This window comes from Lolium perenne, chromosome 3 (genome assembly GCF_019359855.2).
Source record: "Lolium perenne isolate Kyuss_39 chromosome 3, Kyuss_2.0, whole genome shotgun sequence".
NCBI classification, from domain to species: Eukaryota; Viridiplantae; Streptophyta; class Magnoliopsida; order Poales; family Poaceae; genus Lolium; species Lolium perenne.
Genome location: NC_067246.2, coordinates 256434539 through 256506627, shown reverse-complemented (window position 1 = coordinate 256506627; position 72089 = coordinate 256434539). Strand labels below are relative to the sequence as shown.

Sequence of the window (72089 nt, the reverse complement as noted above, 5' to 3'; positions counted from 1 at the left end):
GTCCATAGCAGTAGCTAGATGGTTGTCTTCTCCCCATTGTGCTTAATTGTCGGATCTTGTGAGCTGCCTAACATGATCAAGATCATCTATCTGTAATTCTATATGTTGCGTTTGTTGGGATCCGATGAATACAGAATACTTGTTATGTTGATTATCAAAGTTATGTCTATGTGTTGTTTACGATCTTGCATGCTCTCCGTTACTAGTAGATGCTCTGGCCAAGTAGATGCTTGTAACTCCAAGAGGGAGTATTTATGCTCGATAGTGGGTTCATGTCTCCGTGAATCTGGGGAAGTGACAGAAATCTCTAAGATTATGGATGTGCTGTTGCCACTAGGGATAAAACATTGGTGCTATGTTCGAGGACGTAGTTACTGATTACATTACGCGCAATACTTAATGCAATTGTCTATTGTTAGCAACTTAATACTGGAGGGGGTTCGGATGATAACCTGAAGGTGGACTTTTTAGGCATAGATGCATGCTGGATAGCGGTCTATGTACTTTGTCGTAATGCCCAATTAAATCTCACTATACTCATCATAATATGTATGTGCATGGTCATGCCCTCTTTATTTGTCAATTGCCCAACTGTAATTTGTTCACCCAACATGCTGTTTATCTTATGGGAGAGACACCTCTAGTGAACTGTGGACCTCGGTCCAATTCTCTATCTTGAAATACAATCTCTTTGCAATACTGTTCTACTGTTTTCTGCAAACAATCATCATCCACACTATACATCTAATCCTTTGTTACAGCAAGCCGGTGAGATTGACAACCTCGCTGTTTCGTTGGGGCAAAGTACTTTGGTTGTGTTGTGCAGGTTCCATGTTGGCGCCGGAATCTCTGGTGTTGCGCCGCACTACATCCCGCCGCCATCAACCTTCAACGTGCTTCTTGGCTCCTACTGGTTCGATAAACCTTTGTTTCATACTGAGGGAAAACTTGCCGCTGTACGCATCACACCTTCCTCTTGGGGTTCCCAACGGACGCGTGTTGTACGCGTATCAAGCTCTTTTTCTGGCGTCGTTGCCGGGGACCTGAAGAAAAGTTGCATCACAGGGATCTCTAACTCCCACATCAACTTTGCGCCAGCAGCTCTTTTTCTGGCGCCGTTGCCGGGGAGATCAAGACACGCTGCAAGGGGAGTCTCCACTTCCCAATCTCTTTACTTTGTTTTTGTCTTGCTTAGTTTTATTTACTACTTTGTTTGCTGCACTAAATCAAAATACAAAAAAATTAGTTGCTAGTTTTACTTTATTTGCTATCTTGTTTGCTATATCAAAAACACAAAAAAAATTAGTTACTTGCATTTACTTTATCTAGTTTGCTTTATTTACTACTGCTAAAATGGCCACCCCTGAAAATACTAAGTTGTGTGACTTCACAACCACAAATAATAATGATTTCTTATGCACACCTATTGCTCCACCTGCTACTACAGCAGAATTCTTTGAAATTAAACCTGCTTTAATAAATCTTGTTATGCGAGAGCAATTTTCTGGTGTTAGTTCTGATGATGCTGCTGCCCATCTTAATAATTTTGTTGAACTATGTGAAATGCAAAAGTATAAAGATGTAGATGGTGACATTATAAAATTAAAATTGTTCCCTTTCTCATTAAGAGGAAGAGCTAAAGATTGGTTGCTATCTCTGCCTAAGAATAGTATTGATTCATGGACTGAATGCAAGGATGCTTTTATTGGTAGATATTATCCCCCTGCTAAAATTATATCTATGAGGAGTAGCATAATGAATTTTAAACAATTAGATACTGAGCATGTTGCACAAGCATGCGAAAGAATGAAATCTCTGGTTAAAAATTGCCCAACCCATGGACTGACTACTTGGATGATCATCCAAACCTTCTATGCAGGACTAAATTTTTCTTCGTAGAATTTATTGGACTCAGTTGCTGGAGGTACCTTTATGTCCATCACTCTTGGTGAAGCAACAAAGCTTCTTGATAATATGATGATCAATTACTCTGAATGGCACACGGAAAGAGCTCCACAAGGTAAGAAGGTAAATTATGTCGAAGAAACCTCTTCCCTGAGTGATAAGATTGATGTTATTATGTCTATGCTTGTGAATGATAGGACTAATGTTGATCCTAATAATGTTCCGTTAGCTTCATTGGTTGCCCAAGAAGAACATGTTGATGTAAACTTCATTAAAAATAATAATTTCAACAACAATGCTTACCGGAACAATTCTAGTAACAACTATAGGCCATATCCTTATAATAATAGCAACGGCTATGGTAATTCTTATGGGAATTCTTACAACAATAATAGGAACACACCCCCTGGACTTGAAGCCATGCTTAAAGAATTTATTAGTACACAAGCTGCTTTTAACAAATCTGTTGAAGAAAAGCTTGGGAAAATTGATATACTTGCTTCTAAAGTCGATAGTCTTGCTGCTGATGTTGATCTTTTGAAATCGAAAGTTATGCCTAATAGGGATATTGAAAATAAAATTGTTACTACAGCAAATGCCATCCAAGTTAGAATTAATGAGAATATAAGACTAATGGCCGAACTGCGTGCTAGGTGGGATAGAGAAGAAAATGAAAAACTAGCTAAAGAGAAGAATGTAGCTAAAATTTGGACTATTACCACGACTAGTAATGCTAATGCTACACATGTTGCTGCACCTCCTACTATTAATAATAAAAGAATTGGTGTTAGCAATGTTTCCACTTCTAATGCAAAGCGCGAGAAACTGCCTGAAACTGCTAAAACTGCTGAAACTGCCTGTGATAAAACTGCTGAATTTTTTTCCAACATTGGGGATGATGATCCTATTGCTTTAGATTATAATGGTTTGAATTTTGATGATTGCCACATCTCTGAAGTTATAAAGTTCTTGCAAAAACTTGCTAAAAGTCCTAATGCTAGTGCTATAAATTTGGCTTTCACGCAACATATTACAAATGCTCTCATAAAAGCTAGAGAAGAGAAACTAGAGCGCGAAGCCTCTATTCCTAGAAAGCTATAGGATGGTTGGGAGCCCATCATTAAGATGAAGGTTAAAGATTTTGATTGTAATGCTTTATGTGATCTTGGTGCAAGTATTTCCGTTATGCCTAAGAAAATTAATAATATGCTTGACTTGCCACCGCTGAAAAATTGTTATTTGGATGTTAATCTTGCTGATCATTCTACAAAGAAACCTTTGGGGAAAGTTGATAATGTTCGCATTACCGTTAACAATAACCTTGTCCCCGTTGATTTTGTTGTCTTGGATATTGAATGCAATGCATCTTGTCCCATTATATTGGGAAGACCTTTTCTTCGAACTGTTGGTGCTATCATTGATATGAAGGAAGGTAATATAAAATATCAATTTCCTCTCAAGAAAGGTATGGAACACTTCCCTAGAAATAGAATGAAGTTACCTTTTGATTCTATTATTAGAACAAATTATGATGTTGACACTTCGTCTCTTCATAATACTTGATACACACTTTCTGCGCCTAGCTGAAAGGCGTTAAAGAAAAGCGCTTATGGGAGACAACCCATGGTTTTTACTACAGTACTTTGTTTTTATTTTGTGTCTTGGAAGTTGTTTACTACTATAGCAACCTCTCCTTATCTTAGTTTTGTGTTTTGTTGTGCCAAGTAAAGTCGTTGATAGAAAAGTTCATACTAGATTTGGATTACTGCGCAGAAACAGATTTCTTTGCTGTCACGAATCTGGGCTGTTTTCTCTGTAGGTAACTCAGAAAATTATGCCAATTTACGTGAGTGATCCTCAGATATGTACGCAACTTTCATTCAATTTGAGCATTTTCATTTGAGCAAGTCTGGTGCCTCGATAAAATTCGTCAATACGAACTGTTCTGTTTTGACAGATTCTGCCTTTTATTTCGCATTGCCTCTTTTGCTATGTTGGATGAATTTCTTTGATCCATTAATGTCCAGTAGTTTTATGCAATGTCCAGAAGTGTTAAGAATGATTATGTCACCTCTGAACATGTTAATTTTTATTGTGCACTAATCCTCTAATGAGTTGTTCTAAGTTTGGTGTGGAGAAAGTTTTCAAGGATCAAGAGAGGAGTATGATGCAACATGATCAAGGAGAGTGAAAGCTCTAAGCTTGGGGATGCCCCGGTGGTTCACCCCTGCATATTCTAAGAAGACTCAAGCGTCTAAGCTTGGGGATGCCCAAGGCATCCCCTTCTTCATCGACAACATTATCAGGTTCCTCCCCTGAAACTATATTTTTATTCCATCACATCTTATGTGCTTTTCTTGGAGCGTCGGTTTGTTTTTGTTTTGTTTGAATAAAATGGATCCTAGCATTCACTTTATGGGAGAGAGACACGCTCCGCTGTAGCATATGGACAAGTATGTCCTTAGGCTCTACTCATAATATTCATGGCGAAGTTTCTTCTTCGTTAAATTGTTATATGGTTGGAATTGGAAAATGATACATGTAGTAAATTGCTAAAATGTCTTGGGTAATGTGATACTTGGCAATTGTTGTGCTCATGTTTAAGCTCTTGCATCATATACTTTGCACCCATTAATGAAGAAATACATAGAGCATGCTAAAATTTGGTTTGCATATTTGGTCTCTCTAAGGTCTAGATAATTTCTAGTATTGAGTTTGAACAACAAGGAAGACGGTGTAGAGTCTTATAATGTTTTCAATATGTCTTTTATGTGAGTTTTGCTGCACCGGTTCATCCTTGTGTTTGTTTCAAATAGCCTTTCTAGCCTAAACCTTGTATCGAGAGGGAATACTTCTCATGCATCCAAAATCCTTGAGCCAACCACTATGCCATTTGTGTCCACCATACCTACCTACTACATGGTATTTCTCCGCCATTCTAAAGTAAATTGCTTGAGTGCTACCTTTAAAATTCCATCATTCACCTTTGCAATATATAGCTCATGGGACAAATAGCTTAAAAACTATTGTGGTATTGAATATGTACTTATGCACTTTATCTCTTATTAAGTTGCTTGTTGTGCGATAACCATGTTCACTGGGGACGCCATCAACTATTCTTTGTTGAATTTCATGTGAGTTGCTATGCATGTTCGTCTTGTCTGAAGTAAGAGAGATCTACCACCTTATGGTTAAGCATGCATATTGTTAGAGAAGAACATTGGGCCGCTAACTAAAGCCATGATCCATGGTGGAAGTTTCAGTTTTGGACATATATCCTCAATCTCATATGAGAAAATTATTAACTGTTGTTACATGCTTATGCATAAAAGAGGAGTCCATTATCTGTTGTCTATGTTGTCCCGGTATGGATGTCTAAGTTGAGAATAATCAATAGCGAGAAATCCAATGCGAGCTTTCTCCTTAGACCTTTGTACAAAGTGCATAGAGGTACCCCTTTGTGACACTTGGTTAAAACATGTGCATTGCGATGATCCGGTAGTCCAAGCTAATTAGGACAAGGTGCGGGCACTATTAGTATACTATGCATGAGGCTTGCAACTTGTAAGATATAATTTACATGATACATATGCTTATTACTACCGTTGACAAAATTGTTTCATGTTTTCAAAATTAAAGCTCTAGCACAAATATAGCAATCGATGCTTTTCCTCTATGGAGGACTATTCTTTTACTTTCATTGTTGAGTCAGTTCACCTATTTCTCTCCACCTCAAGAAGCAAACACTTGTGTGAACTGTGCATTGATTCCTACATACTTGCATATTGCACTTATTATATTACTCTATGTTGACAATATCCATGAGATATACATGTTACAAGTTGAAAGCAACCGCTGAAACTTAATCTTCCTTTGTGTTGCTTCAATGCTTTTACTATGAATTATTGCTTTATGAGTTAACTCTTATGCAAGACTTATTGATGCTTGTCTTGAAGTACTATTCATGAAAAGTCTTTGCTTTATGATTCACTTGTTTACTCATGTCATATACATTGTTTTGATCGCTGCATTCACTACATATGCTTTACAAATAGTATGATCAAGGTTATGATGGCATGTCACTCCAGAAATTATCTTTGTTATCGTTTTACCTGCTCGGGACGAGCAGAACTAAGCTTGGGGATGCTGATACGTCTCCGACGTATCGATAATTTCTTATGTTCCATGCCACATTATTGATGTTATCTACATGTTTTATGCACACTTTATGTCATATTCGAGCATTTTCTGGAACTAAACTATTAACAAGATGCCGAAGTGCCGATTCTTTGTTTCTGCTGTTTTTGGTTTCAGAAATCCTAGTAAAGAAATATTCTCGGAATTGGACGAAATCAACGCCCAGGGTCCTATTTTGCCACGAAGCTTCCAGAAGAGCGAAGAGGAGACGAAGTGGGGCCACGAGGCGCCCAAACCCTAGGGCGGCGCGGCCTGCCCCTTGGCCGCGCCGACCTGTGGTGTGGGGCCCTCGTGTGGCCCCCTGACCTGCCCTTCCGCCTACTTAAAGCCTCCGTCGCGAAACCCCCGATGCGAGAGCCACGATACGGAAAACCTTACTGCGACGCCGCCGCCGCCAATCCCATCTCGGGGGATTCAGGAGATCGCCTTCGGCACCCTGCCGGAGAGGGGAATCATCTCCCGGAGGACTCTACGCCGCCATGGTCGCCTCCGGAGTGATGTGTGAGTAGTCTACCCCTGGACTATGGGTCCATAGCAGTAGCTAGATGGTTGTCTTCTCCCCATTGTGCTTAATTGTCGGATCTTGTGAGCTGCCTAACATGATCAAGATCATCTATCTGTAATTCTATATGTTGCGTTTGTTGGGATCCGATGAATAGAGAATACTTGTTATGTTGATTATCAAAGTTATGTCTATGTGTTGTTTATGATCTTGCATGCTCTCCGTTACTAGTAGATGCTCTGGCCAAGTAGATGCTTGTAACTCCAAGAGGGAGTATTTATGCTCGATAGTGGGTTCATGTCTCCGTGAACTGGGAAGTGATGAAATCTCTAAGATTATGGATGTGTTGTTGCCACTAGGGATAAAACATTGGTGCTATGTTCGAGGACGTAGTTACTGATTACATTACGCGCAATACTTAATGCAATTGTCTGTTGTTAGCAACTTAATACTGGAGGGGGTTCGGATGATAACCTGAAGGTGGACTTTTTAGGCATAGATGCATGCTGGATAGCGGTCTATGTACTTTGTCGTAATGCCCAATTAAATCTCACTATACTCATCATAATATGTATGTGCATGGTCATGCCCTCTTTATTTGTCAATTGCCCAACTGTAATTTGTTCACCCAACATGCTGTTTATCTTATGGGAGAGACACCTCTAGTGAACTGTGGACCCCGGTCCAATTCTCTATCTTGAAATACAATCTACTGCAATCTTTGTTCTCTTGTTTCGCAAACAATCATCATCCACACTATACATCTAATCCTTTGTTACAGCAAGCCGGTGAGATTGACAACCTCGCTGTTTCGTTGGGGCAAAGTACTTTGGTTGTGTTGTGCAGGTTCCACGTTGGCGCCGGAATCTCTGGTGTTGCGCCGCACTACATCCCGCCGCCATCAACCTTCAACGTGCTTCTTGGCTCCTACTGGTTCGATAAACCTTGGTTTCATACTGAGGGAAAACTTGCCGATGTACGCATCACACCTTCCTCTTGGGGTTCCCAACGGACGCGTGTTGTACGCGTATCAGAGACGACGAAGGATATGAGCGCCGCACTAAGGGAAGGTCAAGGGAGCAAGAAGACATGGACCGACACTGGGATTGTCCTTTATTTAAGCATTGCTGGGACTCAGGAATGAGCCGATTGCCTACAATCGACAACTGCCCAGAATGTAGACAGAAGAAGAAGGACGCAGGAGACGTGTCAGTGTTCAAACGTCTAGGGCCTCTCCCATCTCGGAACAAGCAAGCTGAGTCCTCTCGGGCGGAAGATCTCGAGGAGTTAGAAGATGAAGAAGAAGAAGATAGATACCACCGGCCAAGGTGGTGCCCTGATGGACTCAGTCACTCTCAAAAGCGTAGGGTTCAGCGGCTACGTAGCTTGGAGGAAGCCGAGAGGTTATACCTGCACACGTTGAGGAAGGCGCGGCCCGATCTGGCCGCGAAAATTCAGCAAACTTTGGACGAGGAGGGTCGTCCACAGAAGAAAGAATGGCGCCCCAAACCAAAGAAAGTCGATGATAAGGCATCGGCTAGCACAAACATGGTGTTCATACTTCCGTCGGAGTTTTGTGCTCCAAGAACAGAAGAGGCACCTGTAGCACAGCTTGACTGCGGCCCACGGCCAGTTGTCTTTGAAAAGCCACGAGAAAAGAGCTACAGACATCTGAAGGCCCTGTACTTAAGAGGTTATATCAACGGGCAGCCTGTCAACAAGATGTTGGTTGACACGGGAGCGGCAGTCAATATAATGCCATACACATGCTACGTCGCCTGGGACGCTCTAGCGCGGATCTGATTAAAACCAACGCCACATTGAGTGACTTCAACGGCCAATCATCAGAAGCGCAAGGCGTTCTGAGCGTGGATCTAACTGTAGGCCGAAAAACCATCCCCACGTCATTCTTCATCGTCGACAGCAAAAGCACCTACGCTGTCCTGCTAGGGAGGGATTGGATTCACGCCAACTGCTGCATTCCATCCACAATGCACCAATGCTTGATACAGTGGGATGGAGATGAAGTGGAGGTCGTCCATGTAGATGACTCAGCCGAAATATCAACGGCTGGCATGAACATTTGGGAAGCGGATGACCAAGAGCCACTCTCTGGAGTCAGTTTGGACGGCTGTGAGCGCATCGAAGTGACAAAAAACGGGGTGAGGCTGGTCTTATCCACCGGCCTGACAGTGTAGCAAGAGCAAAGTCTATGGACGTACGTGGCAAGGCCGATCCCTGCGATCGGCCCCAAAAAATAAGAAGTGATGATCTCAACTCAAACATGTCACGTGGTCGTAGTAACGGGACTCCTTCCCGTAGTAGAGCACGAACAAGGTGTAAACCTTCATTGAGCAATGCAATCAAAATGGGGGCCGATTCCAGCAATCGGCCCATATTATCCTCGCCATACGTTTTGCCTGTGTTGAGCATCGATCTAGCAGGTGACGGAAAGCTAGGGTATGGGTTTACATCGGCTGATGAGCTAGAAGAGGTTGACATTGGTCCTGGGGATAAGCCACGTCCAACTTTTATCAGCAAAAAGTTAGATCCGCATTTGAGGAGCCTGATGATAGCCCTGTTGAAGGAATACCCAGACTGCTTTGCATGGGATTACACAGAGATGCCTAGGTTAGACAGGAGCATAATTGAGCATCGGCTCCCTCTCAAGAAAGGATTTCGGCCGTTCCAGCAACGAGCACGGCAGATGAAGGCCGAAATTCTAGAAGAAGTCAAGAAAGAGATCGAGAAAATGTTGGCCGCCGGGTTCATCAGGCCATGCAGGTACGCTGAGTGGATTTCTAGTATCGTACCTGTGCAGAAAAAGGACGGCCGATGGCGAGTTGCCATAGATTTTCGAGATCTCAATGGAGCCACTCCAAAGGATGAGTACCCAATGCCAGTGGCAGAGACATTGATCAATGCAGCTGCTGGTCACAAGGTGTTAAGTTTCATGGATGGCAATGCCGGCTACAACCAAATTTTCATGGCTCTAGATGATATACACAAGACTGCATTCAGAGTACCAGGTTCAGTGGGCTTGTTTGAATATGTGGTCATGACTTTTGGACTGAAGAATGCCGGTGCAACATACCAAAGAGCCATGAATTACATCTTTCATGATCTGATCGGCAAGTTGGTGGAAATTTACATCGATAACGTGGTGGTCAAGTCTATCTCCATAGAAGGACACTTGGATGATTTACGACGCATCCTGGACCGAACTAGAAAATTCGGGCTAAGAATGAATCCAAAGAAGTGTGCTTTTGGTGAAACGGCCGGTCAGTTCTTGGGTTTTTTGGTTCATGAACGTGGAATTTAGATCGGCCTGAAAAGTCAGGAGGCAGTACGAACCATGCAGCCACCTACCACGAAGAAAGAACTCCAATGTCTCATCGGCAAAATCAACTTCGTCCGACGGTTCATCTCCAATCTGTCAGGACGAATCGAGTCGTTCATGGCATTGGTGAAAATTAAATCTGATGACGAGTTTCACTGGGGGGCAGAGCAGCAGCGAGCGTTTGACGAGATTAAACAGTATCTAACGACGCCGCCTGTGTTAGTTCCACCTCAGCAAGACAGACCATTCTATATTTACTTATCAGTGGCTGACACTTCCATCGCTTCAGTGGTGGTGCAACTTTATGATGGTCAGGAGAGGGTGGCTTTCTACCTCAGCAGAAGGATGTTGGATGCAGAGACAAGGTACCCTGAGATCGAGAAGTTGTGCCTCTACCTATTTTTCACCTGCACCAAGCTTCGTCACATCTTTCTGTCAGCAGAAATTTTCATCATATGCAAGTCAGACGTCATCAAACATATGTTGTCGGCCCCTGTGTTGAAAGGCCGACTCGGTAAATGGATGTTTGCATTGTCAGAATTTGATCTCCGGTATCAGCCTTCGAAGGCAGTCAAGGGACAAGCGTTGGCCGATCTGATTGCTGAACGAATCAACACTGATATAGCAGCACTATCTGTACGTGCATGGGCCATGTTCTTCGATGGATCGGCTTGTGATGATGGTTGTGGCATCGGCATTCTACTCGTGTCGCCTCGGGGGGGCAACATATTCCTTCTCCATCAGGTTATCTACCCCTTGCACCAACAATGTCGATGAGTATGAGGCAATACGCAAGGGAATGGAGTTGCTTTTGGAAGCCGGGGCAGAAGCGGTGGAACTTTTTGGGGATTCAAAATTGGTGATTTCCCAGCTCACGGAGGAATACAAGTGCGAGAGTGAGTCACTCTTCCCATTATGGATGCAATGTCGTGAGCTGATGGCACAATTTAGGTACATAAACTTTAATTGGATCCCAAGGTCACAAAATACCGAGGCCAACGATCTCGCACAGGTGGCATCAGGCTACAAGGACGTAACAGATGGAGCCGATGTTCAGGTGCAGTTCCTGGAACAGGATGACTGGAGAGCTGATATCTTCAATTACTTGAAAGATTCAGCTTGGGGGGCACCTAAACGGATAAGGTACAAGGCCATGAAATATGTCCTTATAGGAGATGACATGTTCTACAGGACTTTGGAGGGGTTACTTCTCAAATGCCTGGGACCAGCCGAGTCGAATCGGCTCTTACACGAGGTACACGAAGGCGCCTGTGGAACTCACCAATCGGCTCATAAGATGAAATGGCTGATCAGGCGATCAGGGTTTTACTGGCCCACCATGCTTGAGGATTGCTTTAGGTACTATAAAAGATGTCAAGCGTATCAGATGTTTGGGAAAATTCAGATGGTACCCGCATCAGCAATGAACCCCATCATCAAGCCTTGGCCATTTCGAGGTTGGGGCATGGATATGATCGGCAAAATCCATCCTGCATCGAGCAAAGGCCACGAGTGGATTTTGGCCATTACAGATTATTTCACTAAATGGGTGGAAGCCGTCCCTATGAAGTCAGTAAAATCAGAAGATGTTATCAATTTTGTGAAAGAACATGTCATTCATAGATTCAGGATTCCCCAGACTATCACGACCGATGGAGGTTCGGTCTTCATTTCTAAAGAGTTCAGAAAGTTCTGCGACGACATGGGAATTAAGCTGATCCGATCGTCTCCATACTATGCTCAAGCAAATGGGCAAGCTGAAGCGTCCAACCAGAGCCTCATCAAGCTGATTAAGAGAAAAGTTGACGAGCACCCTAGACGTTGGCATGAGGTATTGTCAGAAGCTTTGTGGGATTATCGCATGTCATGTCATGGGGCTATAAAAAACTCACCATACCAGCTGGTCTATGGACAAGAAGCCGTATTGCCTTGGGAAATTACGGCTGGATCGAGACGTGTTACGTTTCAGAATGATCTAACAACTGAAGAATATGCGGCCCTGATGAGTGATAGTATTGAGGATCTAACGGAACTCAGACTTTGGTCGTTGGAGAAGATTAAAGAGAACAAAGCCAAGGTAGCTCGCGCATACAATAAGAAGGTGAGACCAAAGGAGTTTCAGGTTGGTGATCTAGTATGGGAAGCTGTGTTGCCATTAGGAACTAAGGATAAAGTATATGGTAAATGGTCTCCTAATTGGCACGGACCGTACAGAGTCGACCAGGTTTTGAAGGGTAATGCATACATGCTCGAGCAGCTGGACGGTGTTAAATTCCCAGTAGCTGTCAATGGTCAACATCTCAAGAAATATTTCCCAAGCATGTGGGATAACGGACAGTGAAATATGGGGGCCGATGCATAAAATCGGCCAGTAAAAAAAAATTTACATACAAATCACAGCCGATGCACAGACATCGACTTTAGAAAAATACACAAAACAACAGGACACAAGTACAGCCGATGCATAGACATCGACTTCAGACTAAAAAGCCGATGCACAGACATCGACTCTAGAGGTACAAGCTCAATTGAGCGGTTATCATATTACATATAGAGGCTCTACTGAAGGGATGCCTCGAGGGTATGAAGGATGCAGCAGCAGAATGTCTGATACCTAAAATTAATGACGGGATGAGACATTAATTCAGGTGTTTACTGTTAAATTCCGACACTATGCTCGGATGGTGACCATTGAGGATTACCTTCAGGCCAGAGATCGTAGCATTGGCGCGAGATGATTCTGCCATTGGATTCGATGTGGAGTTGAATCTGCGTGATTAAGATCTAAGATTCGCGTGGCCGTGAGTTGGATCTTTTCGAGCGGCGATTTGAGGATCTGAGTTTATTCTCTCAGACGAAGGTTGCAGGTTACCGTGTGAATAGGCAACTGATTTGGCCTTACTCGCGTTTTATGGTAAAGGCCGATGCGCTGCCATCGGCTTTTTGCACGTTGACTTGCTTTGACAATCGGAAAAATTGATATGAAAGCAAAATCGACATAGAAACACTTTCTTCATTAATAGAAGGGTTTTTTTACAGAGAAGAGCCGATTGCTCAAGAAAAGAAGAACAAAAGAGGAGCCGATTACTACTACTAGTCCTATGCTAGTAGTCCCTAATCTAAGGGCCGTCGCTGCCCTCGTCGTCGCCGTCGTAGCTGCCGTCAGCACTGCTGCCGGTGGGCTCCTCGTCGCTGCTCCTGTAGCCCTCGACGGGGGCCTCTTCCTCCTCGTCGTCGTCGTCATCCGACCCGGCGCGGAAGCGCTTCGCCGGCGGGTATTCGTCGGAGGAATCGTCGTCCTCCTCTTCCTCCTCCTTGTCGGAGGAGGTGAAGTCGTCCCAGGAGAAGAGGTCATCTTCGCTCTCCTCCTCCAGCTCCCCATCGGCGAGGAACTGGAAGTCGTCGTCTCCGTCGGTCAAGGACTTGTCATCCTCGGACCAGACGGAGGAATCATGGTCCTCGATGTCCCACTTCTCTGGGGCGCGGAGGTCGTACGCCGCCAGCGAGTCCCACTCCGGCGTGGGCTCACGGGAGGAAGAAGATGAGGAGGAGAGACCCGATGAGGCAGAGGAGGAGGAGGAGGAAGACATGACAGCAGAGGAGGGTTTTTTTTGCCGATGGTTTGTACGGAGCAAGAGGATGAAGAGGCGAACTGTTCGGCGCGGTTAAATAAAGGGGATATAGTGGAGATTTAATGCTGCAGCGGTTTCCGAGGAAGTGGTGCCAAAAAACTGTCAAATCATGCAGAGAAGTTGAGAAGGCAAGGCATCATGATGAAGGATACTGTGACGGTTCTGCTCTACCACGATGTGACCCGACGAAGAAAGGACAGAGTGGTTTTGGAATTATCATTACCAAAACCAGGGGGGCATGTGTTATCACCAGATTTTAACCAAGTCTGGAGATGGGCCGTGATTAAATGGGCTTAGAGAATATGCACGGAAAATATTCCTGAACCGGCCTTGTATAAGAAGTTTGGGCTAGATTGCCCGTGTATCTGTAAATTATAGTAGGTTACGTGTCGGTTAGAATTAAGAGATAGAGTTTAGCTCGTGCACGGTTGGGTTTTTTCCCAAGTTAGAAAGTCTACGGACTATAAATATGTATCTAGGGTTATTGAGAAAGGAGGACGATCACGTTCGCAACAAACCAATCTAGGCGCATCGCCACCCCTTGTTTCGAGGGTTTCTTCCGGGTGAGCGTCATGCTGCCTAGATCGCATCTCGCGATCTAGGCAGTATCTTGTTTATTCGTTGTTTATGTGTTGCTCGTACTGAAGCCTTGTTGATGACGAGCAACACCGTTATCGTAGATATGTTAGGGTTAGCATCAGTACTTTCTTGATGTGTTCGCTTCGTTATGATATCCCTAGATATCTAGCTGCCTTTACACCCATCTTAGGTGTAAGGGCAGCACCTCGCTTAGTCTTTATTTAGTAGATTTGATCTGTTATGATCGTTCCTTGTCTCTCAAGGATTAGTTTGATATCTGCATAGTTAGGCCTTGCAAACGGGTTGAATGATCCAGTAGTGCGTAAGGTATAGTTTGCTGATCCTAGAGGGGATGTTCCGGGAATCAACGCTACGTTGGTTTTTAGGCCTTGTCTAGGGTTGGTTTTCTATTATCTTTCGGATCTGCCAGGCTGAACTACGTGTAGGATGTTCCGGTTATGCGGTGAAAACCCTAGATCGTCGTAGATCGCTTTAACTTGATATTGATCAAGCAGGACCACCATGTTATCGTAGATCCAATACGAATCATGGGTGGCTCGGCTCCTTGAGCCGATTCACAGGATAACCTGAGAGCCGATCGAGGCTCGTATTTAATGTTTACGTGTCTGCCATGCAGGAAATTAATCGAAGCAATCCATCACCTCCTGACCAGGTATAGGTCAGGTGGCACGGCCTTGCACCAGCTTGGACGTGCGTGCCGGAGCATTGCGGGCCGTCGCCCGAGGGACCAGGGCCCACCAGCAGTCCTGGGAGCCTCCCGGCTCTCCGTGTTGCCCGTCGCTGCTCGCCGGTGGGTTTTGGCAGGCAACAACGATAAAAAGAATAATTTCTGAAGTGACATGCTACCAACATAATCTTGATCAATACTATTGTAAAGCATATGAGATGAATGAAGTGACTCAAAGCAATGGTCTATAGTTTGCTAACAAAAAGATAATGACTAAACAACTGAATCATATAACAAAAACTTTTCATGAATAGTACTTTCAAGACAAGCATCAAAAAGTCTTGCATAAGAGTTAACTCATAAAGCAATAGATTTTTAATAAAAGGTTTTGAAGCAACACAAAGGAAGATTTAAGTTTCAGCAATTGCTTTCAACTTTCAACATGCATATCTCATGGATAATTGTCAACACAAAGTAATATAATAAGTGCAATAAGCAAGCATGTAAGAATCAATGCACACAGTTGACACAAGTGTTTGCTTCTAAGATAGAAAGAAGTAGGTAAACTGACTCAACATAAAGTAAAAGAAAGGCCCTTCGCAGAGGGAAGCAGGGATTAAATCATGTGCTAGAGCTTTTCAAGTTTTAAAATCATATATAGAGTGCATAAAAAATAAAGTTTTGAGAGGTGTTTGTTGTTGTCAACGAATGGTAGTGGGCACTCTAACCCCCTTGTTAAACAGACTTTCAAAGAGCGGCTCCCATGAAGGACGTTATCTCTACCAGCAAGGTAGATCATCCCTCTTCTATTTTGTTTACACATGTATTTTAGTTTTATTTATAGATGACACTCCTCCCAACCTTTTTCTTTCACAAGCCATGGCTAACCGAATCCTCGGGTGCCTTCCAACATTTCACATACCATGGAGGAGTGTCTATTGCAAAATTAAGTTGCTTACTGATAAATCAGGGTAAAACATGTGAAGATAATTATTAATGAAAGTTAATTAATTGGGGCTGGGCACCCCGTTGCCAGCTCTTTTTGCAAAATTATTTGATAAGCGGATGTATATGCCACTAGTCCATTGGTGAAAGTCTGCCCAACAAGATTGAAAGATAAAACACCACATACTTCCTCATGAGCTATAAAACATTGACACAAATAAGGAGTAATGAAGTTTTGAATTGTTTAAAGGTAGCACATGAAGTATTTACTTGGAATGGCAGAAAAATACCACATAGTAGGTAGTTATGGTGGACACAAATGGCATAGGTTTTGGCTCAAGGTTTTGGATGCACGAGAAGCATTCCCTCTCAGTACAAGGCTTTGGCTAGCAAGGTTGTTTGAAGCAAACACAAGTATAAACCTAAGACAAAGAAAACTTACATAAGAACATATTGCAAGCATTATAAGACTCTACACTGTCTTCCTTGTTGCTTAAACACTTTTACCAGAAAATATCTAGACCTTAGAGAGACCAATCATGCAAACCAAATTTCAACAAGCTCTACGGTAGTTCTCCACTAATAGGTTTAAACTACATGATGCAAGAGCTTAAACATGATCTACTTGAGAGCTCAAAACAATTGCCAAGTATCAAATTATTCAAGACAATATACCAATTACCACATGAAGCATTTTCTGTTTCCAACCAAATAACAATAAGTGCAGCGGCTTTCAGCTTTCGCCATGAACATGAAAAATAAAACAAAAAACACAAGTGTTCAAATGAAAAAGCGGAGCATGTTTCTCCCCCACACAAGCATGTTAGGATCCGATGTATTAAGAAACTTAAAATAACAAACGAGAATAAAAGCACACGGACGCTCCAAGTAAAGCATATAAGATGTGACGGAATTAAAATATAGTTTCACTAGAGGTGACCTAATAAGTTTGATGAAGAAGGGGATGCCTTGGGCATCCCCAAGCTTAGACGCTTGAGTCTTCTTGAAATATGCAGGGATAAACCACGGGGGCATCCCCAAGCTTAGACTTTTCACTCTTCTTGATCATATTATATCATCCTCCTCTCTTGATCCTTGAAAACTTCCTTCACACCAAACTCAAAGCAATCTCATTAGAGGGTTAGTGCATAATCAAAAATTCACATGTTCAGCAAGGACACAATCATTTCCAACACTTCTGGACATTACCCAAGGCTACTGAAATTTAATGGAGCAAAGAAATCCACAAAAACACAGTAAAAGAGGCAATGCGAAATAAAAGGCAGAATCTGTCAAAAACAGAACAGTCCGTAAATATGAATTTTTTCAAGGCAATTAACATGCTCAGATGGAAAAGCTCAAGTTGAATGAAAGTTGCATACATATCTGAGGATTACTCATGAAATTTTTCAGGATTTTACGATATTTCTACAGAGAGAAAAGCTCAAATTCGTGACAGCTAAAAATCTGTTTCTGCGCAGAAAATCCAAATCTAGTATCAACATTCTATCAAAGACTTTACTTGGCACAACAATGCAAGAAAATAAAGATACAAAGGTATTGCTACAGTAGTAACAAGCACATTGACTAAAATATAAAACAAAAATTGCAGAAATAAAATAATGGGTTGTCTCCCATAAGCGCTTTTCTTTAACGCCTTTCAGCTAGGCGCAGAAAGTGAAAATCAAGTAACATCAAGATAAAAAGCATCAACAGAGGAGTTGGGAGTTTTCTCAACGATGCATTGTATCTTATCTATGTAAGTTTTAGAAGCTCCTCTTTCATTAATTTTAGGCTCACTATCCTCCTAAAAAAAATTTTCAGGAACAATCCAATCAAAATTCTTTTCTAGTGCCTCATGCATTCCTATGAGCTTATAAGGTACTGGTACTTTAGTCTCCCCCTCACAATTGGCTTCATTAGTGTACTTTAGCCTATCTTTTTCCATCCTTTCAAGGGTATTTAAAACATTGATATAAAAGCCAAGCATCTTATGTTGAATAAAGACTTTCCTAGCTTCACTAGCTACATCACCAAATTCTTTAAGAGGGGTTTCTAAAACAAAATTTTTCTTCTCTCCTTTTTCCATATCACGGAGTGTAAGAAACATATGTTGCATTATAGGATTAAGATTAACAAATCTAGCTTCCAACATGTGCACGAAAGAGGTAGTAGCAATTTCATAATTAGGAGCAAGTTCCACCAAGGATCTATCTTCAAAATCTTTAACCTCACTAACATGATTGAAAAATTCTTCTATATTATCTCTTCAAATGATAGACCCACTCCCTACCGATATATCTTTCAAAGTGAACTTAGGGAGAAGTATGATGAAATAAACAAGGGTAAACCGATAAATAAAGTAAATGCGAGTAACTAATTTTTGTGTGTTTTTGATATAAAGAAAGCAAATAAGACAGAAAATAAAATAAAGCAAGACAATAAACAAAGTAAAGAGATTGGATGTGAGAGACTCCCCTTGCAGCGTGTCTTGATCTCCCCGGCAACGGCGCCGGAAAAGTAGCTGCTTGTGACGGTAAAGCACACGTCCGTTGGGAACCCCAAGAGGAAGGTATGATGAGTACAGCAGCGAGTTTTCCCTCAGTAAGAAACCAAGGTTATCGAACCAGTAGGAGATGAAGATCACGTGAAGGTTGTTGGTGAAGGAGTGTAGTGCGGCGCAACACCAGTGATTCCGGTGCCAACGTGGAACCTGCACAACATAATCAAACTACTTTGCCCCAACTTAACAGTGAGGTTGTCAATCTCACCGGCTTGCTGAAAACAAATGATTAAACGTATGGTGTGGAAAATGATGTTTGCTTGCAGAAAACAAAAGAGAATAATGATTGCAGTAGGTTGTATTTCAGATGTAAAAAAATGGACCGGGGTCCACAGTTCACTAGTGCTGTCTCTCCAATAAGATAAATAACATGTTGGGTAAACAAATTACAGTTGGATACTTGACAAATAGAGAGGGCATAACAATGCACATACATGATGACTACTATGAGATTTACTTAGGGCATTACGACAAAGAACATAGACCGCCATCCAGCATGCATCTATGCCTAAAAAGTCCACCTTCGGTTAGCATCCGCACCCCTTCGAGTATTAAGTTGCAAGCAACAGACAATTGCATTAAGTACTGTGCGTAATGTAAACAATACAAATATCCTTAGACAAAGCATTGATGTTTTATCCCAAGTGGCAATAACACACCCACAACCTTAGGGGTTGTTGTCACTCCCCCAGATTCAACGGAGACATGAACCCACTATCTAGCATAAATACTCCCTCTTGGAGTTACAAGTATCAACTTGGCCAGAGCCTCTACTAGTAACGGAGAGCATGCAAGATCATAAACAACACATATATGATAGATCAATAATCGACTTGACATAGTATTCCATATTCATCGGATCCCAACAAACACAACATGTAGCATTACAAATAGATGATCTTGATCATGATAGGCAGCTCACAAGATCTAAACATGATATCACAATAGGAGAAGGCAACCATCTAGCTACTGCTATGGACCCGTAGTCCAAGGATGAACTACTCACGCATCAGTCCGGAGGCGGGCATGGTGATGTAGAGCCCTCCGGTGATGATTCCCCTCTCCGGCAGGGTGCCGGAGGAGATCTTCTGAACCCCCCGAGTTAGGGTTGACGGCGGCGGCGTCTCTGGAACTGTTCTGGTATTTTGGCTCTCGGTACTAGGGTTTTCGGGGACGAAGGAATAAATAGGCGAAGGGGCAGCGTCGGGGGAGCCAGGGGGCCCCCTCCCCACGTCACGGCGCGGTAGTGGGGCCCCCCGCGCCGCCATATGGGGAGGGCCCCCTGCTGGCCTTCCTCGACTCCTCTTCGGTCTTCTGGAACACTCCGTGGAAAATAGGGCCGTGGGCTTTTATTTCGTCCAATTCCAAGAATATTTGTAAAACAACTTTTCTGAAATCAAAAACAGCAGAAAACAGGAACTGGCACTGTGGCATCTTGTTAATAGGTTAGTCCCAGAAAATGCATAAAACATTATAAAGTGTGAATAAAACATGTAGGAATTGTCATAAAACTAGCATGGAACATAAGAAATTATATATACGTTGGAGACGTATCAATGGACTAGGGTTCCCCATATGCTAGCCAAAATAGGGCCAACATGAAAAAATTTGGGGATGAAATTGAGGGGATTAGAGGAGAATACATGCGGTGACCCAGCATACCACTTCATGTTGTAGTATACAAGTCGTTGATATGATCTTTGCGAAGGGACTTCTTCACAATTCGCCATATCCCTCAGAGTGGTACAACAGAAACATTGCAGGTCATAACACTCCATACTTTATTACAAACATTGTCTTAACAAGTTGGTATTCTCACAGGTCCTATGAGAACACCCTAAGATACTACTTAAGTACGATTACAACTCATAACCAATATAAAGAGCTCAACAACTTATTTAGATAAGTTCTACGCTGCCCGGCTCTATGATGCTAAGGTATGTCACTACTCCTCCACCTCCGTGTCATCTGGTCCGTAGACTATTCCATAGTCTACGCCTTCCACTCCGCCGGTAAGATCAGGTTCTTCGTAGACCAGCTCGTAGCTTCCTTCTGGTGCTCCATCGTTGATAGCCTCCACTTCCGGATCACAGTCTAGCAAGGGTGTCGAAAGAAAGTGAGTACGGAGGTACTCAGCAAGTTCTAAAAGAGTAAAAGGTGTTTGATGCACTAGCTACGACCATTGATCAGGAAATCGCAGGTCAATGCATGTTTTTGAAATCATTTCTTCAAAAGGTTGCTTTTATTATGAAAACTATGCCCGTCAGTCTTCACAGGTTGACCAGAACTTCGTGGAGTTCCTTTCCTGCCGCGTTCGCAGTTCCCTTCCCAGAACAAGGAGTGACAACCACAATTTGATACACTCTGCAGAGGTGCGTTACTTTTCCCACAAGAGATCTCACCCTTTTTGCCATCCGCAGGGACTTGCCCCCGTTCACACTTCCTTTGGTGTGAGGCCAGGTATAAAGATCCAAGCCCACACCACCTTCTCCGCGACTGCAAACCCACCCTTTTGTCCACCCGCACACCTCCAGTAGACTTCCCCCGATAATACGGCTTTACTCATGGTGTACTTTGGACAATCCTTCATAGATCGTAGAGCCATCATCACTAATGGATGGGGATTTAAAAGGCTATCCCAACCTACGGCAGTGCCTCCCGGCACCCGCCGGCTCTACCAATCCGTTGGCGTGCAGAAGGGAAAAGATACGACTGGCTTCCCCAGAGCCATTATAGATCTCATGGTCAACGCGATTTGTACGGCGCTAGAATCACTGGACGGCATTGGTAATTTAATCCTAGGGTGATATAACCCATTGCAATGGAACCTCCACCATATCAACACATACCATGGTTCCATTGCCAGCCACATAGTCATATTCATAGTTGGAAAATAACATTTCATTTGCGATGCAGGAATGATAAGTATATAGCTTTGCATTAAAGTAGTAGAAAATAATCAAGTTGACATGAGCAAGGGTGAACTTGCCTGTGGACTGCGAGATAGTGCAGTTCAATGCAGTTGATGGAACCTGGACCTCGGGTTCTGTAAGAAGCATCATTGTCCGGTAAGGACAATGTTATAAAATCCAAATAATGCAATCATGGATGGATTATTTTATGTTGAATCCCTTTACCCTAATGAGTTATTACAATTTAGGGTTGTATTTAAGATTTATATCTTTGACGGAAATTTACAATTGATTTAAAAGTATTAATCATTGTAATTCACACAAAGTACAACAATTCAAAGTAAAATTATTTTACTTGATGATTACCTTAATCATTCCAAAAATAGATGAAAATTATAGAGTTACCTCTATAGTTTTTGGAATAAAAGGGAATATAGTATTTTTCTGAGAAAAATACCCTTTTTCAAACGAAATGACTTGGATTAGTAGAATTTCATTTTGAAATGTTTGAAAATAAGTATTTGAACTTATTTGAGAATTTTCCTTGAATTTTTATTACAAGGAAATAATAATTTTAAATTCCAAGTTATTATTTAAATCCTGAAAATTCATAATTTTGAATTTGTTTCATAAATTCCATTTCATATTTTATTCTGGTTAAGATTTATTTTTCATTCATAAATCCAATTTTTATTGGATTTTGAGAGTTGTTTATGATTTATTAAAATTTGGTAAAGTTTTGGTCTTTTATTAAATGTAAAAAGACCAAAATACCCTCTGGACTCATATTGGGCCCAGCCCAATAACTTAAACCCAGGGACGGCCCAATAAGGCTGGCCCCCTTTTGGGTTCGGTGGCGCCGAAGCGGCCCACCTCACTCACTCTCACTCGGCCCTCTCACTCACTCGACCTAACCCTAACCTTTGGCGACTCCCGTGGCGATGGCGTCGCCGCCATGGCCGCCGCCCTGCTCCGGCCATCGCCGGGCTTCTCCGCCGTAGCCACCTACCGAACCTGAACCGCCGCGAGCAGATCTATCGATCTGTCCGCGCAGTTTTCCCCTCCTCTTCTTCTCCTGGCGAATCGCCTCCGATCTGGATCTCGGGGAGAATCGCCTCGACGAACTCCGGTGAGATCTCGTCCTCGCCGACGATGGTACGTGCCTGGGGTTGACCTGGCGCGGGTGCTGCTTGCAGTACTCGTGCCATCGCCTCAGGTGCTGCTACGGTGGTGCTGGTTCGTGTCTGGGTTCGCCGGCGTAACGTCGGCGCCTACCCTGGACTTGCAGCTGTTAGGGCCGCGCGAGCACTGCCTCGCCATGCCCTAGCCTCTGCTTCCAGGCGCAAGTAAGTGTTGCGTCTCTATCTCTCCTCTGTGCGCCTCCCCTTGTTACTGTTCTTCTTCCTCCTTACATTCTGCTGCTCTCTGGTGATCCTGTGATCACACAGAGCCATGCTATTCTTATGCAATTTGTCTGTGCTTTGTTTAATTGCAAGCTCATGACACAGTTACCATTTCTTGATCTTGGCACATGCTTTGCTTTGCTTCTTTGTTCATCTTTGTGCTTGCTTCTCTGCTGCTCCTAGCTTGCTCTACACTTGCCATGCTCTACTGTGCTTGCTCAAGAGCTATCTATGTCATGCTATGACTTGCTTGTGCTTACTGGTATATTATGCTTGCTTGTCTAGGTGTACTTGTGTTGCATCTGTGACACTTGTGTGTGTGCCAGAGGTGCCTGTGATATGCTTCAGTGCTATCTCTGTAAGCCAATGATCCCTTGGATCATTCCTTGCTTGTTGGCTAACTTCTCTGTGTAACTTGGCTTGCTCTAATTGATCCATTTGATCAATTGATTGTCAGTAATTGCTTACTGTCTAATACTGTGGCTATATGAGTTACTTATCACGGTGATCTTGATGCTCAAGCATCACCTTTGTCGTTGCTTACTTGTCTTTGTTGCTTATCTTAGCTATCTAGACTTGTTCTAGTGGCTATAGATTAACTGTGTTGCTTAACAGTGTGCCACTGTCATGCTTAGCATGGATCTGTGATAAATTCATGCTTGTATTACTTAAATTATGATGAACTGCTTATGCAGTGATGATTAAGTTACTTGCTTGCAAATGATTTGACTGTTCATGATTATCTAGCAAGCAAAATAGAATCTGAATCCATTTCTGGATAGTGATGTGATATATTGGGCTTTCTCTTGTTTGATGCTAAGTGTGATGTGACCTCGGTAGCCTTGCTACCGATCGGTTGCTCACATGGTTGGTTGGATCTTGTTGGCTACTCATCTTTGCTTGCATATCCGGGGATCATAGTAACTATGAATGCCAATATGCTTGCTGTGAAGAAATCTAGGGTTTCGATGGTTGTATGCTTAGGATTTCTTGTATAGCCTTAGCTGCTAATCCTTGCCATCTACTTTGGTGCTATCTATGCATTAATTCGGCTAGTGTATGCCTCTGTGCATATGTGCTAGTTTACGTGTATAAGATCTGTACCTAGATGCTTTCTATTTTAGTGGCTTTTGGTAGCGGTAATCCTTGGTGAAAACCAAGTGATGATCTACCCATATGAGCATCTGCTCATCCCATGCTTATTTCATGCATATGATGGATTAGATCCATTGGATCTTTTCCAGGAACTAGGTATACCTTGTTCCAGCTCCTAGAAAGAAATGTTTTGTTGATGCAGACTTGGGTTTGTGTCACAGCCCTTCACCTCCAGGTCTTGGATGATCTTCTCAGGTCACCATGATTTCTGGTGGTTGAGTGGGTGTGTGTGTTGGTTCTGTTCTTGCTCAAGAACTGGATGAACTGAGCTTGTTCTTGCTTCACCCTTACCTAGTGAATCTTTATCTGGTCGACTGGTTATGATTTCTAGGGTTTGTGCCCCTTTTATATGAACCCTGCTTCTATCCTAGCATTGACACACAAGCCTGGCTTGCTTGGTGACTATGCTGTTGCATGGCCTTGCTGTTGCTGCCCAGCACACTTGAGCTGTGTGCTCTCATATGCTGAAACTTGAGCCCCGGTGTGTGCTCGGGTTTGGTCTGCTGCTGCCCTTATCTTGTCTTGTCCATGGTTTTGGACAAGCACAAGTGTCTTTATGAAACGATTTACTGTCCAAACTGAATATTATGTTATTTGCTAACTGTCCAAACTGAATTTATGTGACTAACACTAATATTCTGGCTAGTGTTAATTCTTTGTTTTGCAGGTTTTGAAGATGGACATGACCAGAAGATATTCTCCAAGTTATTTAGTCTAGGTTTTAGTTTAGGAGCAACAATGTAATCTTCATTTTTCATTTCTGTTTATTGTTTATCAATTCTTGTATCAAGAATGTTGTAAAGACAATGTAATATGTGTTGTGATATCAATAAAGCCCAAGTTTTTGTTTATGAGCTTTTGATTTTATGTTATATTTATATTCTGGAATAAACATTGTATTTATGATTCACTTTGAAATTCAAAGTTGTTTGAATTCATCAGTTGTGTTTAAATTATGAATTCCATTTTATATTGTTCAATGTTTATTGTTAAATGTATTAATACTTGTCAAATGAAATCAATTCCCCAAATCAACAAGATACAAAAGAGATCATGTCGAAATTTCCCTAACTCACATTGCCTAACCCTAAGTGCAAAATGAGAGAGAACCTCGATCCCTCTTAGGTTTAGTTGTAATAAGGCGCGAAAATTTCCCCTGTTTTGCGATGAAATGCACATCCCATTTCTAAATCTACCCTTCGTTGTTCCTATGTTCTGGGTTATTACAGCCTCTCCCCCTTAACAGAAACTTCGTCCCGAAGTTAAGATTGGTACCTGAACATCTCGGGGTAAGACTTCCTTAATTCTTCTTCCGTCTCCCAAGTTGCTTCTCGCTCAGGATGATGTTGCCATTGCACTTTACAGTATTTGATTGCCCTGTTTCTTAACTTCTTCCATTGTACTTCTAAGATCTTTTCAGGCCTTTCCACATAAGTTAAATCAGATTGCAATTCTATTTCCTCATATGTGATAGGATCATCCGGTGCCTTCAAACACTTTCTGAGTTGTGAAACATGAAATACATTATGAACTTGACTTAGTTGTGCCGGTAATTCCAACTCAAAAGCTGTTCCTCGATTCTGACTGATTATCTTAAATGGTCCTATATATCGAGGGCTTAATTTTCCTTTTACTCCGAACCTCTTAAGTCCTTTCATTGGGCTAACCTTCAGATAAACCATGTCTCCCACTTTCGGTTCCCAATCTCTTCTCTTTAAGTCAGCGTAACTCTTCTGACGACTCTGAGCTATTTTGAGTCTATCCCGGATCACCTCGATGACGTCTTGTCTCTCCTTGATGTAGTCCGGTGTAAACTCCTTGTTTTCTCCGGTTTCAAACCAACAAATTGGTGATCTACACTTCCTTCCGTACAATGCTTCGTACGGTGCCATCTGAATGCTACTTTGATAACTATTGTTATATGAGAATTCTGCTAAAGGTAAATGGTCCTCCCATGAGCCTCCAAAGTTCAGAGCACAAGCTCTAAGCATGTCCTCAAGTATTTGATTGGTTCTTTCGGTTTGTCCTCCGGTTTGTGGATGGTATCTTTGTCAGAAATCCAACTTGGATCCCAAAGATTCTTGTAGTTGTTTCCAGAATGCTGATGTGAAAATTGAACCTCTATCTGAGACTATCTTCTTTGGTACTCCATGCTTACTCACAATTTCCTTCACATAAATATCCACAAGCTTTTCTGCAGTATCTTTTGTGTTTATGGCTATGAAATGAGCACTCTTGGTAAGTCTGTCCACTATTACCCATATCATATCCTTCCTCTTACTAGTCATTGGTAAACCAGTAACAAAATCCATTCCTATTTCATCCCATTTCCATTCCGGTATCTCTAGTGGTTTGAGTAATCCCGCAGGACTCTGGTGCTCTGCCTTCACTCGTTGACATGTATGACATTCCGAGAAATATTGTGCTATTTCTCTTTTCATGTTGTTCCACCAGAACATCTCCTTCAAATCCATATACATCTTAGTACTTCCCGGATGTATGGAATAAGGGGTTTCATGTGCTTCTTTTAATATGATTAACTTCACTTCTGGATTATCTGGTACACAGATCCTTTTCTGGAAGTATAATGAATCAAAATCCCCTAGATGGAATTCCGATGGTCTTCCTTCGCCAATCCTCTTGATTTCCTCTTGGATGAACAAATCATCCGCTTGCTTTCGGATAATCTCATATTTCAAATCTGAATACATCTCATCCATAATCCTCATGGTTGCTATACTTCCTTTGGCATCATCTTGAATAAACAAAATCTGAGCATCTTCTAACTCTTTCCGAAGTTCCTTTGGAATCTCCCATTCCGTAGGTTGATTCTCAGTACTCTTCCTACTTAGGGCATCTGCTACTACATTAGCTTTGCCTGGTGTATAGTTGATCTTAAGGTCGTAATCCTTAATCAACTCTAACCATCTCTTCTGTCTCATGTTTAATTCTTTCTGGGTGAAGAAATATTTCAAACTTTTGTGATCGGTGTATAACTCACACTTGGATCCATATAGAAATTGTCTCCAACTCTTCAAAGCATACACAACTGCCGCTAACTCGAGATCATGTACTGGATAGTTGTGTTCATGTGGTTTTAACTGCCTTGATCCATAAGCTATTACCTTCCGATCTTGCATAAGAACACATCCAAGTCCATTCTTGGAAGCATCACAATACACCGTGTAATCCTTTCCAGGTTCCGGAACTGCTAACACCGGTGCTGTGGTTAACTTATCTTTGAGTGTTTGGAAGCTGGCTTCACACTCATCTGTCCATACAAATGGAGTATTTTTCTTGAGTAGCTTGGTCATTGGTCCTGCAATCTTCGAAGATCCCTCTATGAATCTCCGATAATAGCCTGCCATACCAAGAAATCCTCGTATCTCCTTAGCATTTTTAGGTGATTTCCATTCCAATACGGACTGAACCTTGCTTGGATTCACCGCTATTCCTTCTTTGGTTATGACATGTCCAAGAAATTCAACACTATCTAACCAAAATTTGCACTTGCTGAACTTCGCATATAGCTGATGTTCCCTCAAAGTTTGCAGAACTATCTTCAAATGCTTGGCATGTTCTTCTTTATCTTTGGAATAGATTAGAATATCATCTATGAATACTATCACAAACTTGCCCAAGTACTTCATGAATATCTTGTTCATCAAATTCATGAAAATTGCTGGGGCATTTGTTAGTCCAAATGGTACAACCAAGTATTCATGGTGTCCATACCTGGATACAAACGCTGTTTTTGGTACATCTTCCTTCTTGATCTTGATTTGATGGTATCCCGACCTTAAATCTATCTTCGAGAAGACTCCTGCTCCTTGAACTTGATCAAAAAGATCTTGAATTCTAGGTAAAGGATACTTGTTCTTGATAGTTACATTGTTCAAATTTCTGTAATCTCCACACATTCTCTTTCCTCCATCTCTTTTATCCACAAAAATAACTGGTGTACCCCATGGTGACACACTTTCTTGAATAAATCCCTTCTGTTCCAGTTCATCTATCTGAGCTTTCAGTTCCACTAACTCCTTTGGCCCCATCTTATATGGTGGTTGTGCTATTGGTGCTGTGCCTGGAATCAGATCGATTGTGAATTCTATCTCTCTATCGGGTGGCATTCCCGGTAGTTCCTTAGGAAATACATCCTTAAACTCATTCACTACAGGAATATCCTCAATTCTCACTTCCTTCAGACTATTTAGTTCCAATCCGATCTCCAACTCACTGTACTTATCTCCTTGGAACACTATTCGACCTCCGATGGAGTTGCGAAGTGATACTGTTTTGTCTCCACAGTTAATCACCGCTCCATTTTCTGTCAACCAATCCATCCCTAGGATGACTGATATGTCCTTCATGGGTATGATGAATAGGTCCGCGAAATACACACAGTCACATATGGTTAGGACTTGTGCTTCTTTCACGTGGGTTACTAAGATCGTTCCCCCCGCGGATAGGACAGTTATAGGGGTTTCTAACTTAGAACATCTAAGCCCAAATTTTTCCACAAATTCCAATGCAAGAAATGATGTGGTTGCTCCAGTATCAAATAATACTTTGCCAGGATGAGTAAGAATGCTTAGCGTACCTAAGACTGTTTGATCCGACTCTTCCGCTTGTTCCAAAGATGTGCAATTCAGCTTTCCATAAGGCTTTCCCCTCTTATTGCTGTTGTTGTTGTAGTTGCGGTTGTTGTTGTTGTTGTTGTTGTTGTTGTTGTTGTTGTTGCGGTTGTTGTTGTTGTTTCCACCTCGTCCTCCAGAGCTCTGTCCGCTCCACGACGACTTGTTTGGACACTCTGGCTTGATGTGTCCTTCCTTCCCACAACCATAACAAATGATTCTGGGTTTCTGACAATCCTTCTGCAAATGACCCTTTAGACCACAATTGTTGCAGATGATCTGGTTGATTGGGTTCTGACTCTGACCTCCCCGGTTGTATTGGTTACCAGTAGTAGGTCGGTATCGGGGTTTGAAACTCCGATCAGGTATTGGTTTACTGATTGGGTACTTCCTTGGCTCTATACGAGCCCTCTTCCTCCTGTCCTCCTGAACTTGCCGGTAATCATCCTCGAAAGTGATTGCCGAGTCAATCAGTTCTTGGAATTCGGCAGTCCGTGCCAACCTCAGTTGCATCTTCATGTATGGATTCATGCCTTTCATGAACCGCTTCTTCCTCTTCTCCTCTGTATCTACATCCTCCGGTGCATACCTGGATAACCTATTGAAATCCCGAACATACTGCATGATTGGTGCGATTACTGTCTTAGTTCTTCAAACTCCCTCTTCTTCGACTCCACCACGCTGTCCGGAACATGAGCATCCCGAAACTTCTTCTTGAACTCCTCCCAGGTGAATACCTTATCCTGGAAGGTGTCTTGCTACAAGGTTCTCCCACCATGATGCTGCTGGTCCCGACAACGAATAAGTGGTATATCCGATCTTCTCCTCATCGTTGCAACCAACGGTCTTCAACTTCCGTTCCGTATCCATGAGCCAATCTTCGGCGTCCATTGGTTCCCGGAGCTGATGTAAATGGTAGTGGTCTTGCATTTTGGAAGTCCGATAGTGTTACTCCCTTGCCTTCATTACCCCTATCATTAATGACATGGGTAAAGAAATCCTGCATGTTCTTGCTCTGACTTTCCTGGTAACGCCTCCTATCCTCCTCCATTGACCTCATATACTGTTGGAAGTCTGGGTGCAACATTGGGTGTGGTGGTGGTGGTGCATTCTCTGCTCTAGCTGCTGCATCTGCCTCCTCTTTCTCTCTGGCTTCCCGCTCTCTGCGAGCCTCTTCGGTTTCTACTAACGCCATTTCCCCCTAGTCCTGTAACAAAGAGCGATTACTCATAATTACACCATGCGAATGTTTTCTGAGCTCAACTCATTGCCCAGAACTAGTCACACAATAAAATCAAGAAGCAAATCCAAAACAAACATTTATTATGTATATACACCGTATAATACATAACACACTCACAAGCTTATATTACATGTGGTATATATAAACCACTTATTTGGCTCAAAGCCCAAGCCAACGGGAATTTAAAATACGTTCTATTACAATACCACCTAGATTACTTTATTCTTCCCTGGAGCTCTACTCCTCATCGTCTTCATTCGCCTCCGCATACATTCCTGGGGTCCATCCGGTACAGCGGTCTGTCCTCCGAAGACCGTCCGGAATGAAGGTTCTTCCCGTAGGTATGTAGTCTGAATCGGACGAAGTGCCGAGACAGAGATCTGTCATGCCAAAGTAACTAGATAAAGACTCATACATATCCCCAGTGGAATACAGCTCCTCTTCTCCAGTCATCCATGGAGGATTCCTATTCACTTGACCCCTCATCTTCTTCTTCTTCTTCTTTTTCTTGGTTCCAGAACTCTCACCTACGACGTACTGGGATGTTTTGGGTAACCCCATCTCCAAATCTAACGAAATGGAGTTGGTGTCTTTCTCTTTCTGCCCATACCTTTGGTTAACATTCTGATTAACCGCATCACTCTCATCTCCTGTATCACATGGAATTGGCTCCTCCTCATCACCGAAAGGTTCCCCGAAACGCCAACCCGTCGAGTTCTCGATCGGTGACTCCGAGCAGTTTATGTTCCATGAATGGTCTCCCCCATATCCAGTATCATATGATGCTGACACGTGTGGATAGTGCGGGACAAAGTTAGGTGTAAGTGGATCTCTTGTAAGTGGATTTCTCTTGGACCACTGGTCACTCAAATCTGCATTGCTGTCTGGGTTAAAGAAAGGTGTAGTATGTTGTGGTTGTGCCCTCAAATCTCGCATCCGAGTTTGGACTTTATCAGGGTCCATGAACTCAGCTAGCATGTGGTCAATCTCACCTCTCATCTTCATGTGTAAAAGATACATCGTGGTTAATAAAGACTTACAGCTATCCATGTGCTGTGCTGCAGCTTCAGGACTTCTGTGTGCTAACACCAAATGATTCAGAGTGGGATCCTCATCTTCCTCGGCATGAGGTATATGAGAAAACTCTGAACATAGCAGTTCTACTGACTTATGCTGCCTTATCTCAAGGATTGCCTTGAATAGGCCCATATGGTAGGCTGTGGTGATAGTTTTGGCTTCTCCGTATGGCATTATACGACTCATCAGCAGTTTTTCCGGTAGTTGGACCGATACTCTGCACTTGGCCAGGTTTTCCCCATCATAGTAAGTATACTTGATAACAGGTATCCGTGGATCACAATGAAGTTCCTTCAGCATCCCACACGGGAGAGCTGTTATTGGTCCATCATAATCACCGAGCCAACCCTCAACCTTCCTCAAAGTCCTCTTAGGAAAAGTGTTCGCCATTATGGCTGTATACAAAAGCAGAATATTAGTAGTGATAATGCATCATAGTAGCTATAATAAAGAATTATCGCACTAAAATATATGGTTTTGCTATTCTCAAGTGAATAATCACCATATTTCTAGAGAATCCTTTACTATTTCTACTAGACTCCTACAGGTTTCTTCCCTATACTAGGTTTTTCCAACCTAAGGTCGCAACATTTGCTCTGATACCAGCTGCGGTGACCCAAAGATACCACCGCATGTTGTAGTATACAAGTCGTTGATATGATCTTTGCGAAGGGACTTCTTCACAATTCGCCATATCCCTCAGAGTGGTACAACAGAAACATTGCAGGTCATAACACTCCATACTTTATTACAAACATTGTCTTAACAAGTTGGTATTCTCACAGGTCCTATGAGAACACCCTAAGATACTACTTAAGTACGATTACAACTCATAACCAATATAAAGAGCTCAACAACTTATTTAGATAAGTTCTACGCTGCCCGGCTCTATGATGCTAAGGTATGTCACTACTCCTCCACCTCCGTGTCATCTGGTCCGTAGACTATTCCATAGTCTACGCCTTCCACTCCGCCGGTAAGATCAGGTTCTTCGTAGACCAGCTCGTAGCTTCCTTCTGGTGCTCCATCGTTGATAGCCTCCACTTCCGGATCACAGTCTAGCAAGGGTGTCGAAAGAAAGTGAGTACGGAGGTACTCAGCAAGTTCTAAAAGAGTAAAAGGTGTTTGATGCACTAGCTACGACCATTGATCAGGAAATCGCAGGTCAATGCATGTTTTTGAAATCATTTCTTCAAAAGGTTGCTTTTATTATGAAAACTATGCCCGTCAGTCTTCACAGGTTGACCAGAACTTCGTGGAGTTCCTTTCTGCCGCGTTCGCAGTTCCTTCCCGGAACAAGGAGTGACAGCCACAATTTGATACACTCTGCAGAGGTGCGTTACTTTTCCCACAAGAGATCTCACCCTTTTTGCCATCCGCGAGGACTTGCCCCGTTCACACTTCCTTTGGTGTGAGGCCAGGTATAAAGATCCAAGCCCACACCGCCTTCTCCGCGACCGCAAACCCACCCTTTTGTCCACCCGCACACCTCCGGTAGACTTCCCCGATAATACGGCTTTACTCATGGTGTACTTTGGACAATCCTTCATAGATCGTAGAGCCATCATCACTAATGGATGGGGATTTAAAAGGCTATCCCAACCTACGGCGGTGCCTCCGGCCACCCCGCCGGCTCTACCAAACCGTTGGCGGCCAGACGGGAAACGATACGAAAGGCTTCCCCAGACCCATTATAGCACTCATGGTCAACGCGCTTGGTACGGCGCTAGAAACACGGGACGGCATTGGTAATTTAATCCTAGGGTGATATAACCCATTGCAATGGAACCTCCACCATATCAACACATACCATGGTTCCATTGCCAGCCACATAGTCATATTCATAGTTGGAAAATAACATTTCATTTGCGATGCAGGAATGATAAGTATATAGCTTTGCATTAAAGTAGTAGAAAATAATCAAGTTGACATGAGCAAGGGTGAACTTGCACGTGGACTGCGAGATAGTGCGGTTCAATGCGATTGATGGAACCTGGACCTCGGGTTACTAAGAAGCATCATTGTCCGGTAAGGACAATGTTATAAAATCCAAATAATGCAATCATGGATGGATTATTTTATGTTGAATCCCTTTACCCTAATGAGTTATTACAATTTAGGGTTGTATTTAAGATTTATATCTTTGACGGAAATTTACAATTGATTTAAAAGTATTAATCATTGTAATTCACACAAAGTACAACAATTCAAAGTAAAATTATTTTACTTGATGATTACCTTAATCATTCCAAAAATAGATGAAAATTATAGAGTTACCTCTATAGTTTTTGGAATAAAAGGGAATATAGTATTTTTCTGAGAAAAATACCCTTTTTCAAACGAAATGACTTGGATTAGTAGAATTTCATTTTGAAATGTTTGAAAATAAGTATTTGAACTTATTTGAGAATTTTCCTTGAATTTTTATTACAAGGAAATAATAATTTTAAATTCCAAGTTATTATTTAAATCCTGAAAATTCATAATTTTGAATTTGTTTCATAAATTCCATTTCATATTTTATTCTGGTTAAGATTTATTTTTCATTCATAAATCCAATTTTTATTGGATTTTTAGAGTTGTTTATGATTTATTAAAATTTGGTAAAGTTTTGGTCTTTTATTAAATGTAAAAAGACCAAAATACCCTCTGGACTCATATTGGGCCCAGCCCAATAACTTAAACCCAGGGACGGCCCAATAAGGCTGGCCCCCTTTTGGGTTCGGTGGCGCCGAAGCGGCCCACCTCACTCACTCTCACTCGGCCCTCTCACTCACTCGACCTAACCCTAACCTTTGGCGACTCCCGTGGCGATGGCGTCGCCGCCATGGCCGCCGCCCTGCTCCGGCCATCGCCGGGCTCCTCCGCCGTAGCCACCTACCGAACCTGAACCGCCGCGAGCAGATCTATCGATCTGTCCGCGCAGTTTTCCCCTCCTCTTCTTCTCCTGGCGAATCGCCTCCGATCTGGATCTCGGGGAGAATCGCCTCGACGAACTCCGGTGAGATCTCGTCCTCGCCGACGATGGTACGTGCCTGGGGTTGACCTGGCGCGGGTGCTGCGATACTCGTGCCGTCGCCTCGAGTCTTTGCTACGGTGGTGCTGGTTCGTGTCTGGGTTCGCCGGCGTAACGTCGGCGCCTACCCTGGACTTGCAGCTGTTAGGGCCGCGCGAGCACTGCCTCGCCATGCCCTAGCCTCTGCTTCCAGGCGCAAGTAAGTGTTGCGTCTCTATCTCTCCTCTGTGCGCCTCCCCTTGTTACTGTTCTTCTTCCTCCTTACATTCTGCTGCTCTCTGGTGATCCTGTGATCACACAGAGCCATGCTATTCTTATGCAATTTGTCTGTGCTTTGTTTAATTGCAAGCTCATGACACAGTTACCATTTACTGGTACTGGCACATGCTGCTTTGCTTGCTGTTCATGCTGTGCTTGCTTCTCTGCTGCTCCTAGCTTGCTCTACACTTGCCATGCTCTACTGTGCTTGCTCAAGAGCTATCTATGTCATGCTATGACTTGCTTGTGCTTACTGGTATATTATGCTTGCTTGTCTAGGTGTACTTGTGTTGCATCTGTGACACTTGTGTGTGTGCCAGAGGTGCCTGTGATATGCTTCAGTGCTATCTCTGTAAGCCAATGATCCCTTGGATCATTCCTTGCTTGTTGGCTAACTTCTCTGTGTAACTTGGCTTGCTCTAATTGATCCATTTGATCAATTGATTGTCAGTAATTGCTTACTGTCTAATACTGTGACTATATGAGTTACTTATCTGGTGATACTGATGCTCAAGCATCACCTTTGTCTTTGTTGCTTACTTGTCTTGTTGCTTATCTTAGCTATCTAGACTTGTTCTAGTGGCTATAGATTAATCGTGTTGCTTAACAAAGGTGCCTTGTCATGCTTAGCATGGATCTGTGATAAATTCATGCTTGTATTACTTAAATTATGATGAACTGCTTATGCAGTGATGATTAAGTTACTTGCTTGCAAATGATTTGACTGTTCATGATTATCTAGCAAGCAAAATAGAATCTGAATCCATTTCTGGATAGTGATGTGATATATTTGGCTTTCTCTTGTTTGATGCTAAGTGTGATGTGACCTCAGTAGCCTTGCTACTGACTGGTTGCTCACATGGTTGGTTGGATCTTGTTGGCTACTCATCTTTGCTTGCATATCTGGGGATCATAGTAACTATGAATGCCAAGATGCTTGCCTGTGAAGAAATCTAGGGTTTCTGATGGTTGTATGCTTAGGATTTACTGTATAGCCTTAGCTGCTAATCCTTGCCATCTACTGGTGCTATCTATGCATTAATTCTGGCTAGTGTATGCCTCTGTGCATATGTGCTAGTTTCTGTGTATAAGATCTGTACCTAGATGCTTTCTATTTTAGTGGCTTCTGACTGGCAGTAATCCTTGGTGAAAACCAAGTGATGATCTACCCATATGAGCATCTGCTCATCCCATGCTTATTTCATGCATATGATGGATTAGATCCATTGGATCTTTTCCAGGAACTAGGTATACCTTGTTCCAGCTCCTAGAAAGAAATGTTTTGTTGATGCAGACTTGGGTTTGTGTCACAGCCCTTCACCTCCAGGTCTTGGATGATCTTCTCAGGTCACCATGATTTCTGGTGGTTGAGTGGGTGTGTGTGTTGGTTCTGTTCTTGCTCAAGAACTGGATGAACTGAGCTTGTTCTTGCTTCACCCTTACCTGGTGAATCTTTTATCTGGTCGACTGGTTATGATTTCTAGGGTTTGTGCCCCTTTTATATGAACCCTGCTTCTATCCTAGCATTGACACACAAGCCTGGCTTGCTTGGTGACTATGCTGTTGCATGGCCTTCTTTGTTCTTTGTCGCCAAAGACACTTGAGCTGTGTGCTCTCATATGCTGAAACTTGAGCCCCTGGTGTGTGCTTAGGTTTGGTCTGCTGCTGCCCTTATCTTGTGCTGTCCATGGTTTTGGACAAGCACAAGTGTGCTGTGACAGTTTGCACTGTCCAAACTGAATATTATGTTATTTGCTAACTGTCCAAACTGAATTTTTGTGACTAACACTAATATTCTGGCTAGTGTTAATTCTTTGTTTTGCAGGTTTTGAAGATGGACATGACCAGAAGATATTCTCCAAGTTATTTAGTCTAGGTTTTAGTTTAGGAGCAACAATGTAATCTTCATTTTTCATTTCTGTTTATTGTTTATCAATTCTTGTATCAAGAATGTTGTAAAGACAATGTAATATGTGTTGTGATATCAATAAAGCCCAAGTTTTTGTTTATGAGCTTTTGATTTTATGTTATATTTATATTCTGGAATAAACATTGTATTTATGATTCACTTTGAAATTCAAAGTTGTTTGAATTCATCAGTTGTGTTTAAATTATGAATTCCATTTTATATTGTTCAATGTTTATTGTTAAATGTATTAATACTTGTCAAATGAAATCAATTCCCCAAATCAACAAGATACAAAAGAGATCATGTCGAAATTTCCCTAACTCACATTGCCTAACCCTAAGTGCAAAATGAGAGAGAACCTCGATCCCTCTTAGGTTTAGTTGTAATAAGGCGCGAAAATTTCCCCTGTTTTGCGATGAAATGCACATCCCATTTCTAAATCTACCCTTCGTTGTTCCTATGTTCTGGGTTATTACAATACATAAGGAGAAGGATGGAGAGCTAAATCCACTGGCGATTGCCTTAGATATGCGTGATTTTGGAGAAGGATTTGAGGGACGGGAGAGAGAGCGGAGCCGCCAGCACCCTAGGCCATCTATTCTGTGTTCGTGGTCGGGTTTGACTTGTGGGGGATGTAGGTGGGGGCTGGTGTGGCTGGCGTGGTTTAACCCGATCTAAAGGGTAGCATCCCTCTAAAGGGCAAATGTGGGCCCCACCTTGCCACGCCGGCAGGGTTTTGCGGCGACGGCGACACACCGTTACTCGAAACGTCTCCAAGTTTGGAAATATTTTTGGGAGGGTTCATCCTGAGAAACCATTAACCGACGGCGTCGACCTGGCCATCGCCGACAGCACCACCGTATCACGCCGTACGTACTATCAGTCCTTGCGGTTCTCGCCTTCACGCAACACTAACAATTCTTGCCATCTATAAATAAAATTACAACAACCAGATTCATCATCAAGGATAAGTATATTAGTCAAGCTATGGATCAGAAATATGCAATACCAAGATCTACCTACACATGCCAAGATTAACACCAAATCATAACGACATGCCTTAAGCATAACTAGGTCGCACATGTATAATACTAAATCTAGAGGCCAACAAAATTCTCAACCCCACACAAATGCCAAAAGACAGGATATAATAGAAATTCTCCATAAAAATTGGAAAATTTGGGATGAAATAGGGTTCCCCATATGCTAGCCAAAATAGGGCCAACATGAAAATTTTTGGGGATGAAATTGAGGAGATCGAAGGAGAATACGTAAGGATATGGGATGGAGAGTGAAATCCACCACCGAATTCTTTAGATCTGGGTGATTTTGGAGAAGTATTTGAAGGTGGGGGAGGGGGAAGAGAGAGAGAGAGCGGAGCCGCGGACACCCTAGGCCACCCCTTCCGTGTTTGTGGGCGGGTTTGACTTGTGAGGGAGGTAGGTGGGGTGCTCGTGTGGCCGGGGCGGTTTAACCCGATCTAAAGGGTACCGTCCCTATGAAGGGAAGTTGTCGGGCCCACCTTGCCACACCGGCGGGGTGTTGCGGCGGCGGCGACATACCGTTACTCGAAACGGCCAATTTTGGAAATAGTTTTGAGAGGGTTCTTTTTAAGAAACCATTAATCGACGGGCGGGCGTCCACCTGGCCGCCGTATCACGCCGTACGGAGCGTCACTCCTCGCGGTGCTCGCCTTGTGCCGTAGACCCTCCATTACGGAATCCAAAAGAGGATATAAACAAGCAGCGTGTCATCTGAACAGGAGAGGAGAGACCATCACACCTACGCGACCCCGTTCTCGTCCTTTTCCCTCAGCCGTCACCCAGATTCATCCCTCTTTCCCTCGCACCTTCCCCTCAAACCAAACCTCCTTCCTCCCCGTTGAAACCCCGCTCGCCATAACCACACTCCTAATCACCTCTGCTCCAGCGAGCGCTACCTGCTTCATCAACCGGAGCTCCAACCCTCAAGAACAGGAGGGCTTCTGCAGGAGCGCATCCCCTCCTAGATTTCGCGGTTGGTTCTCTCGCTCTCCTTCGGATCATTACATCCCGTTTCTTTGTTTTATTTGGCATTGGAAGGCGCAACCTTTCGGGGCGGTCGGCCGCCGGCGTGGACCGTGGTCTCGCGCATTGGACTACCTGCGCAGCCGGCTGATTCGGGATTCTCTCAGTTGCGTCCGACCTCCGAGCTCCCCGCGGAGCGGTTTCCGTGAGCAGCAGTAGTTAGTTGGGCGAGGCGTGACGAATCCGGCGGAGCCGGCCTGGACGCTGACGTCGCCCTCGCTCGCGGAACCGGATCCCCCGGCCGCCCGAATTCGGTGGCGGCAGCCGCCGACGCGCTCGGGAATCCGGTGCCGTCATTTGCGGCCGTCGGCCTCGTTTGGAATCTAGTTCAGCCTACTTTTCCTTCTGCCCCCTCCAGCTGTTTTTCCCCAATTCGATTCGAGGCTCTTCCCCGCACGCATCACCCGCCGTGTTGTACTGGAAGGCAGTTAGTTAGTACCGACACTTGGTTAATCCGGCACGCTGGCCGGCCGTGCGTGTTCCGTACTTTCCTTCCAGCTGGGCTAATCCTGGCGCAACCGAACGTCAAAAGCAGTCCTCGGATTTTCCTTCTGCTGCCCCTATATCTGGCAGCCCTAAAGCCGCCTTCTTGATTGCAGAATTCTTCTTCTGTGGGTCCTGCTTCTGAGCGCAGCCAGGCAAGGAGCCATGATGGAGAGGAGGTCGCTCATGGAGGCGCTGGCCACGGCGGCGCAGGGAGGCTCCACCAACACCTCCGTGCTCTCCATGCTCAAGTACGCCGTGCTGCCCATCGCCAAGGTCTTCACCGTCTGCTTCATGGGGTTCCTCATGGCCACCAAGTACGTCAACATACTCCAGCCCAACGGACGCAAGCTTCTCAACGGGGTGAGCCTTCTTATTTCATTCTCCTTTGTCAGTAAATGCTTAATTGATCTGCAGTCACACTCGGAGCCAAAGAATGGTGGTTGGGTGCTCTCTGCCGTAGGACGATAGCCAGCTGACAGTGCTCGCTTGAATTATTGATCTTTCGTCGTCGTCGGCTTACGCTCTGACTTTTTGGTGCAGCTTGTGTTCTCGCTTCTGCTTCCTTGCCTTATATTTTCCCAACTGGGTAGCGCCATCACGCTCGAGAAGTTGCTGCTGTGGTAAGGGTTGCTCCCGATGTACATGTTTACTTTCTTCGTCAAATTATTTAGTAACTCTGTTTTCTGCTAGTATGCCCTGTTGATTGTGATGTATATACTTCTTTGGTTTCGTCATGCAAGCTACTGGGTGATATACTATTAATCCATTTTTACTCAAATTATCATTGTGGGATTTACTCTTGCTGAATACCCTGAAAATGTAAGTCAGGAACCCTGGATAAAAACAAGTTGCTCCCACACTTCCAAGTTTCTACAAAACAAGACAAAAACGGTTACCATCCAAGAGCGAAAGGAATGACTTTTCAGGGGATTAATTGGTTCCGGTTGAATTTTAAGGGTCGGAATGGATTTGAACTAATTCAGTAAAAGTTCTTCGCTAACAATATACTGAAGTAACACAATCACTTCATGACCTATTCCAATTCATTTATCTAGTCTATCTGAATTACCATATTGTTTGTTACCGTCAGTGTCCATCTCGTTAGAATTGATCAAGCTACATCTTTGAAACTAGCTGATTCTGTCTTACATGTTTGTCCATGATAGCATACTTACCTTTTTGCCTCGGGCGGTAACTTTTGCTTTTATTGTGTTCTTCTTTTCCTACTTTTAACATTCTCCCTTCTTGCACTTTGTAGGTGGTATATTCCAGTAAATATTGTTGTAGGCGCCGTTTCCGGTTCTTTGATTGGCTTTGTGGTGGCGTCCATCATCCGACCTCCTTATCCGTACTTCAAGTTTACTGTTATCCACATCGGGATAGGTGCTTCTTTTTTTCTTGAGCAAGTTTGCATTTTCATTTTTTTGTTCTTCTATCAGTTACTGATATGACCCCTTATCTTTTGACACAGGAAATATCGGAAATATACCTCTTGTTCTTATTGCAGCACTATGCGGGGATCCATCAAATCCCTTTGGTGACTCTGATAAATGCAGCCAAGATGGAAATGCGTATATCTCTTTTGGTCAATGGGTATGTGTTTTTCTTTTCTCATGTGTTTTTTGATTTTCTCTAAGACAGATGACTAGCACACAACACAAAGATAACAGCTTGACATTTGGATTAGGAATATGAGTAACCATTGTGATCATTTGCTGAATGAATTTTTGACAGGTTGGTGCAATTATTGTTTACACATATGTGTTCAAGATGCTTTCTCCGCCACCAGGAGAGACCTTTGATGGTGATGAGGTGAAACTCCCAGTTATAGCATCTGGAGAGAATGTGACTCCTGAAGTAGGCAAATATCCAATAAGCACTCGTACTGGTACTCTACCTGAGGATGAGCCTTTGCTATCTGTCGAGGGGAATCAAAAGGGTGATACTTCTCTAGGATCAAAGGTAAGAAAGGCTAGCAGCGATTCATGCACTTAACATTTTCTTTTTCAATTTTAAGCAATTACATTCTAATGGGAAATAAATAACCGTGCTCTACTGATGCAGATAATGAGCTATGTTGGATGTGTGGTGAAATTCCTAAAGGACAAGCAGCTTCTTCAGCCACCAATTATAGCCTCCGTATGTGTTGATGCAAATGTTTCTACTACAACTATTCAGAAAAAATATATCTGCATTATGTGCCTTGAAAACTCTATCTTATGCTATGGAACAGGTTTTTGCAATTGGCATTGGTGTTGTTCCTGTCTTGAAGAATTTGATATTCACAGATGATGCACCTCTATTCTTCTTCACAGACAGCTGCCTGATTCTTGGGTAGTTACCTTTATTCTGCCCAAATTCCCTTTCCAAAAAACATAGACCTTGTACCAATAAAGTGATAGAAGTAACAGAACTGAAAATTAGGCATGATGACTGCTACTGTCTAATTCTATCACATTTCCAGGGAAGCCATGATCCCTTGCATTTTGCTTGCTGTGGGGGGTAATCTTGTTGATGGTAAGCATCTATTTCCTTTCAAACGGTTGCAAAAATGTAGCGTATCAGTATAATAATCCCTCCATTGTTTGTGGTGTTAAGATGATTTCTCCAGATTTGAACACTATCCCCTGTTTATTCATCAGGTCCTGGCGAAGGAAGTCAAAGACTCGGTATGCGAACCACCGTTGCTATTATCTTTGCGCGGTTGATCTTGGTTCCAATGGCTGGGGTTGGCATCGTCATGCTAGTTGATAAACTCGGTTTCATTCCCAAAGATGACAAAATGTTCAAGTTTGTCCTACTACTGCAGCATTCGATGCCCACATCAGTGTTGTCAGGTATGAGAAAATAAGCTTATCACTTACCACCATGTGCTCATGTTTAAAGATTCATCTGATAACATTTGTTTGTTGAGATCTGTAAACAGTGGTTGTGGGGCACCATGTGCTGCATGTTAGCAAACCACATTATGGAATCTGATAATAAGTGTGTTTTTTCTTGCAGGTGCTGTTGCAAACCTTAGAGGGTGTGGAAAAGAATCAGCCGCGATCTTGTTCTGGGTGCACATTTTTGCTATATTCTCCATGGCAGGCTGGATTATTTTCTATTTGACATTGCTCTTCTAAGTATGCCGCTCCCTTGTGTGCCAATTATTTTCCTTCTTGTGCTCACTGTCTGCAGCATTAGTAGATTAACAGCGATTTGTTGACGCTAATATTACTCTCATTTGATTTACAGATACCGTGTACTGAACGACAATAATCTGCTAATACTAGCTACCGTCAAAACATCTTGAAGAATTGTCATGACTTGTACAAAAGCTACTAAATCGTGGTGGCAGCTCCGAAGGTACGAGTTGTATCGGTACAGATGGTTTCTCGTGCCTGCTTGCATACATGCTACTGCTATGTTAGTTTTGGCCCCGTCTCGCTGCTCCTAGCAGTGGTCGATGAGAACAGCAGCAGCTTGTGCCCTGCTTATATCATCAGGTTACCCTGAACCTTTTAGACCGGGTTCGGTGCCTTTGTTATCACCACCTATATTTCTTCTGTATTTCAGATACTATGTAGCACCCCATGATCTTCATTCAGTGGTATTGCTTGCTGCTTGAGTTCAAAAATGAAAGATAGCAGTCAAAAGAACATCGGATGCAACCTATGACGCAGGATGTGTATCATTGAAATATCATGGAAATATTTTGTATGTTACCCTGAATATTTCATTTCTTCTCCATGAAAAAACCCGTGGCGCAGGACGTATCTATCGATACATGGATCTGATTATCAAGGCGATAATGTACAACCTCATGCCAGCGATGGCAAGGCTGACATGTTGCCGGTGTCGCCAAACTGACAGCAACACATCGTAGAGAAGTTATGAGGTGCATTGTCGTGTGTGATCTCTCCATGTGCTTATACATAGATCTGCGGTCCTAGAGATCTGAGCCAATAATTTCGATTTCGATGATAGGAGTACTTTTGGATCTCTGGTCAGCATCGCACCTAGGGATGTGTCGATTTCGACAGAACTGGTCCTAGCAAACTGTTGCTCAAAATGAATTTTGCCTAAAACTATTTCACAAATCTTAGGGCTCCTTTGATTTATAGAATAGGAAAATCGTAGGAATAGAAAAAGTGTAAGATTGAAATATCATGGCTACTTAAATCCTATGGAAAGATGAAATGTGTTTGGTTGTAGCAAAGGAAATTTTTCATGAGGTATGATCTCATATTTTTTTCCTATAGAATTTACACTACAAGATTTCTATAGGATTTATTCGTATAAATCAAACAACATGTGTAGGAAAGAATTCAAATCCTACACAATTCCTATAAAATTCCTATGAATCAAAGGTGCCCTTAGCATCTTTCTCTGGGACACCACCCTCTTCGATATAGCGTCGTGCATAATAACGCTACATGCTTGTCAGTGTGGCACACCCAGACCCAACGCTCCATAGAATAGCGCCGTAGACAAGGGAGCTACCACATGTAGCGTAGCGCTGTAGACAAGGGAGCCACCCTCTCGATTTTTACTAAGCCTGAGCCAACCCAGCCCGCACGTATCCTTCGTCATTTCACGGAGAAAAAATGACAAGTTCTAGAGGGTAGTGCCAAGGGTGGGGGTGTTGCCCACTAAATTCAGAAGAAAGGCCTAGGTTTTGAAATAGTTATTCGTATGATGCTCAAACTGATGGTGGAGAAACCGTGTGGTGTCATACCAGATCGGATGTGGAGAGGCAGTGCGACTTCATCCGGCACCTGATCAGGCCACGGCGTTCTCCGGCATCCAGGGCGTGGTCATCTTCGTCAAGTGGCTCGACGACATGGTCACCTTCGTCAAGTGGCTCGACGACGTGCTCTCCCACTTGGTACACCTCAATTAACCCTGGGGCGCTTGTTCGATTCGATTGATCGGCCAAGGATAATAAGGTACCAATCGATGTGGGTTGCATGTGGGCTTTGAGCCGGAGCATAAGGCAGACGCGTTCCAGGAGGCGGCGTTCGGGAACCGCGACCTAAAGAAGTAGGATGGGGAGGTGCAGTGGCGGAGCTTGAAAAAAAAAGCTAGGGGGGCGAAAGAACACAAAAAACTGGAGCAATGGAAAAAAAATTGAATATGCAGATTTGAGACAAATATATATTGATATTGGCCACATTGGTTGCAAAATACATATGGGACGACATCACATATTGATATATATATACTAGAGACTACAGCAAAATGGAACTAGAAGTAACCACACTACTATTTGATCATACCGGGCCTTGTCTGCCTTGACGAAATCACATGGTCCATGGAGGCACTAAAGATCAGCTTTCCGATCACCCTTCCTCTTAAATTCTGTTAAAACAGACTCAAAATCATACTTCTCAGCAATTTCACGCTCTATGTGAACTACCAAATTATTAGCAAGATTCACATCTCCTATTTTATTACGCAGCCTTGTCTTGATGATCTTCAAACTTGAAAATGCACGTTCTGCGCTTGCTGTAGAAACTGGAAGAGTTACAAGTAGACGGAGTAATCTGACAATCAGATTGTAGATAGCATCTCTTCCCGTCTCAACAAGGCAATGGCAAAGGTTTGTCAAGGTTGAGATATTTTTCAACTCTTCATCATTAGAAGCATCAATAACAAAGGGTTTCAGTTGCTGTTCTAATCCATAGCGGTCTTGTTGAGTAAAATCTGCGGGGTAGTACTTCTTTACTAACTCACATATATCACTGCCTTTAAAAGACTTAAATCTGTTTCTAGGAATTAGAGTGGCACTGGTGGATAGAAGATCCATTATCTTCTCACTGAACCTGCGATCCAATTCATGTAGCTGGCAATCAATAGTTGCACGGAATATCTCCACTCGAAAATATTGCTCCTTAGTGAAATGATCAGGTTGATGCCGTGCTCGACCTCCACGCATGATATAAGTTTCCCCCATGTCCGGAATCGTGGTGCCATGCTCTACACAAAAATCAACAACTGTGAAGAAGAATTGTTCCCAACCATCATCTGATCTCAACTGAAGAAGACACTCTTTTGTAGCAGATACTAGACGAACATCATTTACAATGTCTTGTGATCTTAGTTGTAAAGCTTGGCCAAGTCCTTCAGTTATCTCTAGTATCTCCTTCATCATACATAATACAAAGACAAACTCAAAAGAGGATAAATAGCTGAAAGAAGTGTCAGCATTAGCACGTGTTGTTCCAGCAATTGATCCATCAGCAGCCATATCTTGTATCATAACATTTACTGCATTGAATAATTTCATAAGGCAGAGAACTGAACCATAGTGAGAACCCCACCTAGTGTCCCCAGGCCGTTTAAGTGATCTGATTTGGTTTTCCCCTTGACCGGTTTCAACTCTTCCACTTTCTATCAAACGTGCTAGCGGGCGACGGCGATGTGGGGACTGGGGAGGCAGGGACCGAGCAGGGGAGGGGCGGCGTCGCGGCGGCGGCGATGTGCCTGTCGCCTGTCGGCCACCGCGAGCGAGATGCTCTCGTCCAGTCGTCCTGGTGTTGTGCCTCGGACCTGGGGGGGCCAGAATGTCTGGGCCTGGGGGGCTAGAATGTTGTATTTGGGCCAACTTTGTCTAACTAATACATAGTCACAACTCACACAACATAGCTCCGCCGTTGGGGAGGTGTTCTCGTTCCTCGACGACGCTCGTTGGCCCTGCGCCAACGTGCTCAAGAAGATGCAGGCCCTCTTCGAGAAGTAAGCAGCTCTGCGATTTTGCCGACGTCGATCAATTTGGCGCTCCTCCTACTCATTTTTTCATGTGGCAAACCACAACGGTGCCGTGCAGGTTAGAGCACGACTGTACAACCTCACCGGCGTCCACGACGACATCGCTGGCAGGCACGGTTCGAGATCCCCTCGGAGTGGATGCAGCTTGCAGGACGCCCGGAATTATCAGCTAGGTACCACAGTTAATTTCACTTGGGTGGTTGACTGAGCTTTCTGGTGCGCCGTGCGCGCACTTTGCAACTTGCAAGTATTCTAGCTTGAAGATTCACCTAACATGACACGACGCGACTTTCTTGTGCACGTGCAGAACATGTACGTAGACACACGGCGTGGTACTAGTAGTCTAGTACGCGAGTAGGCAACAAAAAATTATGAGCAAGGATGTGTTGTGTCACATGATGTATAATGAAGTTAGAAGATCGCGCCATCACCCCCTTGGCTACCCTCTTCATGAAATAACAAAGGGTACGTGAGGGGTGGATTGCCTCGACCTTATGCAAAATCGAGAGGACAGCTCTCCCTTGTCGCTCCCTTGTCTACGACGCTAAGCTACATGGGTAGCCCTCTTGTTTACGGGGCTATCCTATCGAGCGTTGCGCCGGGACGTACCACACTGGTAAATATGTAACGCCTGTTGTGCACATCACTATGTCGCATAGGCTACTTAAAATGGTTGGTTTTATGATATAGTTTCGGCCGGAGTTTATTTTGTGCAATAATTTTCCATAAGGATCCGTTTTATCGTTTTCATCTCGGGATGTCCGGTATTCTCCCTAGTTCATTATATGACCTTATGTTCAAGAATCAATTTTGCCTCAACAATAAAAAATACATTGATAAAAGATGAAATGGAGCACTCGCCAAGTTGAACCGAATATAATAAGAAGATTACTGTATTAGTACAAACTAATGTCAAGTAATCACGCAAGAGGCGGCTACATGCCTACATCAGACTAGTCACAATGCATAGTATCATATAGAGGTATCATGCGTATGATACTACTACATGTTACTATCTCCACAATGCATGGTATCATATACTTGTATCATAGTTTTCTTATATTAATTGATTTGTAGAATCTCAATGCAAATATATGTACAAGATTTACTTGACATTAAATTTTTCTAGTAGTATGTGTTATGATACGGTATCTACCTATGATACTACTATCCTCTCTCTCATCCTTAATTGCACTGCCACATCAGCATTTTGCATGCATGAAATGCATGATACTACCTATAATACTTTCATTGTGGGTAGTCTCACGATGGCACGAACACACGGTGCTGACGAGTGATGAGCACAAGCAAGTCAAAACAAAGGTAAGGGTGCCCGTGCCCTGACACAGATTCAGTTGGTCAACTCTGATCTCCAAGGCCCAATGCAGCAATGCGTGTAATGGCCGACACCATCCAGTTCACGCGTATAAAAAAAGCCTGCGCAGATACGGCGTGAAACACACTGAAAAGATACGCTGTTCGATACTAGTATACTACCATGCCGCTACTTTCTCAAAATTACTGCCAGGCCAAAAAAATCAGCCGTGGAACCCAAAATAGAAACGATTTGCTGATAAATAAGCCAAGTTCCAGGAGTATAAACAGAGACCTAACCCTCAGGTTTGGTGCAAACAATGCTCATCTTTCGGCTGAGAATTCGGCAATCTGAATGACCTCTACCACCCAAGGCATATAAGATTGCTGTAGCGCCTTTTTCACTGAGGATCCCTACATGTACCAACGATTACTGGGTAACAATACAACCTTTCCTGAGGCCATCCCCTTGCGTTGGATTGGTCTCCCCTCCCCATGTAAATCTGCTGCCCAAAACCTGGGGTCTTTCACCCCTGTCCTTGTGGACAAAAAAATGAGAAATATATTCAGGTGAGAGCTTTGCTCTCCCCGGTGAACACTCAAAAAAAAAAAAAAAACAATACAACGTATACTGGGTAACAATACAAGACGTCAAGAAGGAGGGAAAATAAATACTGCCTGTCCATAAAATACGTCGCAAATTTGTCTAAATTTAAATGTATCTAGATACTCTTTAGTGTATAGATATATCTGAATTTAGACAAACCTCCAACATCCTTTCATGGACGGAGAGAATACTATCAAAACTCAGTTTGCCTGAAAAGTGTCTTTCGGACATGAGCACTAGTTTTGAAAATCATATTTATCGAATTCCAAAAAAAAATGAAATTAAATACGCACATACATATAAACATTCTAAAGGTATGGTAATTTTTTTGGAGAAAATATATTGTATTATAAGCTATACAAAAAAGAGAAATTTCTGACAAATATATGTCCCTATACAGCCACAAATTTGTGTTTTCCCTGTGCTCAAAATACTACGTAATTTGTACCGAAACTTTGCATGGGTATTCAAGACCAAATTAGTTTTGTGTATGTATTCATAGAATAAATTTTATAATTTTTTGAAACACAAAAGTATAATTTTTAAATATTTAAGAAAGTGGGAGCACTAGTGCGCATGTGCACCAAATTTGCTTCCTAGTTTGCTCCGCTAATTACAGCCCCACAATAGCTCGTTCGAATAAACCACTAACACAGACAACACCTTTCCAGATGACAAATGATTCCCTTCAATTGCCACCACATTTCAAGTTTGCTTTTCCATGTCCTAATGCCACATCTTTAGAATTGATTCCATTACCACATGGAAGCAACAAAGTAAACACGAAACATGTCCTTGTTATCGTCTTGGAATAACTTTGCAGCAGGCCGAAGGATGCCAACGAGATGATACACCTTCACATCATATGTTCTCCCCTGGTCTGCATCACATCCTGCTAGCTTCTCACCGTCCCTTTCATACAAATGGAAAAGGTATCAGTCGAGTTCTGCATAATCTCCGCACGCGGTCTAGGCCACAAATCATCGCTCCTGAAGCCACAGTGGTTCTCAGTCGGATGGGTTGACCCCAACAGCAAGTACTGCACCAAGATTGATGCGTCTGGAAACTCAAATGCAAGTTGGGGCACCAAGTTCTCGGTGTCGGTCGATGAACATGATCTGGCCATGAAGCGGATGGAACTGACAGTTGAAGTCTACAGAAGAGACCCCATCTTCCTGAGGGAGCATCTCCATGGAGCTGCAGTTGTCCAGATGAAGGAGTACCTTGAAAAATTTGCACACCGTGAGGAGCATTCTGGGGTCATTGAAGAGACTGGGAGTTTTCAGCTTAGGAGGAAGAAGTCAGACAAATCTCACGGCTTTGTGGATATATCCATCCGGATCTGCAAGGAAGAAGATCATCATGCTCAAGTTTCAGGTAAACAAGAATTTCTGGTTTGCAAGAATGAACACTTGAGGGCAGGGGTTTTCGTAAAACAGATAATTTTCGAAAACTTTTGCACAGAACACTAGAATGGTTCTCAGAACTAAAATGACAATAATAGTTGGAAATCAATACTATTTTTGGTTACTTATCTGCATATGCTGCGAAAAATTCTGTATGACCCATTTTCCCGTAGCAACACTCAAAAGAAGTATATGGTGTACCCCTACGTTGGCACATTTGTGCTCAGCTGTAAGGAAATGACCAACACTTACTCTTGGATGAATAAGCACAACATGCTTGATCCATCCATAGGTTTTGAATGTACACAGAATGACCAACACTTTTGTTCTTTTTAGATAACAGTGTTAGAAGAAGAACAAATAAATCGTAAGAATGTAGGAATAGCAGAGTATGGTAGCACGCTATAGTTAAAGGATCTACAATCTTGTTCCACTATCAAAAGGGTAATACTTAGGAATGGTGAGCATGGTAGCAAGCTATAAAATAAGGATCTACGATCTAGTTCTTACTATCAAAAGTTAAATAAGACAAGCTTCAGAATTATATACGGAGTACCATATTTCTTTTATTACGGCCCACATACAATATTATTTACCTATATCCTCTTCTGTTGATTTGCAGGATCACCTGATGGATTTAAGCACCCAGGTCAGGTCGGCATCACATTAGCTATAGAAGATGGCCCAGTCTATAATTATCCACCACCGCCTTACAACCATTACAGGGGCTACGACGAAGATACTGATCACTACAGTCATTCCATGCTGCCAATCCCTGGAACTCGTCCATATCCACCACCATCAGGAAGTAGCTACAGCTACCACCCCCCAATGGTTCCATCAACTGTGCCACCACCAGCAACTTCAAACCTCAGCTTCTTTCCACCACAGTATCCCGGTAGAGGGCAAGTGCCACAGAACTACATAAATCTGCCACCAAGAAAATCTGCAGGTCAGAACAGCGCACCAAACTTTGGAATGGGGCTTGGAGCTGGAGCACTGGCAGCTGGAACTGCGATATTTGGTGAAACCCTCTTGCCAGGTACAAGTTTCAGTGCTGGTCTTAGTGGTGCAAGCCTATCTGTATCCAATAATGGACCATTCTAATATCTGAGCAATAGCATGTTGAAGAAACTCAATAGCATCTTGTAATAACAGACGAAATTTATGAGCATTCAATTGAATAAAATGGGGTTCTGATACTCGAATCACTGCAATCCCTCATCCAACTTATCAAGGTATGCAGCATTTCGTAGATCATGTCAGCCTCAGGATGTGCCTTATCCCCGCTAACAAAAGCATGCACCACTGTTCCACTCCCGCCGTTACCTCCACCCACTTCAACCCAGCTGCAGCCCGGTGCAGCCTTCTGCACACCTCGCCGTCTCATCTCCCCCCTTACCTCCTGCAGCTCCTCGAAGTTTCCATCCCAACCATGTGTGTTTGCTAGCAGCACCCATCCACCGCTCCCAGACTCCTCTGTCGTCATCAGCATCCTAGCTGCATCTTGGGCCCTCTCTTTATCACCATGCATCCGGCATGCTGCAAGGTATGTTCTCCATGCACCAGCCCCTACAGCCCCTGCTTCCTCTATAACCTTTCTCGCGTCGTCCAGCCTCCCAGCACGCCCAAGCATGTCAGCCACACATGCGTAGTGCTCCAGCTGCGGTTCCAAACCGAACTCCTCTTTCATCCCCTTAAGAAAACGCCTCCCTTCGTCAACAAGCCCAGAGTGGCTGCAAGCCGACAATGCCGCTAGGAGCGTTACCTCATCCGGCACGAGCCCTTCCACCTCTGTCATCTGGCAGAACAACTCCAGCGCTTCGTGCCCACGCCCATGGGAAGCATACCCATCGATCATAATGTTCCACGATGCCACGTCATGCTGGCGCATCCAGCCAAACACACGGCACGCCTCGTCCAGCGCCCCGCTCTTGGCATACATGTCAAGAAGCGCGTTACAGGCAAACACGCTCAGCGCACCGTCACAAGCCAGCCCGCTCGACACGATGTACCCATGCACCTCCCTCCCAACCTTCAGCGCCGCAGTCTGTGCACACGCAGGGAGAACAGCCGCAACCGTCACTGCGTCGGGCCATACCGCGGCACGCCTCATCCGTGCGAACAGCCTCATTGTCCCCACATGGTCAGCTGAGTAGTGCAGTGCCGAGAGCATCGAGTTCCAGCTGAACAGGTCCCTGTCCTGCTCTGCCATCCCCTCGAACACCGTTGCTGCATCGGCCACCTTGTGGGACTTTCCGTAAAGATCTACCAAGGAGTTGCCCACCGAGACATCGTGGTCGAATCCAGACTTGATCACCATCCCGTGAACTGCGGTACCGCGCTGGAAATCCGCCGTCGCGGTGCATACCGACAGGATCCCGGTGACGGTGAAACTGCTGATATCCGCCGTGCCGTCTGATCTCATTCGCAGGAAGCACTCCATGGCGCGGTGGAAGCAGCCAAGCTTCGCGAACCCGTTGAGCATCGTGTTCCAGACCACGACGTCCCGGTGGGGCAATTCGTCGAACAGGCGGTGCGCGTGGTCGGCGAGTCCGAAGCTGAGGTAGGAGCGGAGCAGGGCGCTGGCGCAGAAGAGGCCGTGGGCGAGGCCGCAGCGGAGCGCGAGCGCGTGGATGGCGAGGAGGTGGTGCGGGGACGGGGCGGAGGCGACGAGCGGGGGGAAGGAGAACGGGTCGGGGGAGTGAGCGAGGCGGAGGCGGCGGAAGACGGTGAGCGCGAGCGGGTGCGGCAGGGAGAGCGCGGCGTTGAAGCAGGGCAGCGGGGAGGCCGGGGTGAGGAGGAGCGGGAGGACGGGGTGGAGGGCCGGGACGCGCGCGTAGAGGGAGACGAGCGACGTGAGGGCGGCGGCGGCGAGGCGGCCGGAGACGAGGAGGTGGGCGTGCAGCGGCAGCAGCAGGCGCCGGGTGGGAGGATGCGGGCTGGAGAGGATGGCGCGGAGCGGGAGGTGCAGGGCCGCCATTTCTCTGGCCGGCGGCGGCGGCGGTGGCGTGGCCGTGAACTCGCGGCGGCGGTGGCACGGGGAGAATTTTATTGAAGCTTCAGAGATCCGCGCCATCCTGCTGCTTCGCGCCATGTCTGACGCGAATGAAATCCATGAGCGCGTGAAGCCCACTGGCACTGGCCTACCAAGGAAGCGCGAATGCCGGCCGGTCGGCCAGCGGACCTAAAGAAACCTGTTTTCAAAATGGACCCAAGAAATTATTGGGCCAACGAGAATGTATTGGACCAAGAAGAAAGCAATCACTGAAAAAATATGAGCTCTATAAAAAAAACATGCGGCTGAGAGGCCACTGTGCAAAAAAAAAAAAAACCATCCGAAAATTATGTAAAAAAACTTCACCTAAACTTATACATATGGAATGTAGCATCAAATATATCGAGAAATGTAGTTGTAAGAACATTTTGTAATTTAGACCCTCACCATGTAAGTTATTGCATTTTTATTTCGTTTTTCAAAGACAAAAAAACCCGTGCTTTGTTCACTATCTTTACATAAAAAGAATTATATTAATTTAATAGACGATATAATTGATACAACATCAAAATCCCTAGACAGGAATAAAGGTGCATCAAGGTCTTTTGAAGCAGCTCGCTCGAGTAAGCCTTCCATATTTGCTTTCCTCTATACATGGGGCATACATATTTCATAAGATATATAAAACCCGCACAATAAGATCTTCATGGGTTGTCATTGACAAGATGATAAGACCAAAGACCGTTAGCACATTGTTATGTGAGACACACCCCTTGTTAACTAATAACCAAAGGAGAAAATGAGGAGAAACAAAAGTGTAAATTGGAGAACCTGAAACTCAATGGTGGCAAGACATGCCAAGGTACCTAACAACCACAACAGCCATGGAGTTCAGGTGCACAAACACCACTGGTCCTTAGAGTCGATCGTGATGAATATGAGGATGGCGTGGTAAGTTTCTATTGCACATGAAGTGGCTTCCACATCTGAAGTGCTGATAGTAAGGACACACAAACTTGACATAAAAATATCCTAGACTACGTGCCAAATGTCAACCCAAGACCCATGTTCGGCCTTTCGACCATTATAGCCACAATGCGAGGGGGCCAACGAGGAAAACATGACGATGCAAGGGAAAGTTGTTCTCTCTCTCTCATAGGTATCTTGCTTACGCCTCTAGTAGGTATAACCTTTGCAAAGAACATCAAAAAAATTCTACCAATTCGCGAAAAAAAGATTTCTTCTTAAAAGACTAGAATTTTCCCTTGCCTCATGGCAGCATAAGCAACGGCTAGAATTTTGAGCGCACCGAGATAAGGATGGATTCAAGAGGATTTTATTCCACAAGACTCCGACTCCACCACTAGAATGTCGGTGGTAGTGACATGTAAACTTGGCATCCTCTCACCCTCTCCAGTATTTGCATACGAGGGGAACTAGCAAGGGCAACATGACGGGAAAAGGAAAAAAAATGCTCTCTCCCTCTGCCTCGCCCCACTTTAGTCATGTAGACTTGTAGAGTTCATAACGACTCGATGAGTATGCCTGCTATCCAATGTAGACTAACCTTAGGAGAGGGTAATCTTTTCCCAGCGATATGCAAAAGGAAAATCGCCCTTTTGAAAGATTTGGGGAGAATGCCTTCCCGCTCGTTTTGTGGCACTGTAAGCATCGATCGAGCCAAAGCTGGAGCGGACCAAGTAGATTTTTTCTCGGAGATCTCGTGTCAGATTTTATTTTGGAGAAGAAAAGTTTAGTCCGAAATATCATTTGAACTGAATATCTCAATCACTACTTTCGTACCTATGTTTTTCACGGGTACCTTTAAAATGATATTCATTTGTTATGTTCTTTTTAACTTTTATCCGTTTATAATGTTTTGATTGAGGTATGTAGTAGTACCTCCGTTCTAAAATAAGAATCTCGGTTTTGTCTAGATACAGATATATGCTAGTGTATTTTATTTGTAGATTACCCGGATCTAGAAAAGGTTAGGACACTTATTTTAGCACGGATTGAGTATCGTCTTTATGGAAAAAAGAATGGTGTCGGCAATCGGCGTGTAGCCGGTAAGGAGCGCCAGCCGACGTCGGTGAGCGCCACCGCGCATGATCGAGCCCGCGCGGCGCGGGGTTCTCGTCCACGGCAGCACACCGGCCGTCGCCAGCCAGCCAGGGGACAGGACAGGAACCTGCCGACGTCGTCGTTCTCCTGGCACCTTCCGGAGCGTGCGGGGAGTATGTTCAAATCAATTTCCCTGTCTGGCCAAACTCAGGGAGAAAGTTTAGGCCGGTGCATGAGCTGATTCCACGTAGCCGTTTGTTTAGGAGAAACTGCGCGCAAAGGACAAAATCAGGTACGACGAGCGGAAGAAGAGAAGAGAGAGATTAATTTGGAGCTAGTGAAGTGGGTTAGGGATCGTGCTCCAGCCGCGCGCGCGGCGCGGGTGATGACAAAATTTGGTGTTAATGCTTTTAGACGAGAGGGATTAGAGAATGGAGGTTACCATGCGTCCATGTGCTACTTGTCCGGAGCTTAAACAAGTCGCTATCATGCTAACACTAAGTTCTTCCACCTCCGTGTCAATGCAAGGAAGCGCAAAAATCACATCCCGAGGCTGAAGCACAATGATGGCTGGGCCGTAACTCATGACGACAAAGCAAAGCTTATTTTCGATCACTTCTCCCAAGCTCTAGGCCGCCCTCCCCCTCGCCTGTTGGACTTTAATTGGGAAGCTCTGAACCCCACTGCTCTTCAGCTGGAGGACCTGGGCCTGCCTTTCTCCGAGGAAGAGATTAAAGAGGCTATCGACGACATGCCCGCAGACAAGGCCCCGGGCCCGGACGGTTTTTCCATCGCCTTTTTTCGTTCTTGCTGGGACATCATCAAGGATGATCTTATGTTGACCATTAATGCTTTCTCGGAGCTCTCGGCGTCTAACTTTCATATCATCAACACCGCCAACATTGTGCTTCTGCCAAAGAAAGATGGAGCGGAGGCCGTGGCAGACTTCAGGCCCATTAGTCTTATCCACGTGATCCCAAAGATCATCGCCAAAGCTATGGCACGACGTCTCAGCCCTAAGATGAACGACATCGTGTCACGCAGTCAGAGTGCCTTCATCAAATCCAGAACTATACATGATAATTTCATGTACGTCAGGAACACCGCCCGCCAACTTCACCGCAGCCAAACCCCGTCCCTCCTTATCAAGCTGGACATCGCCAAGGCCTTCGACACCGTCCGATGGGATTATATGCTAGACCTTATGCAACGCCTCGGCTTTCCACAAAGATGGCGGGCTCTTTTGACGACCCTCTTCTCCACGGCTTCTTCTCGGGTTTTCCTCAACGGGGTCCCCGGAGGGAACATCCTTCATGAACGAGGTCTTCGCCAGGGCGATCCCCTCTCGCCTCTCCTTTTTGACATCGCCATTGACCCCCTTCAGAAGGTTCTGGAGAAGGCTACGGAGTCTGGGCTGTTATATGCTATGCCGGGTGGTTTGCGGGGCCCCCGGATTTCCCTATATGCGGATGACGCGGCCATCTTTTTGTCCCCCACTGAGCACGGCATTTCAAGTCTTGCTAGCATCCTTCAAAGTTTTGGGGAGGTCTCCGGTCTCGTGACGAATGTGGCTAAGAGCTCCATTGCCCCTATCCAATGCGCCAACATCGACCTGGAGGCGGTTCTGGCAAACTTCCCTGCGGCTACTGTCTCGTTTCCCATAAAATACTTGGGACTGCCCCTCTCGCTTGGAAGACTTAGACGTGTCGATCTTCAACCTTACATCGACAAGGCGGTGGCTCGGCTAAACCCGTGGAAGGGAAAGTTCCTGAACCGTGCGGGTTGCACCGCCCTGGTGAAGTCAGTCCTCTCTTCCATGCCGATCTTCCTTTTGACGGCTCTTAAAGCTGACAAAGGAATTCTCAAGGCCTTTGCGAAGATCAGTCGCGGAATGCTCTGGGCCTGCAAGGAGGCGGTTAGCGGGGGGAAATGTAAGGTTAACTGGCAAAAGGTCTGTCGCCCCAAGGAGCTTGGCGGTTTGGGAATCTTGGACTTGGAGAAGTTTTCTCAGGCACTGAGGCTTCGCTGGCTGTGGTACGAGTGGAGAGCTCCTGAGAAGCCGTGGGTGGGTTCTGAAACACCCAACGATGCCTCCGACATTGACCTCTTTAATGCCGCCACCCGTGTCACCATCGGAAACGGCTCCAAGGCCTCCTTCTGGTCCTCTTCCTGGCTTCATGGCGCGCCACCAAAGGACCTTGCCCCCCTGATTTTCAAGGCCTCCAGGAGAAAGAATCGGACAGTTCGAGATGCTCTCCATGACCATAACTGGGTCTCTGACATCGCGATCGACGATTTCACTATTGAACATTTGGAGCAATACGTCCGCCTTTGGGATCTTCTCTCTGATGTCCAGCTCCTCCCAGACTCGGAGGACACCATAACCTGGTCCTTGACCCCTAATGGATGCAACTCGGCCAGCTATGCCTACAAAGTCCAGTTCCTCGCCTCTTTGCCATGTCAGTTCGGCAACATTGTCTGGAAGACTTGGGCACCCCCAAAGTGTCGTTTCTTCGCCTAGCTTGCCGTCCAAAATCGCCTCTGGACCGCGGATCGCCTTGCAAAGCGTGGATGGCCGCATCAACCCACCTGCCAGCTGTGCAGATGCACCCCCGAGACGGCGCGTCACATCCTCTTCGAATGTCGTTTCTCCAAGAGGATCTGGACGGCCGCGGCCTCCTGCCTCTCCTGTCCGGATCTTATCAACAGCCTGGGGGTTGGTAGGAATAAGGTGCTTGACTATTGGCAAGCCATCACCAAGGCCACCACCTCTTCCCCCAGAGGTTTGCGAACTGCCATCACGCTTATCACCTGGGAGATTTGGAAGGAAAGGAATGAGCGGGTTTTCAACAACAGATCCTCTTTACCTTCGGTCGTCATGCATAAGATTAGAGAGGAAGGGAAGGACTGGATCCTCGCCGGCGCTAAGAACTTGGCGGAGCTTGTAGGCCGATTTCCTTTTCCCTTTCCGGGCGGGGGTTTCTTCCCCCCCCCCCCCCCCTCTCTTTTTTTCTTTTTTGGCGCTGGCCATCATCTTGTTTGCTTCTCCTATATCAATATAAGGCAAAAGCTTTTTTGCCCGTTTCAAAAAAAAAAAAAACAAGTCGCTATCATAGATCACCTTAAATTGAGACAATAGCCGATTTAAACTTGAAATCTATTGGATGATGCGTTAACTTTGAAATAGTATTCAATCCGTCCGTCTGAGATTTGTCTAAATCTAGATGTATCTAAATAGATAGAGGTAGTAATTATTTGCAAAGCGCTAAAAGTGACTAAGTGAGGGCAACTACAACAATCCTTTTGGCCCGCTTAGACAAGACAAGCGGCAAGGCCCAATGAGGCGATATAAACGGACATGAGGCCATAGACCGAAGGCGGACCATCTTCGTGTCCTCTTGTGTCCATCATTGACTCATTGCCCACGCTTCAACGAGCCACCACCCCCTGGTCTTTTATTGTGGACTGCTCTGTCCCTATTTCCATCCCCGTCACCAAACCCTAGCCACTTCCCTTTTCCCATCGTCAAACCCCAGATCCGATCATGAGGTCGATGACGAAGAGGTGGTGGAAGCCGGCGAAGCATGACCACGAGGCCAGCTCGTCGTCGGCCTACCGACGCCACTGTGCAACCACCCACATTCCACCTATCTCCATAGGCAGGGTTGCGTCAACATATCGGTGAAGGTGGCATGATCGCACTAAGAGGCTGCCGCTTTAACCCCAAGGCCCAACCGGCTAGCACCTAAACCACACCAGGGTTCCGGTGCCGGCCATTTGAAGTTCTAGGCAACGTGTTGTACTGAGATTTCCCTCCGTTGGATATTTCTCCTGGCCGATTTTTAGAGATTACCCCACCTATGTCATCAATTCCGAGCTATGAAATATTCGCAGCCGAGCCACCGGAGCCGAAGGACAACAACATCGACGAGTCCTCCGACCAAAGTTGGGCAGAGCAGCATAGGGCCAGGCAAAGTGGGATAACATGCACCACTAGAGGTGCCCACACTAGTGGTGGCCACATCGGTGGTAGTGAAGAGGAGGAGGACGAGGCCGACCTCAAGGCCTTTGAGCTGGAGGAGCTCGAGCAGTGACCGGATATGGCCGCGGTGCGCCCGCATGGCGGCGCCTATGCCACCTTTCCCAGGTGCTCATCAAGATCAAGGATGTCAACGACGTATAGGCCAATGGCAGTGAGCCTCAACAATCCAAGGTTTCATCTATGTTTTATTTATGTTATTTTTTCTAGTCAATCTTTGTTTCTTAATGTCTATGTATAATTATTCTAGTTCACTAATTAAATATACTTTTTTATTTAAAATGGGTCAGCCTATTGGGTGCATGACCAACACTAAACAGACAAGAGGAGTACCGGAAACTGAAAACTGATCTCGAATGTATATGCACCCGGTATGTAAAAACATATTTTAAAAAGTTGAGAATTTAGGAAAAAATCGCATATAGAGGGACATGTTGTATGTGTCAAACCGGTATTTTTTATGCCATATGTAAAAAAGACAAATTTTGATGCTAAAATAGTCTATTTCTCGAGATATTTTTCTTATCTTTTTTACACAGGACATAAAACAAGTCGAGTTTGGCTGAAACAACTTTGTAAGCATGTAACATGTTAAGATGTATAAGACACTTCCGTTTGCATTTATTTGATATTTTAAAATATGTCTAAAATGCATGTTAAATAAAAGGTGCATAGTGCAGAAACACCCTGTCCGGGCCTCCGGGGAGTACCACCTATTCGTGAATGTACTCACGCGTCTCAAACGGGTCAAATCGAACAATTGCACGAGCTAAAGATGTTGTTTGTTTCCAGGGCGCTATGTACACCGTCGCCGGCAACTCAAAGGCGGCGACTTTCTCAGGGCTGGCCAAGTCCTGCTACCGACTCTTGGGCGCTCAAGGGTGGTTGATACGTCAATGAGGACAGAGGTTGTTTCTTTGGAGTTGCTTGGTTTCGGTTATGACGCGGCTTCGGTTTGAGCTTGGGCGAGACCCTTGTATGCCTTTGTTGTAGTGCGCACCGACGACATGGACGAGGATCAGCTGGCGTGGTGGAACGAGACCAAGGCGGACATCATTGCGAGGAAGAAGGCTGCGCATGAAGCTCGTGCTGCAAGTGCTCAAGGTGAGTCTCCGGCGAGTGGTGGCGCCGGTGGCGATGGACTCGTTTATGGTTGATCACATTTGAGAACTTCCGTGGCTTGAACATTGCCTATGATCGCGTTGTGATGTTAAAAACTATGAATTATGCATCACATATTTTGGATGTGCTATGTTTGATCTGAAATTGTTGTGCAAATTGCTGTCTAAAACCCTGTTTTGAGAGGTCGAAAACACGAACGAGCTAGCAGAACCCGTATCCCCACCACGTAAAACAGAATATTTAATATTTTAAACGGGGTGGGGATACGGGTTCTGCTAGCTCGTCCGAGTTTTTTGCCGGTAAAAACTGAATACAGAGCCCTCTACTCGCGTTTTAAGGGGCGAAAAAATACGGGGCCTATTAGACATGCTCTAAGCATGTAACATGTTAAGATGTATAAGACCCTTTCTTTTGTATTTATTTAATATTTTAAAATATGTCTAAAATGCGTGTTAAATAAAGGGTGCATAGTGCAGAAACACCCTCTCCGGGTCTCCGGGAAGTACCACCTATTCATTAATGTACTCAGGCGTCTCAAACGGGTGGGTCAAATCGAACAATTGCACAAGCTGAAGATGCTGCTGCTCAGGTTTGTTTCCAGGGCGCTATGTACGCTGTCGCCGGCAACTCAAAGGCGGCGACTTTCTCAGGGCTAGCCAAGTCCTGCTACTCAGATGCCGACTCTTGGACGCTCAAGGGTGGTTGGTACGTCAATGAGAACAGTTCACAGGAGGTTGTTTCTTTGGGGTTGCTTGGCTTCGGTTATGACGCGGCTTCGGTTTGAGCTTGGACGAGACCCTTGCATGTCTTTATTGTAGTGTGTGGTGGCTAGTCTTCGGATTGGCGGTGTGTGTTGTAGCCATCTTTGGCGTTTTATCGGCCATCGACCACTTCTTCTAGGTGACTGATATGTCTTCCACCACATGTCCTTGAAAAAAAATCTGCTGCGATTAGAATGTCTGAACCATTGCTATGTACCCGCCGCAAATGAAGCGAGCAAGGTCGGCCGCAAGTGAGATACACTCGACCTCCATCCATGATTACTTAGAGCATCTCCAGTCGCGTCCCCCAAACCGTCCTCCAAACCGCGCCGGATTGAGCGTTTGGGGGACGTGTTTCGTTCGTGCCGCGTTTGGGGGACGTCGCTCCCCAGTCGCATCCCCCAAACCAAATTTCGCAAATTTTAAACTTAAGCGAGATTCATCCAAACTTGCCATATATTAGATAGATTCGAACGAAATTTGACTAAATTTAAACTAAACCTAATCTAGAACCACTTGCGGCGGCCGGAGGCGTCGTAGTACTGCTGGAAGTTGTACATCTCCTCGGTGACGACCTCCTGCTTGACGCGCTCCTCGACGGGCTCGTCGACGGGCTCGTCCTTCACCAAGCCGCTTGGTCCTGCCTCGCCGTCGTCGGTGAGGTCCACCAGCGGCTTGCCGGAGTCGCGGATGGACATGGCGATCGCCGCGTCCAGGTCGCCCCTCCAGGCGTCCTTGTCGTTCATGGACGCCAAGAACGCCGCCCGCAGCCCTGGGCAGTCCTCGGGGTCGTCGCTGCTGGCGATGAGCCGCTGCTGCCGCTCGTACTCCGCCATCAGCGCCGCCTGCGACGCTTCCTTCTCGGCTCCTCCTTCACCTCCGGCTTCGGGATAAGGAGGGCGCCGCCACGCCTCCCTTGCTGCCGTCGGCTGCCGCTACCGCTGCCGCCACGCCTCGTGTTGACGGGCGTCACCGGCTCCTCCTTGACCTCCCGTTTGGGGACGGTGTAGGGCGCCGACCGGTACGACGAGGACGGCGTCGATCGCGCCGGTCCCGAGGAAGAAGAGTGCGAGGAGGAGGAGTACGTCGTCCTCCTCGGCTGCCATTGAGGAGACGGTGGCGGCGACGGCATCTCCAGCCTTGGAGCGCCGTTGCGGATGCCGCGGATGACGTTGTCGAGGGTGCGCCCCGTAACGCCCCAGAACAGGGCGCGACCGTCCTTGTTCTAGCTGTTGGGGCCACCGACGAGGTTCTCGGTGCTGTGCATCTCGACGTCGTACTTCGCCTTGAAGTACGTCGTCCACCAGGCGTCGTTGTTGGTGACCGCCCACGTTGGATCCAACCGCTCTGCGGGGGTGAGTTGAGCCCGCCGGGCCTTGATGGCGTCCCTCCATTGATCCGTGTCCGGCTTCGGCGGCGGCGGGATGCCAATGCCGTTCACGGCCATCTTCCAGCCGCCGCTGCTTGGCAGCCGCATGTCCGGCGGGACTGGATACCGGGCGTGGTACAGCGCCCACGCGGCCACGCCTGCGCCACGGTGAGGCTACCGCGGCCGAAGCCGTTCGCCGCGACGATCTTGCGGAAGGACGAGGTCGACATTTTTTGGAGCGGCGAGGAGAAGATCTGGGAGGGGGGAGGCGGCGGTGATGAGCGGCGAGAACTGCAGGGCGTCTTAAAACAGCGGCGGCAGCGGGTGGTTGCACGCAATAACTCCGGCGCGGACGGCCACGCGGCCATGCACGACGAGACGAGTCCCTGCGTCGCCTGGGAAAACAGGGACGTCATTAACGTCGCTTGACCAAAGGTAGGCGACGGAGTTTTAGCCTTCCGTGCCGCTGACGGGTCGGCCCCGCCACTCCTCGCCTCGCTTTTCGTTGTGTCCGGCGTGCCCGGTGCGTCCCCTGTGGGACAGGGACGGACTCGGGGCGCCGGACACCGTTTGGGGGCGCGTCGAATAAAAATGCTCTTACATCTGGAGCCTTCAGAGGCGCGCAGGGGGCGGTACCGAGAGCGACCCGCGGGCGCGCGGCCGAATTCCCGGCGAATGGAGGTGGTGCCGGATCAGTGCGCGCGGGTGCATGCATGTGGTTTGGTCCAAAAGCAGAACCGCACCGCACCGCATCACATCGCATCCATCCATCGCACGTCTTTCTTTCGGCTCATGCGTTGCCGGACGGCCGGGGGTCAAAATGGCACGCGTCTCGTGTCTTTTTCCACACGCCTTTCACTTTTTTTCCGGACGTGCTAGTGCGGCTTGGTTTCCTAGCCATCAATCGATTGCCTATCGATTCAACCGCGCACGAACTTTAGCTCTTTCGGAATCTAGCTCCCCTCTCGCCACGCACTTCACTGCTTGGTGCTGGTGCTGGTGCAGGTGGGCGTATGTTGGTGTTGCGGGTACGTAGGGCTGGTCAAGTGCTACTCCATGTCCATCTCCATATCCATGCATGATGTTCCGTTCGTGTGGATGCTGGTGGTACAGCTTCTTTCGCACCTGCAGAGTGAGGGATGGAGATGCCACGATGGTGCCAATGTGCCATTGTACCGTATCCCACCACGCATCCCGTACCACCATATACATCCTCCTTCTTTAATTGGGTGCAAGCTGTCAGCAATAGCTAAATCAATCCACACAAACCTAACCCCGGCTGCGCGTTCGGTTAATATGGTTAAATTCGGTTCGGTTAATCCGGTTATACGGTAAATACAGTTTTAATACTATGGTTAATACGGCTACGTATAAAAATACGGTACGGTTTGACGATGCCGGTTTATGTTCCTCCTCTTGCAAGGGTTCGAGGCACGCCAAACAAAGGCCAGCGAACGCGGAGCAAGCTCGTCAGATCAACTGCTGCTGTTGCCGCCAGACAATCTCAACGTTCTGCTCCTCCGTGAACAGCTGCACCATCATCTCGTCATCGCTGTCCATCGCGGCAATCCGACGAACACCTTGTGGGCGGGGCGGTTGTGCGGCGGTGGCGGCGACCTCTGTTCCGGTTGAAACAGCAGCCACCGGTCGAGGGGTAGGGTCGTGTCGATTGGCGACGGTTCCTGGACAGGCGGCGGTGTCTATTACAAGCAGGGGCGCGACGACAACGGTGACGATGGCGATCTAGAGGGGTGGGAGTTGGCCCGGGCGTGGGTGGGAGGTGGGAAAGCGGTGCGTCTGGCTGCTAGGTGGAGCCCACACGCTATTTCTGGCGTACCGTGAGGCGCCGACGCGTCTGATCCGCGCCCTCCACAAAGGGGCCGGCACGGTGTTGCCGACACTTCTATTAGGCTCGAAAACAAGCCGACGCTTTTTGAGGCGCGCCAGTGTGAGCCCATTTTAACTACCAGCCTCCAAAACGTTATCAGAGCCGCTATGGGGCGCCCCCGGTGAAGATGTTCTAAGTCCTCACATTGAGATCGGAATAATGTTACTCCCTCTAACATGACTCTACTTTATCCGGATACTAGCATGTATAAACATCCATAACTTAGCTGAAGTTGAGTCACTTATTTAAAACATAGTGAATATAAACGTTCAGAAGAGGCATAAATTCGTAAAACCATGCTTATAGGGCGTGATATATAGTTTGGCGTTTTGGAGGCCGAGCTACAAGCTCTTTATTTTAAAACATTCAAAATTTGTATTTTGAAGTTTTAAAACATTTGGAATAAAATTTTAGAGGTAGGCAATGATGTATGGTATAATGGTGTAAAATATTAAAGCAAAATAATTTGTATTGTAGGCTACATGAAATCTACAAAATCTGAAAAAATTTATAGTCTTTAAATGTTCACTATTCGCTATACAATTTATTAGAATTTGTTATTTTTATGTAGCCTAGAACATGAAGTAGTTTGTATTGAGATTTTTCACCGTTGTAGTATACATCATTCGTATCTCTAGAATTTTATTACGATTTTTTAGTTTAAAATATGAATTTTAAATGTTTGTAAATAAATGGCTAAGTGTAGCTCGGCCTCTCTTTTTTTAACTTTTCCACGATAGATAGTGCTATATACCACTGTCCTTGCGTTACTCTTGGAACATGGGCGTTTTTTCGCTCGGGTGCATATGTTCCTTTTATTTAAAAATTAGTGTAAATATATTAAAAATGCTTAACTGTATTTTTTAGAATAATGTGCGTATATCTCCACGTCCTATGTGCTCATGAAGTACGAGTTCAAGAAAAACTGAATTTTTGTGTGGCCTGTGTATGAAAAATCGATGTCATAATAGGCTTTTTTGCGATAGAGTGGCGTTTGAATGCCAAGCTGTTGACGTCAGAAACCCACCGACGGGCAGCGACGGGTCAACACCGTAGAGCCGGGAAGAGCCTAGAGCTGCGGCTGGCTGAGACCCCTCCGAGCGACGGCCCGCAAAGCACTTCTGGTCACGCACCCGATGCTGGGTGCAAGGGCGTGCCACCTGACCTATACCTGGCCAGGAAGGTGATGGAGATGCCTCGCTTAGTTTCATGCATGGCATACACGTAAACATTAAATACGAGCCTCGATCGGCTCTCAGGTTATCCTGTGAATCGGCTCAAGGAGCCGATCCACCCATGATTCGTACGGGGTGCACGAATATATGGTGGTCCTGCTTGATCAAGATAAAGCTAATGAGATCTACGACGATTTAGGGTTTTCACCGCATAATCGGATCATCCTACTCCAGGTTGGGCCTCGCGGCCACGCACGGTGCTCGTAAGCCGATCCTAAACAAGGCCTAAAAACCAACACGAAGTTGATCCCCGGAACATCCTGTTTAGGACTTGCGAACGCCACCCTACATGCCGCTGGATCCTCCCCCCCTTTGTAAGGCCTAACTATTGCAGATATTAAACTAATCCTTGTAGAACAAGGAGCAATCGTAACGGATCAGATCTACTAAATAATGATCAAGCGGGGTGCCGCCCCCACACCTGAGATAGGTGTGAGGGCGGCTAGACATGCAAGGGTTGCACTACGTAAGCATGTTATACGAAGAACAATGCTAACCCTAACACATCTATGATAACTACGTTGCTCGCCATCAACAAGGCTTCAGTACGAGCAACGCATGAACAACGTGGAGCTTGTGCTGCCTAGATCGCAAGATGCGATCTAGGCAGCATGTCGCTTATCGGATAGAAACCCTCGAGATGAAGGAGTTGGCGATGCGCCGAGATTGGTTTGTTTGGTTGAACGTGAGTTGTTGTTTATTCCATAAACCCTAGATACATATTTATAGTCCAAGGGACTTTCTAATTCAGGTGTGCACCTAACCGTGCACGGGTAAAACTCTATTTTCTAATCTAAGATGCGATCTACTATAATTACAGATACAAGGGCAAACTAGCCCAAACTCAGCATAACAGGCCGATTCACGTAATTCTACCATGTATATTCTTCAAATCCATCTTGATCGCGGCCCACCTCTGACTCGGTCAAATACTGGTGATAACACATGCCCCCCTGGTTTTGGAATTGGTAATTCCAAAATCACTCTGCTTTCTTTCGTCGGGTCATGTCGTGGCAGAACCGTCGCAGTATCCTTCATCATGATGCCTTGCCTTCTCAACTTCCCCGCGTGACTTGGCAGTTTTTTTTTCTTAGGCACCACTTCCTCGGAAACTGCTGTGGCATTGAATTTCCACTATATCCCCTTTTATTTAACCGCTACGAACAGTTCTCCCCTGCATCTCCTTCGCATTAGCACTCCAAAAGCCCTCCTGCGCCACCATGTCTTCTTCCTCCTCTGCCCCATCGGATCTTGCCAGCCAGTCCTCCACGTCCCGTGAGCCGACGCCGGAGTACAACCCGGCGGAGGTCCACGCGGCCAACACCCGCCGCGCCATTGCGGCCGGGGAGGAGTCTAGCCACGACTTCTCCATCTGGTCAGAGGACGACAAGTCCCTGACCGACGGGGAGAGCGACCTCCGCTTCCTCGCCGTTGGGGAAACGGAGGAGGGGAGCGACGACGCCAGCTTCTCCTGCGACTTCACCTCTTCTGAGGAGGAGGAGGAGCAGGAAGAGGAGGAGGATGACACCTCCTCCGACGAGCCGCCGGCCAAGCGGTTCTGCCCCTGGCCGGGCAACCTCAGCGATTTCGACAGCGGCGATGACGCTGACGAAGAAGATGAGGACAATGAGGGCCCGGTCGGCGGCCACTGGAGCGACGACGAACCCGCCGGAAGCAGCGCCGACAGCGGCGACGACGGCGACGACGAGGGCAGTGATGGCCCGTAGATAGGACCTCTAGAATAGGGCCAGTAGTAGTAGATGGGGCAATGTATCCCCTAGTATTTCCTTTTGAGAGCAATTAGCTCTTCATGTAAGAAATCTCGCCTACCAATGAAGAACTTTTCCCCAATTTGATTTTGCCGATTTCTTCTGAGTTTAATTGAGCCGATTCCCTCTTCTACTGACCTTGCCGATCCGTCCCCTTTGCCAATGCGTAATGAGCCGATAGCAACGCATCGGTCCTTTGAAATTCACCCTTCCCTTCTTCAACTGATGATTTTCTAAATCTGGTGGAAAATGCAGAATCTTCAGGAAAACCTTTGAACTTTTCCAACCAAACCCAATGATCCTCTTCAGTACTCATCATTTGTGAAGAAGGTTGCAATGAAGAATCAGCCGATGGTATCCCAATCGGCTCCCTAAACAGAGCAAAACAGAGTATCCACCAGGCTGCCCCCCGAGCCTTACTCGAGGCGAGAATGTCAGAGAGAATGCGCCAAAGCCGATCCCCTTTCTTCCTTAGACAGCCGATATACCCCTTCTGTCAACACGGCTGAACTAACATCAGCAAGAAGTTTCAAGAACCCGAATCGGCTCGAAGCAACTTCCATTCTTCAGAAGGCACCACAATTGGCCGGGATTTGGTGGAGATTCAGTAAACCTCGCATAATCCCACTAGAGTCGATGGCTGCGCATCGGCTGCTTCTCAATTCTAAAGTCGATGCCCTTGCATCGGCTATCCAAAAAAAATTTTATTGGCCGATTTTCTCCTATCGGCCCCCAATATTTCATTGCACACATGTCCTCCTGCATCTGTTCCCAAGTTCATCGTGTTTAGGTGCCCCCCGAGCCGAATCTGTCAGGGCATGGCAGATATCGGCTCTGTAATTCATATGTCGGCTCCGGTAGGAACAAGGACGGACACAAGCAGAACATGTGGTGAGGATAATTTTGGCCGATTGCTGGGATCGGCCTCCATGATGATTGATGCATTGACAGAAGGTTCCGTAATGTCCCTTCAAAGATTTTTGGGGCCGATCACAGGGATCAGCCTCGCCATGTTTGATCATTGCTTCGCTTCAGCTACATGGTCAGGCCAGTGGATAAAACCAGCTTAACCCTCCCCTTCGACACGTCGATGCGCTCGCAGTCATCCAAATTGATACCTGAGAGGGGTTCTTGGCCTGCTGCTTCCCATGCGTTCATGCCAGCCGTTGAAATTTTGGCTGAGTCATCGGCCTGGACGACCTCTACCTCATCTCCATCCCACTGTATTATGCATTGGTGCATCGTGGAGGGAATGCAGCAGTTTGCGTGGATCCAATCTCTTCCTAGCAGAACAGCATAAGTGCTCGTGCTATCGACGATGAAGAACGTTGTAGGGATAGTTTTCCTTCCTACGGTCAGATCCACGTTCAGAACTCCTTGTGCCTCAGACGCTTGGCCGTTGAAATCGCTCAATGTCACGTTGGTCTTGATTAGATCCGAGCTAGAGCGTCCCAGCCGACGTAGCATAGAGTACGGCATGATGTTGACTGCCGCTCCGGTGTCCACCAGCATCTTATTTACAGGCCTCCCATCGATATATCCTCGCAAGTACAGGGCCTTCAGATGTCTGTAGCTCTTTTCTCGTGGCTTCTCAAAGATAACCGGCCATGGGCCGCAGTCAAGTTGGGCCACGGGTATCTCATCTAACCCTGGAGCACTGAACTCCGAAGGGAGGATGAACACCATGTTTGTACCAGCCGATGTTTCATCATCGGCTTTCCTTTGCTTGGGACGCCACTCCATTTTCCGTGGACGACCCTCTTCATCCAGGGTTCACTGAACTTTTGCAGCCAGATCAGGCCGTGCCTTCCTTAGCGTATGCAGGTATAACCTTTCAGCTTCCTCCAGGCCGCGCAATCGCTGAACCCTGCGCTTTTGTGAACGGCTGAGTCCGTCAGGGCACCACCTTGGACGGTGGTACCTATCTTCTTCTTCTTCTTGTCCCTCGTCTTCGGAATCCTCGAGATCTGTCCACCGAGGGGACTCAGCACGTTTGCTCTGTGGCGGGAGAGGCCCTAAGCGCTTGAATACAGACACGTTGGCTGCCTCCTTCCTCTTCTTGTTGCATTCTGGGCAATTGCCGATTGTGGGCAATCGGCTCATTCCTGAATCCCAGCAGTGTCTGAAGAAGGGGCAGTCCCAGTGCCTGGCGTTGTCATCTTGCTCCTTGATTGGTCCGTGGCACGGCGCTCGTGCTCCTCCTCATCGCGATCATGCCGACGATGTCTTCTGGCTTCTCTAGCCAGACGATCTCCTTCATCATCATAGCTGGACCGTCGGCGTTGGTCATACTGACTCACATATTTGTTGAGGAGGTGATCAGAGAGGGGTCGCTGATATCTTATGTTCTTCACCTCTCCCTCTGTGACGTAGCGTTTGCCATCATGATGGAGCCGATCGCGTGGAGCGGCCTCCTCTGTGTCCTTGCTACGAGAGCAGCTGCCCTCGTCTCCATCTTTGCCAGAGTGGTTCCCAGGTCCTACCATGTTGATGCTGAACGAGGATCCTGGCTGGCAACCTTCAGGGTACGTGCACTCCACCATGTTAACGGCGGGAAAAGGCTGGGTGTCGACCTTCATGGCGTACTGGTTGAAAATCGGACGCCCTTTTTCTATCGCCGCTTGGATGTGCTGACGCCATACCCTGCAGTCGTTGGTGGCATGGGAAAGCGAGTTGTGCCATTTGCAGTATGGCTTTCCGTTCAGCTCTTGCACCGTGGGGAATTTGAGACCTTCAGGAATCGTCAACTGTTTCTCCTTGAGCAGGAGGTCGAAGATTTGTTCAGTCTTGGTCACGTCAAAATCAAATCCCCTGGGTGGGCCTGGTGGCTTTACCCATTTGCAGGCAATCGGGGTTCCTCCCCGAGTCCATTCAGCCATCGCTACCTCTTGGTCTCCCGCAGGAACTTCGTCTTCCTCCGCATCGACCAGGACTATCGCACGCTTGAACTTGTCTTGGTACAGTCCGGGTGGCGCTGTTCATATGCCGATAGTTTCGAACCATGTGCGCCAATGAGGGATAATCTGCTTGGGAGGCCATGTCCTTGAGCTGTGTTGCAAGGCCTGCTACGCCAACTCGATCGTTTCTTTTCAGTTATACGAACCGAATAACATCGGTTCCTAAGATTCCCGAAGCGCTGGATGTATTCTCGTCACGGTTTCTCCGCGCTTCGACGTAGTTGTGCTAGATCGGCAATGCCGGACTCGGAAGCCTCTGAATGGTACCGCATATGGAATCGTTTCTTCCAACTGCTTCCAAGTCTGGATGGAGTTTGATGGCAAAGAGGTATACCATCCAAAAGCCGATCCCGTGAGGGACTCTGAGAAGAGCCTCACGCGTAGCTGATCCGACACTGAAGCCGGTCCTAGTTGTGCCAAATATCGGCCGACGTGCTCGATGGAGCTGGAGCCATCTGATCCACTGAATTTGGAGAAATCAGGGAGCCGATACTTAGGTGGCAGCGGGATCATCTCGTACTCGTCGGGGTACGGCTTGGAATAGCCGATTGCCCTCCTTTTGGGCACCATGCCGAACTGGTCTCTCAGTATAGTACTGATCTGATCCGTCAGGCCGGGCTGTAGGAGTTGAACTCTGAAGATTCGCCGGGGTGGCGTACTTAGCCAGCCATGTTTGCTTTTCCAGCTCTGAGCCAACTGCAGGAGCTGAGCTCTGGAGGTTCGTCGGGGTGGCGTACTTAGCTAGCCACGTCTGCTTCTCAAGCTCTGTTGCTGACGTTCCTCCTGTCTTCCCAGAGGTCCCTGATGTTGTGGCCTGGTTTGTGAGTGCCCAGTTGCCACAATCCGGCACATACGTGCACGCGTATCCGTGAGGGATCTCCTTAGGTGCCTCGGTCAAGAACTGGTAGTCACTAGGGTCACCACCGATCTTGTAGACGACGAATGCCGGTGTAGCCGGCACTTCTGGTGCTGCCAACGCATATGGCAGCGGTGGACGGGACTGGAGTGGCAACTCTCCTTGATGTGTCCCGAGAGCTGGTCCTGACGGCGAGTACTGGTGCCTCATGATCTCCTGGATCACGTGAAGAGCGACACGCTCCAACGTGTTGACCAGGTTCTCAGAGTGGCGGTGTAGCGAATGAGCCACCAAGTAGTTGATCTCCGGCCGCAGGCCCCTAGTGCGTTCCTCCGACGGGGCAGAGAGGTCTATCCCATCGAGTGCACCTTCTGGTGAGAATCCCTTCCATCTGATGCCATGGGAACGGGTTCTCTGAAAAGAGCCGATGAGGTCGGCTTCGAGGGTGGCCTTGATCTCGTCATATCTCTTCTTGAGTTCGTCAGGCAGCTCCTCGTAGGTGACTGGCGTGCCGTCCGCCATCTCGGATGTAGATGGCGATGTGGTTGATGTAGACGATTGTCCCACCGGGCGTGCCAGAATGTGTTGACGTCAGAAACCCACCGACGGGCAGCGACGGGTCAACACCGTAGAGCCGGGAAGAGCCTAGAGCTGCGGCTGGCTGAGACCCCTCCGAGCGACGGCCCGCAAAGCACTTCTGGTCACGCACCCGATGCTGGGTGCAAGGGCGTGCCACCTGACCTATACCTGGCCAGGAAGGTGATGGAGATGCCTCGCTTAGTTTCCTGCATGGCATACACGTAAACATTAAATACGAGCCTCGATCGGCTCTCAGGTTATCCTGTGAATCGGCTCAAGGAGCCGATCCACCCATGATTCGTACGGGGTGCACGAATATATGGTGGTCCTGCTTGATCAAGATAAAGCTAATGAGATCTACGACGATTTAGGGTTTTCACCGCATAATCGGATCATCCTACTCCAGGTTGGGCCTCGCGGCCACGCACGGTGCTCGTAAGCCGATCCTAAACAAGGCCTAAAAACCAACACGAAGTTGATCCCCGGAACATCCTGTTTAGGACTTGCGAACGCCACCCTACATGCCGCTGGATCCTCCCCCCCTTTGTAAGGTGCGGTGACCCAGCATACCACTGCATGTTGTAGTATACAAGTCGTTGATATGATCTTTGTGAAGGGGCTTCCTCACAAGTTGCCATATCCCTCAGAGTGGTACAACAGAAACATTGCAGGTCATAACACTCCATACTTTATTACAAACATTGTCTTAACAAGTTGGTATTCTCATAGGTCCTATGAGAACAACCTAAGATATTACTTAAGTACGATTACAACTCATAACAAATATATAAAGAGCTCAACAACTTATTTAGGTAAATTCTACGTTGCTCGGCTCTAAGATACTAGGGTATGTCACTACTCCTCCACCTCCGTGTCATCTGGTCCGTAGACTATCCCATAGTCTACGCCTTCCACTCCGCCGGTAAGATCAGGTTCATCGTAGACCAACTCGTAGCTTCCTTCTGGTGCTCCATCGTTGATAGCCTCCACTTCCGGATCACAGTCTAGCAAGGGTGTCGAAAGAAAGTGAGTACAGAGGTACTCAGCAAGTTCTAAAAGAATAAAAGGTGTTTGATGCACTAGCTACGACCATTGATCAGGAAATCGCAGGTCAATGCATGTTTTGAAAATATTTCTTCAAAAGGTTGCTTTTATTATGAAAACTATGCCCGTCAGTCTTCACAGGTTGACTAGAACTTCGTGGAGTTCCTTTCCTGCCGCGTTCGCAGTTCCCTTCCCGGAACAGGGAGTGACAGCCACAATTTGATACACTCTGCAGAGGTGCGTTACTTTTCCCACAAGAGATCTCACCCTTTTTGCCATCCGCAGGGACTTGCCCCCGTTCACACTTCCTTTGGTGTGAGGCCAGGTATAAAGATCCAAGCCCACACCGCCTTCTCCGCGACTGCAAACCCACCCTTTTGTCCACCCGTACACCTCCAGTAGACTTTCCCCCGATAATACGGCTTTACTCATGATGTACTTTGGACAATCCTTCATAGATCGTAGAGCCATCATCACTAATGGATGGATTATTTTATGTTGAATCCCTTTATCCCAATGAGTTATTACAATTTAGGGTTGTATTTAAGATTTATGTCTTTGACGGTAATTTACAATTAATTTAAAAGTATTAATCATTGTAATTCACACAAAGTACAACAATTTAAAGTAAAATGATTTTACTTGATAATTACCTTAGTCATTCCAAAAATAATTTGAAATTATAGAGTTATCTCTATAGTTTTTGGAATAAAAAGGAATATAGGATTTTTCTGGGTAAAATCCCCCTTTTAAAAGAAATGACTTGGAATAATAGAATTTCATTTTGAAATATTTGAAAATAAGTATTTGAACTTATT

The 72089-nt window shown here is 45.7% G+C and overlaps 4 protein-coding genes across 4 annotated transcripts; 2 read left to right on the top strand and 2 right to left on the bottom strand.

Annotated features, from left to right (window-relative positions):
* The first annotated feature begins 37720 nt into the window (after positions 1-37720).
* LOC127344812 (protein PIN-LIKES 6) lies at positions 37721-42226 on the top strand. The gene is made up of 12 exons (XM_051371147.2): positions 37721-37974; positions 38624-38870; positions 39051-39130; positions 39769-39893; positions 39982-40103; positions 40245-40472; positions 40575-40649; positions 40744-40844; positions 40975-41027; positions 41153-41347; positions 41514-41635; positions 41748-42226. Exons 2-11 carry the CDS (start codon positions 38673-38675, stop codon positions 41633-41635), a joined length of 1299 nt encoding a protein of 432 aa, XP_051227107.1. The 5' UTR covers positions 37721-37974; positions 38624-38672; the 3' UTR covers positions 41748-42226.
* A 1589-nt stretch (positions 42227-43815) lies between these two features.
* On the bottom strand, positions 43816-44742 carry LOC127340124 (uncharacterized). The gene has a single exon (XM_051365901.1). It carries the CDS (start codon positions 44740-44742, stop codon positions 43816-43818), a length of 927 nt encoding a protein of 308 aa, XP_051221861.1.
* A 3069-nt stretch (positions 44743-47811) lies between these two features.
* LOC127340123 (pentatricopeptide repeat-containing protein At3g14730-like) lies at positions 47812-51677 on the bottom strand. The gene is made up of 2 exons (XM_051365900.2): positions 49187-51677; positions 47812-48526 (listed from the first exon to the last, which is right to left on the bottom strand). Exon 1 carries the CDS (start codon positions 51667-51669, stop codon positions 49756-49758), a length of 1914 nt encoding a protein of 637 aa, XP_051221860.2. The 5' UTR covers positions 51670-51677; the 3' UTR covers positions 47812-48526; positions 49187-49755.
* Positions 48108-49807, top strand: LOC127344811 (uncharacterized). The gene is made up of 2 exons (XM_051371145.2): positions 48108-48561; positions 49213-49807. Exons 1-2 carry the CDS (start codon positions 48108-48110, stop codon positions 49695-49697), a joined length of 939 nt encoding a protein of 312 aa, XP_051227105.1. The 3' UTR covers positions 49698-49807.
* Positions 51678-72089: the final 20412 nt, after the last annotated feature.

Bases quoted from the DNA above. Each gene is read 5' to 3' on its own strand.
- LOC127340123 (XM_051365900.2), bottom strand. From the start codon at position 51,669: ATGGCGCGGATCTCTGAAGCTTCAATAAAATTCTCCCCGTGCCACCGC.
- LOC127344811 (XM_051371145.2), top strand. From the start codon at position 48,108: ATGGAAAAGGTATCAGTCGAGTTCTGCATAATCTCCGCACGCGGTCTA. The intron at 48,562-49,212 runs GTAAACAAGAAT...GTTGATTTGCAG, and splicing joins TCATCATGCTCAAGTTTCAG to GATCACCTGATGGATTTAAG.
- LOC127340124 (XM_051365901.1), bottom strand. From the start codon at position 44,742: ATGGCTGCTGATGGATCAATTGCTGGAACAACACGTGCTAATGCTGAC.
- LOC127344812 (XM_051371147.2), top strand. From the start codon at position 38,673: ATGATGGAGAGGAGGTCGCTCATGGAGGCGCTGGCCACGGCGGCGCAG. The intron at 41,028-41,152 runs GTAAGCATCTAT...TTTATTCATCAG, and splicing joins GGGGGGTAATCTTGTTGATG to GTCCTGGCGAAGGAAGTCAA. The intron at 41,348-41,513 runs GTATGAGAAAAT...TTTTTCTTGCAG, and splicing joins GCCCACATCAGTGTTGTCAG to GTGCTGTTGCAAACCTTAGA.